Below are 72,089 nucleotides of genomic sequence, written 5' to 3'. Positions count from 1 at the left end.
TTGTCAGACTTGCTTTGGAAAACTAGCCTGGGAGGATTGATGTATTGATACACAGGGGCAGGTTCAGTAACATCACAGTAACTCCAGATTCTACTTTCTCAGTTTAATAACGGGTGGTCTTCAGTATGCCGAATGTCGGGATCCTGGCGCACAGTATACCGGCGCCGGGATCCCGACACCCGGCATACCGACAGCTATTCTCCCTCATGGGATAAAATGCTCTGTATCCAGAAGACGTTGCGACTTTGCATTCTGTAGGTTGGGTGTCCTTGCAGTGAATGGGTCGATGCGCTCCAATGCAGTCTTACTCCCATGTGATGTAATAGTTTATAAACCCATTCTTATCTCCCCATCTGTGCACATCTGTGTCACCGCTCACTGCCCTCATCGTCTCTTCACATCACATAATCAAGCCACACATCAAACCCTTTGATGGCAGCAGTGTTTGTATAAGGACTGATTTATTGAAAATGGGACGGACATGGAGAAAAATAGAAACACCAATAATGGTAGCCAGTGAATGAAGGGTCTGTAATACAAGCATTAATATAAACTGCTACCTTCATCAATTATCTCATAGCTATGAAATCCAACCAGGGCAGCCACCAGGGGGGGACTGTGGGGACTAGTGTCCCGGGCCCTTATAGAGAGGGGAGCCCACCCCTGACTCCTACCATCAATAACGGTAGGGCTGCAACAGCGGGCTGATGTGCAGGGAGAACTTCTTTAAACAAGCCTTCCCTGTGCATCAGCTGTATGTGACCCATTCCGGTAGGTCTGAAACACTCCACCTATATGTATCGTAGCAATTTATGACATCAGAGGCAGAACTCTGGGAGGCAACGGAGTCACCTGCCGCCGGGCTCCTGCTTTGAAGCGGGGCACCTCTTCTTCTGTTCCGTGTGTTCAGCGACATTAATAAATTAAGTTAATTGACAGCAGCCGGTATCTCTTCCGTAGATGACTTCCCCACTAGTCACTGCACCTTACAAATCACACCCTCTTTATTATAGATACACAGGAAGCAGACAGCTAACTGATGAAGCTATTTGTTCCTATAAAGGAAACATGAGAATTCTAACTATATGGAGAGAGAATTGACTACATAGGAGAGGAATGAGTTAAACATCCTGTGAGGGGTGGACCTGACTGTGAGGAAGTACAGCCCTTAGGAAAAGGGGAGGGTTAGGATATATATAGGCCAGGAGTGGCCATTTTGGGTCTCTTTGATAGTGATTTGCCTTGGGGTAAGTGCTGCTGTGCAGAGAATTTTTATTACCCCTTTTTCAAATTTGCTTCAAGTTAATTAAAAGCATACCAGCCATGTCCTCTGGCCGCCCTCGTAGGTCTGCTGCAGGATCAGGGACCCCGGCCCGTTACCGGCCGCCCGGCGGTGGGGCTGGTACAGGGAGCGTGGCAGTTTCCCCCGAGTGCAGCGTCCCGTCCACTGGGGCTTTTACGGGTTCCGGGGGTCCGGGGCACAGGGTGCAGGCCATCGGGTCCGACGAGGCCGGTCCGGCCTCAGCAAGCGGGCGCGGCCGGCGCTCAAGGGCGGCTAGGCAGTCAGGTCTCCCGGAGGTGGGCGGGCAGCAGCCCGCGCCTCCGGGCCTGGCCAGAGACATGGCTACATCGAGCGCTCGTGGGCGCGCGCAGGCGTGCCGCACCGGGCGCCCGTCCTCCCTGCATCGCTCGGTTCCCGACGTGAGCCCCTTGCCGGGCCCGGGTAGAGGCCCCAGGCGGGGGGGGGAGTCGCGGGCGGGCGTGCGGGGCGAGCCGAGCGGGGCCGGTTACCAGGCTTCTGGCGGCGTCGCCAGACGGGGGTGCGGAGACCTCAGCTGAGGGCGCCCAGGCGGGGAGCGGCGTGCCGCACGCACGGCGTGCACGTGTGCCCACACGCGGCTCCGGCAGCGTCGCTCGCGCACGTGTGCGCACAGCGACGCCGCGGTCCTCCTTGTCCCCCCAGTCCTCTCCCCTACAACCGGAATCCGGGGTAGAGCGGGAGGGGAGGGGGCCTGGCAGGGATCAACCAGGTATTGCGGGCGCAGGAAACGCTAGTGCCGGGGGCACGAGGAGACGTGCTGGGACTTCCCCCCGACGCGGGGCCGACTCCGTCGGCGGAGCGGGTTCCGTCCGGCGGGGGGCGGGGGGTGGGCTCCCGCGAGGGGGAGGGTATGTTTGCAGGCTCTATCACTGGGGACCGGGGGCGGCGCGGTACCGCGCGGGATCCCGGGTCGCGGGGTCCCGGGGGTCCGGGCGCCTCTCCCCCGGGCCGACATGGCAGCAGAACAACGGAGTCTGCGGGGGTCAAGCCTGCAGGCCGGACGGCTCGGCGCGGGCCGCCTCCGGCCGGGCATTCCTCAGGCGACGACGTGGTGGCTCGGAGCGGCACTGACCCGTCCGACGCACTAGCGTCGGCTCTAGCCACGGTAGTGGCGGCGCTGGGTCCGCTGGGCGCGTCCCCTGAACTAGATAGCGGGGAGGGGGCGGGCCGTTCCGGGACACGCGGCACGTCACCCGCCCAGCGTATTGCGCGCGCATGTCGGGAGCTTGGAACGGCAGCGGCGCAGCTACATAGGCAGCCCGAGCAGGGCGAGCAAGGTCGGTCACCTAGGACACCAGCCCCCAGAGGGGCTAGGCGCGGGACACTGCGGTTGGCCGGGTCCTCTCCCCCTCTTCTTCCCACAGAAGATCGAGTGGAGACGGAGCTTTCGGAATCGGAGGACGAGGATGTCGCATACGTCACGCCCGAGGAATCCGGGTCCGACCAGTCCACGGCTTCAGGTGAGGCGGGGCAGTCAGGATCGGGTTCGGGCATGCGCTCATGTTCGCGCAGCTCTTCCTCTTCTTCTTCCTCCTCTTCCCTTTCATCGCCGGCATCCGGCGCCAGTAGCACGACGAGGGCTAAGAAAAGGGCGACTAGATACGCAAAGAAGGCGGCGGGGCAGCAGGAGAGGCGTAAGAGGCGGAAGAGGCTTAGCAGGGACTCTCGCAGGGCCAAGAAGCGACGCGACCTGCCAGGCGTGGTCCGCTGCGAATATACCGCAGTCATGCGGGGGCTTAGGGATAGCTGCCGCAAGAAGATTCGTAAGGGGGACTACGTAGATGTGTTCGTATTAACCAAAGACGCTAAAAGAGATTTCAAGGCGGCAACTGCTAAGAAGGGAATCGGGGCCGAGGCGTTCCGTACTTTCGATAACTGGCTGGCGGGTTTTTGGGTTTTCGCGGTTTGTTACCTTGGAGACAGGCCAGAGGAACACATGAACGTGATTCGGTACCTGCATCTCGTGCATGATATGCAACGCACGTCGGCTGGTAACAAATGGCGGAGGTATGATGAGGATTTTCGGGAGAAGCAGGACGTTTGTACGTTATGGACTTCGGGTTCAAGGACGTGGAGGTCTGGCTCAAGGTCACCAGGACCTCGCAGCAGGTCAAGGAGCCCCGGAGCGCAGGGGCGGACGGACACCGCGCAGGGTCGTCCGCCCATGTGCACGGCGCGGACGGCGGGTCGGCCAAGCCAGGTAGATCGGCCGTCCGGGCAGGGAGGCAGCCCGCAACGAAAGGACTATGTTTCGCGTTTAACAACGCGGCATGTTCCTACGGCAAGCAGTGTCGATTCCGTCACGCTTGCCTCCATTGCGGGGGTTCCCACCCGGCCTCATCCTGCTTCAAGAGTAGTCGGCAGGGCCCCCGTGCTAAGCAATCTTACACAAGAGCGGCATCCGGCGGGAGCGCTCCACAGGGCGCCAACGCCAATTAGGTTAGATACTATGGGTAGATGGTTGGATTGGTATCCAAATAGGGCGGATGCCATGTTTTTATATTCAGGTTTTCGTTTTGGTTTCCGCTTGCCTGTTGCGAGCGATGTTACGGTTCGGGCCCAGAGAAACCTCCAGTCTGCTCGGGCATTGCCTTTAGTGCTGCGGGAAAAGGTCGATAAAGAGGTCAGGCTGGGCAGGATGGAGGGGCCGTTTGCAACACCCCCAGTGGAGGACCTAGTCATCTCCCCGGTGGGGGTGGTCCCCAAGAATACGCCCGGGTCTTTTCGCCTGATTCAACATATTTCCTACCCAGCGGGGTCGTCGGTCAACGATGCCATACCTCCGGCACAATGCTCGGTAGTGTATCAGTCGTTTGACGAGGCGCTTGATCTGGTCCGCAGCTATGGCACTGGGGCCCTCATGGCAAAGATTGATGTGGAATCCGCTTTTAGGTTGCTGCCCCTCCATCCGGACTCATTCCGCTTTATGGGCTTCCGGATTGGATCGGAATATTTCATCGACAAATGTTTGCCGATGGGATGTTCCGTTTCATGCTCGTATTTCGAACGTTTTAGCACCTTCCTGCATTGGTGCGTGGAATCTTCGTCGGGTGGTCACGGGATTGCCCACTACCTCGATGATTTCCTTTGTACGGGACCGGCGGATTCGCCGCGATGCGGCAACTTGCTTTTCAGTATACGAGCATTGTTTTGTCACTTCGGAGTGCCAGTGGCCGAGGACAAAACGGAGGGGCCGGTGTCTTGCCTGTCATTTCTGGGAATCGAGATCGACACGGTGGCAGGCGCGTGTCGCCTACCTTTGGACAAAGTGGCTAAGCTTCGCGACGCCATTGGCCGTTTCATGGGTTCGCGCAAGGTTAAGCTGCGGCAGGCGCAATCCTTGCTGGGTATGTTTAACTTTGCGTGTCGGGTCATCCCGATGGGCAGGGTATTCTGCCGGAAGCTTGAAAGAGCGACTGCGGGGTGTGCCAGACCGCACCACTTTGTACGCTTGTCCGGTGAGATAAAAAGGGATCTGGCCGTATGGGCCTCGTTCCTGGAGGATTTCAACGGTGTGCGCATATGGCGGGCCCCAAGTCGACAGCGCTAGATTGCAGCTGTTTACCGACGCTGCGGGAGCCTCCGGTTTTGGTTGCTATCTAGAGGGATCTTGGTGCGCGGCATCATGGCCGGCGGAATGGCATCAAGCGGGCTTGACTAAGGACCTTCTGCTCCTGGAACTTTTCCCCATCATGGTTGCGCTGGAAATCTGGGGTGAGCGGCTAGCACATCGCAGCATCTTGTTCAGATGTGACAATCTGGGCGTGGTGCACGCGATTAACAACCAGAGGGCAAAATCGCTGGTGGTGCTAAGGGTGCTAGGGCAGTTGCTGTTGACTTGCCTGCGCAGGAACATGTGGTTTCGCGCGCAACACGTGCCAGTTCTGGAGAATGGGGTCGCTGACGCACTTTCACGAGGGCAATGGGATAGGTTTTGCTTGTTGGCTCTCGAGGCCGACGAAAGGAGTTTTCATTGTCCCGGTTATGTCTGGCAGGTCATCGGGCCGGACTGGAAGGTCTAACACTGCGATCGGTCGCGCCATCCACGCTTAAAGCTTACGACCAAGCCTGGAGCGAATGGGAAGAATCTGCTAGAGGACGGAAGCAACGAGGTAAGAGCGGGCATCGGATGATGCTGTCTTTTATTTGGCAGCTTTATGTGTCGGGTAGGTCTAGAGCGGTGGTTTCCCGGTACTTGGCTGGCATTGCGTTCTTCTGCAGAATTAAGGGCGTTCCCGATGTGACGAAAAGTGGGATTCTGCTGAGGGCGATGAAAGGATGGGCGCGCGTTGCGCCTACGCCGCCTGACAGGAGGCGGCCCATTGATGCGGCCTTGCTGCCGGGCATTATCGGGTCGGTCGGAGCCATCGCATCATCTATGTTTGAATCGCTGCTTTTTAGATTGGCGTTCTCCATGGCTTACCACGGTGCCTTTAGGATATCGGAGTTGGTAGCGCCTTCTAAGCAAACGGATTCGCGCTTGCTAGTGGGGGACGTGGTGGCGAGTGGGAGGTCCTTGCTGTGCAGATTGCGACGCTCTAAGATGGACCAAGTGGGGAGAGGCCGATGGGTCACCTTGGTTTCGGCACTTGAGGAGAGCATATGCCCAGTGCGGTTGGCAGTGCAATATGAGGCAGTAAGGCCTGATTGTCGGGGGTCGTGGTTGCTGCACTATGACGGGCTGCCAGTAACGAAGTTTCAATTTCGGTGGATGATGGGTCGCTGTCTGACGAGCTTGGGCCTTTCCCCCTCCCACTTCGGTACACACTCCTTCCGCATAGGGGCTGCGACGGCGGCTGCGGCGGCGGGTCTTTCAGGGTCTCAAATCCAGGTGGTGGGACGATGGAAGTCGTCCTGTTATAAGCGATACATTCGCCCCGTCGCCTGAGATATTTTGTTCAGGCGTAGTTTGTCTTCTTAAGATTAGTGTAAGATCATGTTGGTCTTGTGTTTATGCATATGTTATGTTTGCTGTCCGTTCGTTTGTTTACCCGTGTGTGATCCTACTCAGGGATTAGCCACTCGCCGCTGCTGGCGTGAGCCGGCAGCGGGGGTCTGGAGTTATTTTGCGATTTTTGCCTGACTTGACGGACTGAATTCTAATCATTAATTCGGCTGATCTGTTCTAATATAAGTCCCTCAGCAGGTTTTATGCTTTCACCTCCGAGTTACTTCATGTGTTACCCCCTTTTTATACCCCCCCCCCTCTTTAATTTCATTTTGTTTTGTTTTGCCTTTCCCTTCGTGTGTTAATGTTTTGCTTCAAATCAGCTAGAAGCTCGTGAGATCGGCTAGGCCGTGACTGCTGCGACATTTGGAAGCAATAAATTTTTTTCTTTTTGGCAGATCCTTCAGGTTAACGCAATTACAAGTTATGGCGTAGAATTCTAGTAACAAATTTTACCCTTTTTTCCTCCTCTTCAGGTTGTGTTGCTGATGGCTTGCCCGTTTGGGTGGTCGGCCACTCGTATGTCTTTTGGGCAGCAAGGTTTTTGGCCTCTGATAGGGCTCAGAGGTTCCCTGGAGGTCAGGGAATCAGATGGCTTGGTTGGCGAGGAATGATGTGGAAAGATCTGATGAGTAGACTAGTCAGTCAGGCCAGCAAGCATGGGGTTCCCAAGGTTTTGGTTGTCCATTTAGGTGGCAACGACCTAGGGAAGAGGACTTCCTTGGAGTTACGGTGGGCCATGATACAAGATCTGGCAAGGGTGGCCGCAGCATGGACCAATTGTATATTGGTATTTTCCCTGATGGTGCCAAGGTTGAGTTGGCAAGGTGTGGAGGACGGACGCGTAATATAAATGAGGCCAGGATAAAGGTGAATGGGGCGGTGGCGAAGTGGGTCTTGGCCCACGGAGGTAAAGTGGTTCGCCACCCTAGGATTCGGTTCCGAGACAGACACCTTTTTCGGCCTGATGGTGTACATCTATCCAATGAGGGGATGATGTTTTTCCTGGAGGATCTGTTCCTAGTGTTGCAGGAGTTAGGGTAGGTTATGGTGGCGGTGCGAGGACTCTGGGATGGAGTCCGTCGCTTTTGGCGGAAAAGAACGGCAGTTTGTTAGTTGTATGGTTTTTATAGGTAGTAAGTTTCAGTGCTATATGGTTTAGATGCACTCACCTCCATCGACTTAATGGCCGCTCGACCACCCATCCGGGAGGCAGCGGCAGGGCACCCAGGAGCGGTGGGAAGTCACTGTGGGGGTTGTGTTGACACCTATTACCGATTTTGATAGGGTGCTGGACGGTTTCGGTCAGTTTACCATTTTAAGTTTACCAATAGTTTAATAGAGCCGTTCTTTTTTCTGCCACCATTATGCCGGCTGATTCGGCATCTTAACAAACTTTTTCCAATTACAGGTTTTGCTATGGTTAGGGTCAAATAAATAGCTAGCAATTTTTCTGCCAAAATCAAGTCTCTGTGTCTTTATTTACTGGTATAAGAGGTAACTAAGGTTTACTTGAATAAAGGGGGTCCACCAAATATCACTAGGATGTTTAGGAGAGAGAATTGACTACATAGGAGAGGAATGAGTTAAACATCCTGTGAGGGGTGGACCTGACTGTGAGGAAGTACAGCCGTTAGGAAAAGGGGAGGGTTAGGATATATATAGGCCAGGAGTGGCCATTTTGGGTCTCTTTGATAGTGATTTGCCTCCCCCCCCTTCCGCCCTATGGGTAGAGGTTGTGTTTTGACACGGAGTGCATTGGCGTCTAATTGTTTGGCTGGTTTTATTCGTTGGCTATTTATCGGCTGAAAAGAACGGCAGTTTGTTAGTTGTATGGTTTTTATAGGTAGTAAGTTTCAGTGCTATATGGTTTAGGTGCACTCACCTCCATCGACTTAATGGCCGCTCGACCACCCATCCGGGAGGCAGCGGCAGGGCACCCAGGAGCGGTGGGAAGTCACTGTGGGGGTTGTGTTGACACCTATTACCGATTTTGATAGGGTGCTGGACGGTTTCGGTCAGTTTACCATTTTAAGTTTACCGATAGTTTAATAGAGCCGTTCTTTTTTCTGCCACCATTATGCCGGCTGATTCGGCATCTTAACAAACTTTTTCCAATTACAGGTTTTGCTATGGTTAGGGTCAAATAAATAGCTAGCAATTTTTCTGCCAAAATCAAGTCTCTGTGTCTTTATTTACTGGTATAAGAGGTAACTAAGGTTTACTTGAATAAAGGGGGTCCACCAAATATCACTAGGATGTTTAGAAGTTATTTATCTGACAATTACACGTAACTTCATATAGTTAGAATTCTCATACTTCCTCTGCAAGAGCAGATATCTCCATCAGTAAGGTGCATGCTTCCAGTGTAATAGCAGGTTGTGGGTTCTAATCCTGGATATGACACTTGCAAATTAATTGTCAGAGAAATAATCAGCATTGTGAGTGACTGAGCAGATCAATGTACTGTGTGGCTGGACAACTACTGTACATAGATCTGCCTAGTTGCAACGGGTTTTGTAGTAGCTTCATATAGTTAGAATTAGAGATGAGTGGGTTCGGTTTTACTCAGATCTCAAAACGGCATCTTATTGGCTCATGGATGATATATGGGGGGGCACCAATACTTTTCTTGCCTCCGGACAACTGGGACAAACTTACGCCACTGTATGACATCACATAGAGTTGGAGCGGTGCGGCAGAATCTTTTTTTGGGGAGGGAGGGGCCCTGTCTATTTTGTCAGTCCCGGGACCCACATTTCTGATGGCAGCCTTGTGTAGCCAAGTCAGTCTTCATATTCATACCAGGGAGCAGTTCTCCCAGATGGCATTTGGCCCAGTTGATGCATTGTACAATCTGAGGGTATTTTTTGGAGGAGCATATGGATTGCTTTATAATTGATAGGCATGTCCTGGAGGCATGACCACCAATCCCATGACACGACCACACCTCACATGGACTTTGGGGGTCATTCCGACCCGTTCGCACGCATCGGTTTATCGCTGTGGTGCGAACGGGTACGGAATGCGCATGCACGGCGGCCACAGTGCGCAACGTTGCCAGGCGACGGGTCGCCGGGTTACGTCGCGGCTACCGAAGGAAGTGGTCGCTGAGCCGGCTGCAAAGAAGATTGACAGAAAGAAGGCGTTCCAGGGCGGATCCGGACCGTTTGGAGCCGTTTTCAGGGAGTGGTGAGTAAAACGCAGGCGTGTCCAGGAGAACGGAGGGTGGATGTCTGACGTCAAAGCCGGCCCCAGCATCGCAAGGATCGTCGCACAGGGTAAGTATGTCCAGGCCTAGTCTTCTTTTGCTGGAATTTTTTTTAGCTTAGCAGGGCTGCACAAGCGATCGCAGCCCTGCTAAGCTAAAATTCACTCCCCCATAGACGTATACTAGTTGATCTCAGCAGCAGCAAAAAGTTACTGGCTGCGATCAACTCGGAATGACCACCTTTGTCCCTACCTGCAGCAGGTCGGTGTTGTTAGGTGCAGCTTTCTCTAATAGGTTTATACTTTATACGTGCAGTATGATATAACAGTCATGTTACAGTTAACACTCTATAGGCACGTGTCCACATGTATTGTACTTTGCAGAGCATAGTGTGCATAAACCAGAGACAGCTTCTCAAGTATCACTTTATTTTTACAACCATTCCCCATATAATGAAAATCCCATACTGTATGTGTATTTGTTCTATTTTACAACACCCGGAACAGCAAATTTATGGCGTTCATCTAATCTGAGATACACTGTTTGATTTTGTAATTTTCCATTCAATTAATTACTTTGATTGAGAATAGATGTCGGAATACTGTAACTATTCTTAGTCTAGTCTAAGCCTTTGTTTTAAATACTTGAAGTCAAAATACAAAAGGGATTCTTTCTTCTATACACATGGGGGCTTATTTGGTGGGAGAATTATCAAACCTTTTACAGTATAAAGGACAAGTGGAGGTGTTGCAGATATCATCCAATCAGATCCTAGCTGTAAGGTCGTAGCATGTACTAGGTGAATGATAGCTAGAATATGATGGGTTGCTATGGGCAACACCTCCACTTGTACGCTAAAGGAGATTTGATGACTCTTCCCCATAGAGCTGGGTGCATTCTACATAGGAAAATCTACATCTGAATAAACGCCTCATTCTCCCAGGACGTGGTTTCTTGCCTATGTGGAGGACAGCACAAGGGGGTCATTCCGAGTTGATCGCTAGCTGCTTTCGTTTGCTGCGCAGCGATCAGGCAAAAAAACGGCACTTCTGCGCATGCGTATGCGGCGCAATGCGCACGCGCGTCGTACTATTACAACAAACGATCTAGTTTCACACAAGGTCTAGCAAAGCTTTTCAGTCGCACTGCTGGCCGCAGAATGATTGACAGGAAGTGGGCGTTTCTGGATGTCAACTGACCGTTTTCAGGGAGTGTTCGAAAAAACGCAGGCGTGCCAGGGAAAATGAAGGCGAGGATGGGCGAACGCAGTGCGTGTTCGTGACGTCAAATCAGCAACTTAATAGTCTGAGGTGATCGCAAGCGCTGAGTAGGTCTGAAGCTACTCTGAAACTGCACAAAATATTTTGTAGCCGCTCTGCGATCCTTTCATTCACACTTCTGCTAAGCTAAAATACACTCCCAGTGGGAGGCGGCATAGCGTTTGCACGGCTGCTAAAAACTGCTAGCGAGCGAACAACTCGAAATGACCACCAATGACTGCTTACGGATGATCTCAATGGGACTTGTGAGTCGGAAGCAAAGTGGCTGTATACTAGAGATGAGCGGGTTCGGTTTCTCTGAATCCGATCCCGCACGAACTTCATGTTTTTTTTCACGGGTCCGAGCGACTCGGATCTTCCCGCCTTGCTCGGTTAACCCGAGCGCGCCCGAACGTCATCATGACGCTGTCGGATTCTCGCGAGACTCGGATTCTATATAAGGAGCCGCGCGTCGCCGCCATTTTCACACGTGCATTGAGATTGATAGGGAGAGGACGTGGCTGGCGTCCTCTCCATTTAGATTAGGAGAGAGAGAGAGAGATTGACCTGAGGCTGATACTGTAGAAGAGAGTGCAGAGTTTAGTGACTGACCACAGTGACCACCAGCAGTGCAGTTGTTTTATTTAATATATCCGTTCTCTGCCTGAAAAAAACGGTACACACAGTGACTCAGTCACATACCATATCTGTGTGCACTGCTCAGCCCAGTGTGCTGCATGCCTGCATCATCTATGTATATATTATATATCTGACTGTGCTCAGCTCACACAGCTTATAATTGTGGGGGAGACTGGGGAGCACTGCAGTGCCAGTTATAGGTTATAGCAGGAGCCAGGAGTACAAGACAGTCACATACCATATCTGTGTGCACTGCTCAGCCCAGTGTGCTGCATCATCTATGTATATATTATATATCTGACTGTGCTCAGCTCACACAGCTTATAATTGTGGGGGAGACTGGGGAGCACTGCAGTGCCAGTTATAGGTTATAGCAGGAGCCAGGAGTACATATTATATTAAAATTAAACAGTGCACACTTTTGCTGCAGGAGTGCCACTGCCAGTGTGACTGACCAGTGACCTGACCACACTGACCACCAGTATAGTTAGTAGTATACTATATTGTGATTGCCTGAAAAAGTTAAACACTCGTCGTGTGACTTCACTTGTGTGGTGTTTTTTTTTTTATTCTATAAAAAACTCATTCTGCTGACAGACAGTGTCCAGCAGGTCCGTCATTATATAATATATATACCTGTCCGGCTGCAGTAGTGATATATATATATTTTTTATATCATTATTTATCATCCAGTCGCAGCAGACACAGTACGGTAGTTCACGGCTGTAGCTACCTCTGTGTCGGCACTCGGCAGTCCATCCATAATTGTATACCACCTACCCGTGGTTTTTTTTTCTTTCTTCTTTATACATACATACTACTACATCTCTTTATCAACCAGTCTATATTAGCAGCAGACACAGTACAGTACGGTAGTTCACGGCTGTGGCTACCTCTGTGTCGGCACTCGGCAGTCCGTCCATAATTGTAAACCACCTAACCGTGGTTTTTTTTTCTTTCTTCTTTATACATACATACTACGACATCTCTTTATCAACCAGTCTATATTAGCAGCAGACACAGTACAGTACGGTAGTTCACGGCTGTGGCTACCTCTGTGTCGGCACTCGGCAGTCCGTCCATAATTGTATACCACCTAACCGTGGTTTTTTTTTCTTTCTTCTTCATACATACATACTACGACATCTCTTTATCAACCAGTCTATATTAGCAGCAGACACAGTACAGTACGGTAGTTCACGGCTGTGGCTACCTCTGTGTCGGCACTCGGCAGTCCGTCCATAATTGTATACCACCTAACCGTGGTTTTTTTTTCTTTCTTCTTTATACATACATACTACGACATCTCTTTATCAACCAGTCTATAATAGCAGCAGACACAGTACAGTACGGTAGTTCACGGCTGTGGCTACCTCTGTGTCGGCACTCGGCAGTCCGTCCATAATTGTATACCACCTAACCGTGTTTTTTTTTTCTTTCTTCTTCATATATACATACTACGACATCTCTTTATCAACCAGTCTATATTAGCAGCAGACACAGTACAGTACGGTAGTTCACGGCTGTGGCTACCTCTGTGTCGGCACTCGGCAGTCCGTCCATAATTGTATACCACCTACCCGTGTTTTTTTTTTCTTTCTTCTTTATGCATACATACTACTACATCTCTTTATCAACCAGTCTATATTAGCAGCAGACACAGTACAGTACGGTAGTTCACGGCTGTGGCTACCTCTGTGTCGGCACTCGGCAGTCCGTCCATAATTGTATACCACCTACCCGTGGTTTTTTTTTCTTTCTTCTTCATACATACATACTACGACATCTCTTTATCAACCAGTCTATATTAGCAGCAGACACAGTACAGTACGGTAGTTCACGGCTGTGGCTACCTCTGTGTCGGCACTCGGCAGTCCGTCCATAATTGTATACCACCTAACCGTGGTTTTTTTTTCTTTCTTCTTCATACATACATACTACGACATCTCTTTATCAACCAGTCTATATTAGCAGCAGACACAGTACGGTAGTTCACGGCTGTAGCTACCTCTGTGTCGGCACTCGGCAGTCCGTCCATAATTGTATACTAGTATCCATCCATCTCCATTGTTTACCTGAGGTGCCTTTTAGTTGTGCCTATTAAAATATGGAGAACAAAAATGTTGAGGTTCCAAAATTAGGGAAAGATCAAGATCCACTTCCACCTCATGCTGAAGCTGCTGCCACTAGTCATGGCCGAGACGATGAAATGCCAGCAACGTCGTCTGCCAAGGCCGATGCCCAATGTCATAGTACAGAGCATGTCAAATCCAAAACACCAAATATCAGTAAAAAAAGGACTCCAAAACCTAAAATAAAATTGTCGGAGGAGAAGCGTAAACTTGCCAATATGCCATTTACCACACGGAGTGGCAAGGAACGGCTGAGGCCCTGGCCTATGTTCATGGCTAGTGGTTCAGCTTCACATGAGGATGGAGGCACTCAGCCTCTCGCTAGAAAAATGAAAAGACTCAAGCTGGCAAAAGCAGTAGCACCGCAAAGAACTGTGCGTTCTTCGAAATCCCAAATCCACAAGGAGAGTCCAATTGTGTCGGTTGCGATGCCTGACCTTCCCAACACTGGACGTGAAGAGCATGCGCCTTCCACCATTTGCACGCCCCCTGCAAGTGCTGGAAGGAGCACCCGCAGTCCAGTTCCTGATAGTCAGATTGAAGATGTCAGTGTTGAAGTACACCAGGATGAGGAGGATATGGGTGTTGCTGGCGCTGGGGAGGAAATTGACCAGGAGGATTCTGATTGTGAGGTGGTTTGGTTAAGTCAGGCACCCGGGGAGACACCTGTTGTCCGTGGGAGGAATATGGCCGTTGACATGCCTGGTGAAAATACCAAAAAAATCAGCTCTTCGGTGTGGAACTATTTCAACAGAAATGCGGACAACAGGTGTCAAGCCGTGTGTTCCCTTTGTCAAGCTGTAATAAGTAGGGGTAAGGACGTTAACCACCTCGGAACATCCTCCCTTATACGTCACCTGCAGCGCATTCATAATAAGTCAGTGACAAGTTCAAAAACTTTGGGTGACAGCGGAAGCAGTCCACTGACCAGTAAATCCCTTCCTCTTGTAACCAAGCTCACGCAAACCACCCCACCAACTCCCTCAGTGTCAATTTCCTCCTTCCCCAGGAATGCCAATAGTCCTGCAGGCAATGTCACTGGCAATTCTGACGAGTCCTCTCCTGCCTGGGATTCCTCCGATGCATCCTTGCGTGTAACGCCTACTGCTGCTGGCGCTGCTGTTGTTGCTGCTGGGAGTCGATGGTCATCCCAGAGGGGAAGTCGTAAGCCCACTTGTACTACTTCCAGTAAGCAATTGACTGTTCAACAGTCCTTTGCGAGGAAGATGAAATATCACAGCAGTCATCCTGCTGCAAAGCGGATAACTGAGGCCTTGACAACTATGTTGGTGTTAGACGTGCGTCCGGTATCCGCCGTTAGTTCACAGGGAACTAGACAATTTATTGAGGCAGTGTGCCCCCGTTACCAAATACCATCTAGGTTCCACTTCTCTAGGCAGGCGATACCGAGAATGTACACGGACGTCAGAAAAAGACTCACCAGTGTCCTAAAAAATGCAGTTGTACCCAATGTCCACTTAACCACGGACATGTGGACAAGTGGAGCAGGGCAGGGTCAGGACTATATGACTGTGACAGCCCACTGGGTAGATGTATGGACTCCCGCCGCAAGAACAGCAGCGGCGGCACCAGTAGCAGCATCTCGCAAACGCCAACTCTTTCCTAGGCAGGCTACGCTTTGTATCACCGGTTTCCAGAATACGCACACAGCTGAAAACCTCTTACGGCAACTGAGGAAGATCATCGCGGAATGGCTTACCCCAATTGGACTCTCCTGTGGATTTGTGGCATCGGACAACGCCAGCAATATTGTGTGTGCATTAAATATGGGCAAATTCCAGCACGTCCCATGTTTTGCACATACCTTGAATTTGGTGGTGCAGAATTATTTAAAAAACGACAGGGGCGTGCAAGAGATGCTGTCGGTGGCCAGAAAAATTGCGGGACACTTTCGGCGTACAGGCACCACGTACAGAAGACTGGAGCACCACCAAAAACTACTGAACCTGCCCTGCCATCATCTGAAGCAAGAAGTGGTAACGAGGTGGAATTCAACCCTCTATATGCTTCAGAGGTTGGAGGAGCAGCAAAAGGCCATTCAAGCCTATACAATTGAGCACGATATAGGAGGTGGAATGCACCTGTCTCAAGCGCAGTGGAGAATGATTTCAACGTTGTGCAAGGTTCTGATGCCCTTTGAACTTGCCACACGTGAAGTCAGTTCAGACACTGCCAGCCTGCTTTTGCAGAAGAAGCTGGAGACATTGAAGGAGGAGCTAACACGGAGCGATTCCGCTAGGCATGTGGGACTTGTGGATGGAGCCTTTAATTCGCTTAACAAGGATTCACGGGTGGTCAATCTGTTGAAATCAGAGCACTACATTTTGGCCACCGTGCTCGATCCTAGATTTAAAGCCTACCTTGGATCTCTCTTTCCGGCAGACACAAGTCTGCTGGGGTTGAAAGACCTGCTGGTGAGAAAATTGTCAAGTCAAGCGGAACGCGACCTGTCAACATCTCCTCCTTCACATTCTCCCGCAACTGGGGGTGCGAGGAAAAGGCTCAGAATTCCGAGCCCACCCGCTGGCGGTGATGCAGGGCAGTCTGGAGCGACTGCTGATGCTGACATCTGGTCCGGACTGAAGGACCTGACAACGATTACGGACATGTCGTCTACTGTCACTGCATATGATTCTCTCACCATTGAAAGAATGGTGGAGGATTATATGAGTGACCGCATCCAAGTAGGCACGTCACACAGTCCATACTTATACTGGCAGGAAAAAGAGGCAATTTGGAGGCCATTGCACAAACTGGCTTTATTCTACCTAAGTTGCCCTCCCACAAGTGTGTACTCCGAAAGAGTGTTTAGTGCCGCCGCTCACCTTGTCAGCAATCGGCGTACGAGGTTACATCCAGAAAATGTGGAGAAGATGATGTTCATTAAAATGAATTATAATCAATTCCTCCGCGGAGACATTGACCAGCAGCAATTGCCTCCACAAAGTACACAGGGAGCTGAGATGGTGGATTCCAGTGGGGACGAATTGATAATCTGTGAGGAGGGGGATGTACACGGTGATATATCGGAGGGTGATGATGAGGTGGACATCTTGCCTCTGTAGAGCCAGTTTGTGCAAGGAGAGATTAATTGCTTCTTTTTTGGGGGGGGTCCAAACCAACCCGTCATATCAGTCACAGTCGTGTGGCAGACCCTGTCACTGAAATGATGGGTTGGTTAAAGTGTGCATGTCCTGTTTTGTTTATACAACATAAGGGTGGGTGGGAGGGCCCAAGGACAATTCCATCTTGCACCTCTTTTTTCTTTTATTTTTCTTTGCGTCATGTGCTGTTTGGGGAGGGTTTTTTGGAAGGGACATCCTGCGTGACACTGCAGTGCCACTCCTAAATGGGCCCGGTGTTTGTGTCGGCCACTAGGGTCGCTAATCTTACTCACACAGTCAGCTACCTCATTGCGCCTCTTTTTTTCTTTGCGTCATGTGCTGATTGGGGAGGGTTTTTTGGAAGGGACATCCTGCGTGACACTGCAGTGCCACTCCTAAATGGGCCCGGTGTTTGTGTCGGCCACTAGGGTCGCTAATCTTACTCACACAGTCAGCTACCTCATTGCGCCTCTTTTTTTCTTTGCGTCATGTGCTGATTGGGGAGGGTTTTTTGGAAGGGACATCCTGCGTGACACTGCAGTGCCACTCCTAAATGGGCCCGGTGTTTGTGTCGGCCACTAGGGTCGCTAATCTTACTCACACAGTCAGCTACCTCATTGCGCCTCTTTTTTTCTTTGCGTCATGTGCTGATTGGGGAGGGTTTTTTGGAAGGGACATCCTGCGTGACACTGCAGTGCCACTCCTAAATGGGCCCGGTGTTTGTGTCGGCCACTAGGGTCGCTAATCTTACTCACACAGTCAGCTACCTCATTGCGCCTCTTTTTTTCTTTGCGTCATGTGCTGATTGGGGAGGGTTTTTTGGAAGGGACATCCTGCGTGACACTGCAGTGCCACTCCTAAATGGGCCCGGTGTTTGTGTCGGCCACTAGGGTCGCTAATCTTACTCACACAGTCAGCTACCTCATTGCGCCTCTTTTTTTCTTTGCGTCATGTGCTGATTGGGGAGGGTTTTTTGGAAGGGACATCCTGCGTGACACTGCAGTGCCACTCCTAAATGGGCCCGGTGTTTGTGTCGGCCACTAGGGTCGCTAATCTTACTCACACAGTCAGCTACCTCATTGCGCCTCTTTTTTTCTTTGCGTCATGTGCTGATTGGGGAGGGTTTTTTGGAAGGGACATCCTGCATGACACTGCAGTGCCACTCCTAAATGGGCCCGGTGTTTGTGTCGGCCACTAGGGTCGCTTATCTTACTCACACAGTCAGCTACCTCATTGCGCCTCTTTTTTTCTTTGCGTCATGTGCTGATTGGGGAGGGTTTTTTGGAAGGGACATCCTGCGTGACACTGCAGTGCCACTCTTAGATGGCCAGGTGTTTGTGTCGGCCACTAGTGTCGCTTAGCTTAGTCATCCAGCGACCTTGGTGCAAATTTTAGGACTAAAAATAATATTGTGAGGTGTGAGGTATTCAGAATAGACTGAAAATGAGTGGAAATTATGGTTTTTGAGGTTAATAATAATATGGGATCAAAATGACCCCCAAATTCTATGATTTAAGCTGTTTTTTAGTGTTTTTTTAAAAAAACACCCGAATCCAAAACACACCCGAATCCGACAAAAAAAATTCGGTGAGGTTTTGCCAAAACGCGGTCGAACCCAAAACACGGCCGCGGAACCGAACCCAAAACCAAAACACAAAACCCGAAAAATTTCAGGCGCTCATCTCTACTGTATACACGCCCATGACTCTCCCACAAATCAGGGTGGTTCCGTGCAATTGCATTGTCTCTGCCCAATTCCAGCACCAAACCCACCAATATCATGGGAAGACCTACCCGGCCAAGTTATGTATGACTCAGAATAGGACAGACATATGCAAAAATGTGTAATCTGCATCTGCGCATAAGTGCCGTATGAAAAAAATCATCCTTTGCGCCAGTGTACAGAGATCCGTCTGCCCCTGCCCCAATGCCCTAAGGGGGTCATTCCGAGTTGTTCGCTCGTTGACGATTTTTGTTATACTGCGATTAGTCGCTAACTGCGCATGCGCATGGTACGCAGAGCGCATGCGCTTAGTTACTTTACTATAAACTTAGCTGCGGCGCTTTTCAGTCGCACTGGTGTTCGGTAAATGATTGACAGGAAAGGGGTGTTTCTGGGCGGCAACTTAGCGTTTTCCTGGTGTTGGCTAAAAAATGCAGGCGTGTCAGGGAAAAACGCAGGAGTGTCTGGAGAAATGGGGGAGTGGCTGGCCGAACGCAGGGCGTGTTTGTGACGTCAAACCAGGAACAAAACGGACTGAGCTGATCGCAGTGTAGGAGTAAGTCTCGAGCTACTCAGAAACTGCTAAGAATTTTCTATTCGCAATTCTGCTAATCTTTCGTTCGCTATTCTGCTAAGCTAAAATACACTCCCAGAGGGCGGCAGCCTAGCGTGTGCAATGCTGCTAAAATCTGCTAGCGAGCGAACAACTCGGAATGACCCCCTAAATGCAGTCTTGCAATGCTGCATACATAACGCACACACAAAGAATAAATGAGGGAAATGAGTGCGCAGTCTAATGATCCGACCCTTCCCTGTATAATGTGCACACGATGGAAATTAGCTGCCTAAGGGTTCTCAGGCTTTTGTCTTTCCGTGGCTGCTCATTATTACAATTCGGGAAGCGTTCTGCACGTTTATAGAAATTAACTTGGTGAGAAATGGAAATACAGTTTACTTCAGATTATGATAAGTTTTATTAAGAAATTCAAAAGTATCGTCCCTACCAAACTGGTACACACAAACAATGGTAATAGAGCGAGTAGAGTAGCTGCTTATGTGTCGGATGCACAGAGAAATTATATCAGGTGAGGATTTACAAAGATAAAATGTTTAATAAGGTCTGTGAGGAAAACACATTAGTTTAGCAGCACTCAGAGACTTCTCACAGCCTGACATTTGAGGCTTTTGCATATCTGCGTCGGATCTTTATTGGTCAGATGGTAAAACTGTAAGCGGGTGGTGAGTCAACGCAAAAAGCAAATATAACTTTTGCAACTTAATAACAGGTCTATTCATGAAGCAGTGAAACGAGTGGAGAAGTTGCCCATGGCAACCAATCAGTGTTGAGGTAACATTTATAAAGTGCATTCTATAAAATACGTAGCAGCTGATTGGTTGCCATGGGCAACTTTTCCACTGGCTCACTTCTCCACACTTTTCACTGCTTCATGAATAGACCCCAAAATGATAATACGTAAGGAAAATCCCACCCATAAAAATGATACATTCCATGTAAGTCAAGGAGAAGAATAAGGTCAGTGAAGGAGGGAATATTAAAAAATCTGAATGACAATGCCCCACGTTCCGGTGGCTGATCCGGCGGCCGGCTGAATACTGCTATACTGTTTGAATAGTTTGATTTAATCTCTCACATTTTTAATCACAACGTATCGTTCTCCTGTATCAAGACGATACATCACGGCGGCAAATTATGTTGTCTGCTCACATATTGTGAGCGCAAAGGTAAAGAATGAGTCTAAACCAGTTTCTTAGTTGAGCAGCGTGAATCCCGAGATGCTGACAGTGCGGATATCATCTTTCATTTCCTCCGTGCCTCATCCCCAGATATTACAGAGAAAACTAAGCTTATTTTACAACCACTTTGACATCAGTATTGTATTTATCACAGGATGCTTTGTCAGATAAAGCCATGAAATACCTTATTGCCGCCCGGGCTCCATCTCTGCTAAACCCCTGCTTTACATACAGTATATAAATATATTTATTCTTCGCTTAGGGTTCACAGTATCCTAGAACTCAGTACGTCTTACACTCTGCATCACGCCTCTGATATATTATTTGTTTGTTCCTTTGTATACACAATGTGATCACATCCTAATAGCTCCCAACACAGCCGCGGAATTTTACAAAAGGATATTTTATTTTTAATAAAAAAACTAAACAGTTATATAATATTCCCTTTAAATAATGCATGGGCATTGTACTAAGTCAAATATGTCCGGGGGAAAATCGTAACTGACGACCAGAATATCATTTCATTGACAGAGTTCATCTTTTGGTCCTATTACAGTGGCAAATGCAGGATTTGCATGGGGGGTTTCCAGAACTGGGTGGAGCCAATCATGGGGGTGGGGACTGAGGTGACCCAGTATATGCTGGGTCCATAAAACTAGTGTGTCTGTGTGTGGGTGTGTGTATATATATATATATATATATATATATATACACACCGTATATACACCTATATATATATTTATATATATATATATATATACATACATATACACATATACATAGCATATTAAACATGCATACATATATATTATATACACATGTATATATATCGTGTGTGTGTGTGTGTTTATATGTATGTATATACATGTGTATATATGTGTGCACATGGATATATATGTACTATAATTAAAATAAAGTAAACTTTCATTAAGCACTTACAAGTGCCACCAGGAAGACAGCAGGCTGCAGAGAACACTAGACAGCCATTAATAATACTCATGCAGCAAAAAAAAAAAAAATATATATATATATATATATATATATATTTTTTTTGGTGGAGGGGGGTTTCTGGGTGCTCGGAAACCCCCCTGCATGCGCCACTGTATTAATAGATATATCATTTACCTACATGCAGGGACGGACTGGGGCCGAAAATCGTCCATGACAGGGTCACGCGCGCCATGAAAAGGGGGCGCACAGACACTACCCACAGGGGTGTGCCGTGAGTCAGGGGGTGTGGACTCGTGGGAACCACCCCTTTTTAATGGAGATGGGCGGGGGTGCACAATATGACACAAGGAGGTGTGCCGCGAGTCAGAGGGACATACCGGAACTCCATTTGCTTTGGCATGTCCAAGTTCAGCGGCCGTGTGGGATGTGGCAGAACTTAGACTTTTTTAAAGGGTCAGCCATGCCTTGTAGATCATTCCCCTTTAAAAATCCATGCCTTTTACATGATTGCCCCTTTAAAAAAATTCCGAGTTCAGTTGGTTGCACAGCTGCCGAACTAGGACTTCATTAAATACCGGCCTAGGTGGGAGTCCAAGAAGTGAAGTTGTAAAGACAAGTGGCATAGCTTTGTATGAAGTCACTAGATCTATGGGGGTCATTGCAACCCAATCGCTCGCTGCAGTTTATCGCAGTGCAGCGATCGGGATGGAATTGTGCATGCACCGGTGCCGCAGTGCGCCGGCACATGCCGGACAGCTGAAGGCCGTTGTTCAGTAGTGATCGCCTCTGCCTGATTGACAGGCAGAGGCGGTCGCAGGGCGGGAAGGGGCTGGACGGCGGCGTTAAGCCGCCATTTAGGGGCCGCGGTCCAGCCAACGCAAATGTGGCTGGACTGTTGGGGGGGGGGGGCGGCCCGCGGTGGCTGCATGACGTCTCACGCAGCCGCTGCAGGCAGTGGCAGCGACGATCAACTCCCGGCCAGCCGCAGGAGCTGCACGGGCCGGGAGTTACTCCACAAATGCTAAAGCGGCGATGCTTTTGTATTTGTGCGGGGGGGGGGGGGGGGCGGACTGACATGCGGAGTGGACTAGCCCTGTGCTGGGCGTTCCCCGCATGTCAGGGAAGATGATCGTAGCTGTGCTAAATTTAGCACAGCTACGATCAACTCGGAATGACCCCTTATGTCACCATAGATTTCTGCTTTATGATTTCTGAGGCAACAAGAACAGATATTTTTGGATGGCAACCAGGCTGTTTTTTTCCAGTGGATTTAACATTCCTGACAATGTTCGTCCGGAACAAAAAAAATAAAAGATTCACTGCGCTGGTTTTGTAAATAGTAATAAAATTTTGGTCTAATCAATATCTGCTTCTCATAAATGACAAAAAACATATATAAAAATAAATACATTTTAATGCATAAAATAAATAGCTGTATCATACAGGTATTAAAATGGAATAATGCTGATCATGTGTACATTAATTAATTTAGCCAAGCTGCAGCTGTAACCATGTCACATACACAAATGACAATGGGGGTAATTCAGACCTGACCGCTAGGCTGTGATTTCGCACAGTGGGCGATCTGGTCTAAACTGCGCCTGCGTATGCACCGTGATGCGCAGGCACGTCACACAGGTACAAAGCGGATCGCCGCTCAGCGATGGAGTTTGTGCGACGGATCCATTTGCACGGGCGATCGCAAGGAGATTGACAGGAAGAGGGCGTGTGTGGGTGGCAACTGACCGTTTTCTGGGAGTGGTTGGAAAAACGCAGGCGTGTCCAAGCGTTTGAAGGGAGGGTTCCTGACGTCAATTCCGGTCCCGAACAGGCTGATGTGATCGCAGCAGCTGAGTAAGTCCTGGGCTGCGCAGAGACTGCACAAGATCTGTTTGTACAGTTCTGCTACACATGCCATCGCACACTTACACAGCGAAAATACACTCCCCTATGGGCGGCGACTATCTGATCGCAGCAGTGCAAAAATCGCTGCCCAGCGATCAAGTCTGAATTAGCCCAATGTAACAACAATTAGAACTATTTAAAAGCAACAATTTAGATGGAAGTGTGCTGACTAAGTGTATTCTTGCTACAAATTCTAGCTGGAATCAATATGTTAATCACCTGTATGGTAAGGTAAGGGCTTTGTACTTGCGTCCCAGTAAAGCCAATGTTAATATTTATATCATTAACGGTGATAAAGGGTTACATTTGAGAGATGATATACTACAATTAGTAATTACCCTGTACTTCGATTGGTAATGGTGACTCCGGTATATAAAAGTAAAAGTCGCCTGTAATGTGGCTAACTGCGGTAGTCAGTAGCCCAATCTGTCGCTATTCAGCTTGAGGACATAAACAAAATCCCGTAAGATGACTGATGTCAGCAGCCACTACAGTAAGTACCAGACCAATAATTCACTCCAACGGAGATGCTGTAACTCAGATGGCGCTCAGTATGCATCGGTGAGCCGGCCGCTTGCAATCCGAGTGCGATGCTGGTACTAGGGGCTCAACCGATTCCGCGGGACCCTTGTATCTGAAGACCGGACTGGCGGTTCACTCCGCTCTGGATACTGCACTCGGATGGCGCTCAGTGAGTAATCAGGAGCCGGCCATTTGTGTACCGAGTGTACTGCTGATATTCAGGTTTTAGCAATTTCATAAGTCCCCTAAGAGCGGTTACCAAAAGGTTCCAGGTCAGATGTCCGCATTTCATTCCACGTGCACTGGGAACTTTTTCAAGATTGTAATGTTCATCATCCATTGCTGATCTTATTTGTGGCCCTATAAATCATTCCTTCTTTCAGTTTTGCATCACTTACTTTTGGAAATGTAGATTTGAAATCTATAAATTCAGCAAAGTTTTTATCAATGGCTTTTTACAAATTGTTTCATCAGTCTTAGTATAATATGCAGTGGAGGTAAATACTCTTTTTCAGGAATCACTAAAGGGGTATTTAACACATTTTTCTGCCCAGGAATAAGAGATTCACATTTAAGACCATTGTAGTGAGACTTCCAATCCCTGCTTCTCATTCACACAAGAGACAGCAGGATTTAGTGTACCCAAGGTGATAACCCAGCAATAAAGCAATGACCTTCAAATCACCACAGATACTCCAGTTATATTTTTATTACTGTCTTTTTTCTAACAGCAAAGTTATATTTTCATGCGTCTCTTTCATATCAGCGGCATGCACTACAGGTATTGACAGGCTATAAAGAACACTAAAATATAAAAAAAGAAAAGTAACTGTCACAATCACACTATGCCTGATGCATACCTCACAACTGTCCCGTTTCCAGCGGGATAGCCCCACACCCCTAAGTATGGGCCCCTATCACTGCACCCCCTGGTGGGCCCTTCATGCCCCAGTACAACACTGTGTGCGCATGCATCTAAACAGTGCTGGGAGGTGAGCAAGGAGCTGCCCGGCTGCTCGGGGAGCACTGGACATGCCCACAATGTGATGAAACGGGGATCGTGTGACAAGGCCCCACCCCTTCTGCCGAGGTCCCACCCCTTTTATTTTGTTCTTCACATCATAATCCACTATCCAGTCCATAAGTGAAAAACAGTATAGTAACTAAAGAACATGCTATTCATATTAAGCTTATTCTATATACTGTAGTAAACTCCATTTAAAATGTTATTTTAACATGTTGCCCTGGAAACATTGAGCCACAAAGTGCCTGATACACAGTTTAGCCAAAGTCTTTTTTTTACGCATCTTCCATGTTTTGACACTGCACATGCACCTGAACCAAGCAACTGAGGACACTGCTGAGTTATGCGCAGATCAGTCAGATCTCCCCGCGGCGTAACCGGGAGGTAACAGACATTCAAAGTCCCTAGAGAGCCTGGTGACAGAATTACAGACTTATCTCTTGCACCTGGGATAGGGTTGGTGCAAGTGCGTGCTAATAATGATGACAGGGATGAATCCAAGCATATGGATAGGGGCCCTCAAGCCTCAGAAATATGTACAACTCATCCTATGGGCCAATATACACAGTTAGTTGCATTTGCACAAAGCAGGAGCAATTACAGCTGACTTGTCTTCAACTCTGCAGCTGACCGAATCAGAACAATTTTAATAAACTCTGCAATTTAAAATGGAGTAAAATTGAGGCTCTTAGCATAATTTTTGGCCAAAAAATATGGCCCACCTACCATGACCAGGTGACCTCATCAGGTAGGTCCCTAACATTCCTAAGGTTCAAATCCTGTGCTTAAGTTTGGTTATCCTTAAAACCTGGACTGTTAGTGACGTGTGTCTTGAGGACCGTGGGGGAACCCCTGATTTATAGAATAAAGATGTTGATGTTACTGAGGCTCCTAGTACCTATGTGTACAGGTGTACAGACCCTTTTTTCTTCAGCCCAGCAGCGGTTGTTGTTTTTTATTGTATAGTCTTCTGTTTATTTCTGTTCTTTATTATTTACATTTTTTTGTATATATTATTACATCTTATTCCCTTTCTATCCTTCATTGTAAGGCATTGTGAATTAAGTAAGCCATCATTTTAAAGAAAACGACCGAAACGCAATCCAAAAGGAAAGAGACATCAGCGATTTCCATGCAAGCCTTGCTTTGTGAATGCTGCAATTTGGAGTTCTACTGTTGGAGAGACTTTGATGAAGTCCCACTCGACAGGCTTCCCTTTATCCTATTTTTTGCATTGGAGAATTTTGCAGCAAAGAAAAAAATATATGTAAGAAATGCATAATAGGTTATAATTCAAAGCAAAGCAAAGTGATGGATGAATCTTTTCAAAACTCTGGAAAGGTGCCTTTGAATGGAGGTAGCAGGCTAGGGGTGTATTTGCATTAATGATGCAGGTTTTGAAAAAGCAATCAATGTAAGCACAAAAGAAATACGTGAAATAAATCATACAAAAGTATCAGGACTTCAGCACTTATAAATAATTAATTCGGGATCTGAGATGGTTAGAAAATAGAAATGAGTGTGTAATCATATTTCCCTGTTCTACACGGCTTAAATTAGCTCCATTCTGAACTGTTTGGGGCGGCATTGAAGCAAAGAAACATTTTCAGCTTTTTCTTGAAATCAAGGATTTCCTTTTACATACATTATAGTTAGTGTATTATTTATGTCTTCTTTGTAGCTTTTGTGTGATGTGCTATAAGAAACTCTTCAAATGTGTACAGAAATCATCATTACATTAATTGATAATTGTGGAGGATAGTAGTTAGTGCATACCTCCCAATATTTCTGATGTGAAAATTGGGATCCCGCATACACCCGAAAAAAATGGGTGGGGCCTCACAGAAAATGGGCAGGGCCTCGTGACATGCTCCTGTTTTCATCACTGTAGGGGAGTGTCCAGTACTCTTGGAGATTCTGGCATATTGAATTGATCTATTCAACCGCTGCAGCGGTGAGAAAAGTGGGACTGCCCCACCAAAATTAGGACAGTTGTGAGGTACAGTATGGTTAATGGGACCCAGTAAAAAAATAAATATATTTTCTAAAACAGAAATGAGCAAAACGTGTTGTTGTTTTTTTTTGTTGCCACATATGGGGGCAGATGTATTAACCTGGAGAAAGGCATAAGGAAGTGATAAATCAGTGATATGTACAAGGTGATAAAGGCAGCAGCCAATCAGATCCTAACTGTTAATTTACATATTGGAGCTGATTGGCTGGTGTCTTTCTTTATCACCTTGCACATATCACTGGTTTATCACTTCCTTATGCCTTCTCCAGGTTAATACATCTGCCCCAATGTTTCCAATGGATATGACAGTTAAAAGATAGACATTAGGTTGACACTATATGGTTGACAGTCAAAATGCACAGGGTCAAATTATCGACAGGGTTAAAAAATCGACAGGTTAAAAAGGTCGACAGTCAAAAGGTCGACACCTCTTTTAGGTTTTTTTTAGGGCAACGTTTGCCTCATTTACTATCCATGTCACAAACTACCTTGTGGCGAGCGGAGCAGAGCGAGCCCCTGAGTCCGAAGCGTGGCCAGCGAAGCGAACCCGCATCAGGACGCATTTCAACAAATTTGGGTAAAAAATGTTTAAAAACACAAAATAACACAAAAATTGTGTCGACCTTTTGACACTGTAAAGCATATGGGGTCGACCTAATGACTGTCTATCTTGTAAATGTCTAGCTGCTATACCTCACCCGCCATACATATATAGATGTGCTTTGTTAAATCAATGACTTCTGTTTATGGCACTGTCCCAATTTCTAACTATGGGAGAAATGTATTAATCAGAGTTTTTTCCACTGGGTTTGTAAATGGCACTTATCGACGTACGTCATCGACAATTTTAGTGTCATAGAACTAACATTAATAAGTGGTGAAATGCACTGGTCATGAAGTGTTAAAATAGGCAGCAATTTAAGTGGGGAAAGTAGCTGCAAATGATTCTGCCCTGCGAGACTGCTGAAACTCATGCATATGGAGGCAAAAATAATTTATTTATAGTGCCAGGAAAATAATTAGTTTTTTCCAATATCAAAAAATTAATGATTATTGCACCTGTAGTATAATTAATAAATACAATTGTCACCTTAAAATAATGTTAAAATAATACTTCCCTCTTCTTAATATATTCATTCATCTGTCTACGGGGTCTGGATGGATGCTTTCATAGGGATGAATGGGACTACTCTGAGGGTGCATGCAGCAGAGGGGACTGATGATAACGGGCCTGTTTCATGTTTGTAAGTAAAGCAAAAAAGCAAGTAACTTTGTATCTGGAACAAACCATGTTGCAATGCAAGGGGAGCAAATATATCCATGGGAAAATGCAGGGGTGGGGTTCAGAGGCGTCACTAGGGTTGGTGTCACCCGGTGTGGTAACTCATGGTGTCACCCCCCCCCATGGACCTTCTCCCATATCACACCACACGCAATCCTTAGAAATGTTTTTGTACTAGTTTTACTTGTAAATCATAATTCCTGTATATCACTGAATGCGATGGCAATAGTAGTGACATAGGACCCTATTTAGGTTGGTTTGCATATTCTGCTTAAAAGCAGAATCTGCAATCGTTTCTGTAGCATGCTGGGGTCCGTCCAGGATGCTAATTGGCATCCAGCGATGCGATTTCAATTATTTTGCGATCACATCGCTGAAGCAGATACGAAGGATGACCCCCTGCAGATGTAGCTAGGCTGCGTATGCAGGCAATGCACCGCCATTTTTCGGGTTGCAGTGGGTGCGTGTGATGTCACATAGCCGCCCCAAAAAAGCTCTGATCCCCTTTCCCAACCACACCCTGCTACGCCGGCCCCCAATGAAAGTGCAGTCCTTCAGGGATGCGATCGCACTTTGATTGCATGCTCACTGTCAGCGTGGCGCATTTTAGCAATTTTATTGCTAAAATTAAATGCGACCAGAATTATGTCCATAATTGAGTATGAGCCGAAATTCACATTATAGAACACAGAATGAGCCGAAATTCACATCATAGAACACAGAATTATCCGAAATTCACATCATAGAACACAGAATGATCCGAAATTCACATTATAGCACACTGAATGAGCCGAAATTCACATTATAGAACACAGAATTATCCGAAATTCACATCATAGAACACAGATTGATCCGAAATTCACATTATAGCACACTGAATGATCCGAAATTCATATTGTAGCACACTGAATGAGCCGAAATTCACATGATAGCACACTGAATGATCCGAAATTCATATTGTAGCACACTGAATGAGCCGAAATTCACATTATAGAACACAGAATTATCCGAAATTCACATCATAGAACACAGAATGATCCGAAATTAACATTATAGCACACAGATTGATCCGAAATTCACATTGTAGCACACTGAATGAGCCAAAATTCACATTGTAGCACACTGAATGAACCGAAACTCACATTGTAGCACATGGTATTATCCAAAATTCAGGGACAGGGAGAGTGACAGCAGGGACCGTGACAGCAGGGACAGTGACAGAGGTATAGTGACAGCAGGGACAGTGACAGAGGTATAGTGAGTGACAGCAGGGACAGTGAGAGGTATAGTGACAGCAGGGACCGTGACAGCAGGGACAGTGACAGAGGTATAGTGACAGCAGGGACAGTGACAGAGGTATAGTGACAGCAGGGACAGTGACAGAGGGACAGTGACAGCAGGGACAGTGACAGAGGGACAGTGACAGCAGGGACAGTGACAGAGGTATAGTGACAGCAGGGACAGTGACAGCAGGGACAGTGACAGAGGGACAGTGACAGCAGGGACAGTGACAGAGGTATAGTGACAGCAGGGACAGTGACAGAGGTATAGTGACAGCAGGGACAGTGACAGCAGGGACAGTGACAGAGGTATAGTGACAGCAGGGACCGTGACAGCAGGGACAGTGACAGAGGTATAGTGACAGCAGGGACAGTGACAGAGGTATAGTGACAGCAGGGACCGTGACAGCAGGGACAGTGACAGAGGTATAGTGACAGCAGGGACAGTGACAGAGGTATAGTGACAGCAGGGACAGTGACAGAGGGACAGTGACAGCAGGGACAGTGACAGAGGTATAGTGACAGCAGGGACAGTGACAGAGGTATAGTGACAGCAGGGACAGTGACAGCAGGGACAGTGACAGAGGTATAGTGACAGCAGGGACAGTGACAGAGGTATAGTGACAGCAGGGACAGTGACAGCAGGGACAGTGACAGAGGTATAGTGACAGCAGGGACAGTGACAGCAGGGACAGTGACAGAGGTATAGTGACAGCAGGGACAGTGACAGCAGGGACAGTGACAGAGGTATAGTGACAGCAGGGACAGTGACAGCAGGGACAGTGACAGAGGTATAGTGACAGCAGGGACAGTGACAGAGGTATAGTGACAGCAGGGACAGTGACAGAGGTATAGTGACAGCAGGGACAGTGACAGAGGGACAGTGACAGAGGTATAGTGACAGCAGGGACAGTGACAGCAGGGACAGTGGCAGAGTTATAGTGGGAAAGGGAAAGTGAGTGACAGCAGGGACATAGGGAAGCAGGGTAGGTACCTGAGCAGCGGAGGGGGGTGTAGTAGGCGGCCGCCCTAGGCAGCGGAGGAAGTGGGCTGCGGTGTGCAGAACGTGGCCGGCGGCGGTGAGGAGAATGGCAAGCTGCAAGCGGTGCCGGCGCGCAAGATGACGTTATGAGGAGTGACGTACAGCGACCGGCATCCTGGCTGAGGAGACAGTCAGGAACCGCCAGTACGGACCCGGCGGCGGCGGTATTCAGGCAGCGATTTGAGTCAGCAGGGGGATGCGATCATAACAAGAGGACGCCGCAGCACAGTTATGATCGTGCAAACCCCCCCCCCCCCCCCCCCGAGCACCCGGCGGCGGCGGTATTCAGGCAGCGGTTTGAGTCAGCAGGGGGATGCAATCATAACAAGAGGACGCCGCTGCACAGTTATGATCGTGCAAACCCCCCCGAACCCCCCCCCCCGAGCAGGTGCGTGTGCGCCGCGGGCTGGGTCCGTGCTTTCTGACACATTGTCAGTGTCATGGTAGGAATGCAACAGGTGTGAGGTGTGCGGCTCTTGTTTACTGTCACCCCACTGAAGGGTGACACCCGGGTGCGGGCCGCACCCCCCGAACCCGCCTCATGACGCCACTGGTGGGGTTACAGTTGCCTAGAAACCCCCCTCCACTTGGATGAAATTATTACAATAGCAATAGTATATAGTACAATTACTAGAGCTGCCGCCACAACATGCAATGTAAGGAACAGAGCAGAGCTGCTGCACATGCCCAGTGGTAGCAGCTTCTTCTACCACGTTTGCTGTGTGTGTGGATCTGGGCGCTCAATTAGTGCACTGGACCAGACAGTAGATGCCAGGAAGAAGAGACAGGAACCTTACTATGAGGTGGGAGAATGTGTTCTTAGAGAGTGCAGTTCTGGTTCTATTATGTTTTAGAATTTATTTATTATGGCATGTTTAACCTTTTTCCTGACCACCTATGTTATTTATATTAGTTAAATATGTTTGATACAGCCTACACCAGTGGTCGCCAACCCGTCGAGGTATTTTGTTACCGCTTTCTAAGTGTCTCGTGCAGCGGTGGGTGCATTTTAATAAGATGCCGGCCGTCAGCCAATCAGAGCTTGCACGCCGGCTCCTGATTGGCTGCCGTTCCGCACCATACTTCAAATTGCTGCGCGGCCGGAAACCTCAGCGCCGGGGCCCGGGACTTCAGCTGCAGCAGTGAGGATGTAGCAGGAGACGGAGGCACTCGCTATGCAAGTGCCGGGCTCTCCTCCCCTCAGACACACACAAGAGAGCGGTGGCTGCAGGGGCACAGTTCAGAAATTGTGAGCACTATTTGTATCTGGCACTAATGGGAGAATTACTGTACATGTATCTGTCCCTGCTGGGGGGCATCACATGTACCTGGCACTTCTGGGGGTCATCACATGTACCTGGCACTGCTGGGGGCATTACTTGTGTATCTGGCACTGCTGGGGGGCATTATTTGTGTATCTGGCACTGCCGGAGGGGCATTATTTGTGTATCTGGCACTGCTGGGTTTATGTATCTGGCACTGCTGGTAGAGGGCATTTATTTGTGTATCTGGCACTGCTGGGGGGGGCATTATTTGTGTATCTGGCACTGCTGGGGGGGCATTAATTGTGTATCTGACACTGCCGGGGGGCATTATTTGTGTATCTGGCACTGCTGATGGGCATTATTTGTGTATCTGGCACTACTGGGGGGTATTATTTGTGTATCTGGCACTTCTGAGGGGCATTATTTATGTATCTGGCACTGCTGAGGGGCATTATTTGTGTATCTGGCACTACTGGGGGGTATTATTTGTGTATCTGGCACTGCTGAGGGGCATTATTTGTGTATCTGGCACTACTGGGGGGTATTACTTGTGTATCTGGCACTGCTGAGGGGCATTATTTGTGTATCTGGCACTGCTGGGGGGCATTACTTGTAGTTGTGAGGCCACACTCACTTTCGCAGGAACGCGTGCACATTGGGGGGAGGGGGCAGCTCTTTCAGAGGTTTTATTTTCTGAAAGTAGCTCACACTCCAATTAAGGTTGGAGACCACCTATAGTGTAAAATATTAATACTGTATTCCATACAGTATCCAGTGTATAAAAAGACAAAAGTGTACACTAACGTTCAAAGGTCAGTATTAGGTTTTTCTAACGTTCCCCCAGACTCCCGCCCTTGCTCCAATGTTATGCAGGGTGGGAGATTGTGGATTGCATTTGGAAACCCCCCTCTAGAAATCCTGCGTTTGCCCCTGACATTTATATTATTTCTGTGCAGCGTAAATACTGGCTGCTTTTGCATGTAGTCTACAAATGATATGTTAGATAGCTTTATTGTTACTCTGCAATTTAGATTTCAGTTTGAAGTTGAACACACCCCACCCAAATCTAACTCTATCTGCACATGTTACATCTGTGTGTCCCCCCCCTCCCCCGCAGTGCAGCATGGTTTTGCCCAGTTGCTTGCAGTTTTGCCTTACTTACAAACCTGAATCAGGCCCAATGTCTGTGTGAATGAGCTAACCACTATTGTATAACGTTTGAGAGAATGAGCTGAGCACATCAATACAGGCTGAGTCTCTCATATCCGAAATTCTTGGGACCATTAGTGTTTTGATTTGGGATTTTCCATATTTTGGAATAATTGCATACCTAGATACATTATCTTAGGGATGGAACCCAAGTCTAAACAGGAAATTAATTTATGTAACATATACACCTTATACACATAGGGGAGTATTAATTTAGTGCCTTTTTTGGGGGGCTAGACGAAAAAACTGCACTAATTCGGCGCAAGTGTATTCAATTGCGAGCATTTTCGCCCATTTTTTAGTCACTTTTCGCACATACCTTTTAATTTACTTTTTTGTGGAAAAATCGGCATGGGCAAAAATTGACTCAAAAACGGTCTAAAAGGTCCACAACTTTGCCAAAACAAGTGGATTAGCTGCGTATTCGCCAATCCTCGTGGTTTTCGCCGCTGCCGGTTCTTTCCCCCAGTTGAAAAAAACGGCAGCAGTGTTGAATAGGTTGAATGTAAATTCGACCTAAAAACAGCTGAAGAGTGCAGTTTTTTTCACCTGGACGAAAAAAATGACACTAAATGAATACCCCCCCCCCATAGCCTGAAGGTAATTTTACACCGTATTTTTAATAGTTTTGTGCATGAAACAAGGTTTGTGTACATTGGACCATCAGAAAGTGAAGGTGTCACGCACAAATAATTTAGAATTTCTGTTTTCGGATATGGGAGTGTTGACCTGTACAATGTTTGTGTGAATGAGTTGTGCATAGAGAGGTGCATTTACTAAAGCGTCTAAAACAAAGAATTGGTGATGTTGCCCACAGCAACCAATCAGATGCTGTCTTTTATTTTCTAAAAGGCAATAAAGAAATGAAAGACAGCATCTGATTGGTTGCTATGGGCAACATGATCAATTCTCTGTTTTAGAAGCTTCAGTAAATTGACCCCTATGTTCGGGGAAATAATAAGATTTTAAACCTACCGGTAAATCTTTTTCTCCTAGTCCGTAGAGGATGCTGGGGACTCCGTAAGGACCATGGGGAATAGACGGGCTCCGCAGGAGACATGGGCACTAAAAAGAACTTTAGATATGGGTGTGCACTGGCTCCTCCCTCTATGCCCCTCCTCCAGACCTCAGTTAGAGAAACTGTGCCCAGAGGAGACGGACAGTACGAGGAAAGGATTTTTGGTAATCTAAGGGCAAGATTCATACCAGCCCACACCATCCACACCGTATAACATGGAATATAGGACCAGTTAACAGTATGAAACAAAACAACATCAGCCCGAGACTGATCAAAACTGTAACATAACCCTTATGTAAGCCAAAACTATATACAAGTCTTGCAGAATTTAGTCCGCATTGGGACGGGCGGCCAGCATCCTCTACGGACTAGGAGAAAAAGAGGTTTAAAATCTTATTTTCTCTAACGTCCTAGAGGATGCTGGGGACTCCGTAAGGACCATGGGGATTATACCAAAGCTCCAAAACGGGCGGGAGAGTGCGGATGACTCTGCAGCACCGATTGAGCAAACATGAGGTCCTCATCAGCCAGGGTATAAAACTTGTAGAACTTTGCAAAGGTGTTTGAACCCGACCAAGTCACCGCTCGGCAAAGCTGTAATGCCGAGACACTTCGGGCAGCCGCCCAAGAAGAGCCCACCTTCCTAGTGGAATGGGCCTTTACCGAATTTGGTAACGGCAATCCAGCCGTAGAATGAGCCTGCTGAATCGTGTTACAGATCCAGCGAAGCAGGAGCGCCAACCTTGTTGGCTGCATACAGGACAAACAGTGCCTCTGTTTTCCTAACCCGAGCCGTTCTGGCCACATAAATTTTCAATGCCCTGACCACATCAAGGGACTCGGAATCTTCCAAGTCCCGCGTAGCCACAGGCACCACAATAGATTGGTTCATATGAAAAGAGGAAACCACCTTAGGCAAAAATTGAGGACGAGTCCGCAACTCCGCTCTATCCACATGGAAAATCAGATAGGGGCTTTTGTGAGATAAAGCCGCCAACTCAGACACTCGCCTTGCTGATGCCAAGGCCAACAACATGACCACTTTCCAAATGAGATACTTTAATTCCACCGTTTGAAGAGGCTCAAACCAGTGAGACTTAAGGAACCGTAACACCACGTTAAGGTCCCATGGTGCACCAGGAGGCATAAAAGGAGGCTGGGTATGTATCACTCCCTTCACAAAAGTCTGGACTTCTGGAAGAGAAGCCAATTCCTTCTGAAAGAAAATGGATAGGGCCGAAATCTGAACCTTAATGGATCCTAATTTTAGGCCCAAATTCACTCCAGTCTGTAGGAAGTGATGGAAACGGCCCAGATGGAATTCTTCCAGAGGAGCATTCCTGGACACACACCAAGACACATACATCCTCCATATACGGTGATAATGTTTTGCTGTCACGTCCTTCCTAGCCTTTATCAGCGTAGGAATGACCTCATCCGGAATGCCCTTTTCCGCTAAGATCCGGCGTTCAACCGCCATGCCGTCAAACGCAGCCGCGGTAAGTCCTGGAACAGACAGGGCCCCTGTTGCAACAGGTCCTCTCTGAGAGGAAGAGGCCACGGATCTTCTGTGAGCATTTCCTGCAGATCCGGATACCAAGCCCTTCGAGGCCAATCTGGAACAATGAGAATTGTCTGTACTCCTCTTCGTCTTATGATTCTCAATATCTTGGAGATGAGAGGAAGAGGAGGGAACACATAGACCGACTGGAACACCCACGGTGTCACCAGGGCGTCCACTGATACCGCCTGAGGATCCCTTGACCTGGCGCAATACCTTGGAAGTTTCTTGTTGAGGCGTGACGCCATCATGTCTATTTGAGGCAGTCCCCACTGACTTGCAATCTCTGCGAAGACTTCCTGATGAAGTCCCCACTCTCCTGGATGTAGATCGTGTCTGCTGAGGAAGTCTGCTTCCCAGTTGTCCACTCCCGGAATGAAGACTGCTGTCAGAGCGCTTACATGATTTTCCGCCCAGCGAAGAATCCTGGTGGCTTCTGCCATTGCCACTCTGCTCTTTGTTCCGCCTTGGCGGTTTACATGAGCCACTGCGGTGATGTTGTCTGACTGAATCAGAACCGGTAGGCCGTGAAGCAAATTCTCCGCTTGACGAAGGCCGTTGTATATGGCCCTCAACTCCAGTACGTTGATGCGAAGACAAGCCTCCTGGCTTGACCAGAGACCTTGGAAGTTTCTTCCCTGTGTGACTGCTCCCCAACCTCGGAGTCTCGCGTCCGTGGTTACTAGAACCCAGTCCTGAATGCCGAACCTGCGACCCTCAAGAAGGTGAGCACTCTGCAACCACCACAGGAGAGATACCCTGGCCCTGGGGGACAGGGTGATCATCTGATGAATCTGTAGATGGGACCTGGACCACTTGTCCAGAAGGTCCCATTGAAAAGTCCTCACATGGAACCTGCCGAATGGAATGGCCTCGTAAGACGCCACCATCTTTCCCAGAACTCGAGTGCAGTGATGCACCGACACCCTTTTTGGCTTCAAGAGGTCCCTGACCAAATTCATGAGTTCTTGGGCCTTTTCCATCGGAAGGTAAACCCTCTTCTGGTCTGTATCCAGAATCATTCCTAAGAAAGGCAAACGGGTCATTGGAACCAACTGTGACTTTTGGATATTGAGAATCCAGCCGTGCTGTTGCAACACCCTCAGGGAAAGTGATACTCTGTTTAGCAACTGCTCTCTCGATCTCGCTTTTATTAGGAGATCGTCCAAGTACGGGATAATTGTGACACCCTGCTTGCGCAGGAGCACCAAAATTTCCGGCATTACCTTGGTGAAAATCATCGGGGCCGTGGAAAGCCCAAACGGCAACGTCTGAAATTGGTAATGACAATCCTGTACCGCAAATCTCAGGAACGCCTGATGAGGCGGATATATGGGGACATGAAGGTATGCATCCTTTATGTCCAGGGACACCATATAATCCCCCCCTTCCAGGCTGGCGATGACTGCTCTGAGCGATTCCATCTTGAACTTGAACCTTTTTAAGTATAGGTTTAAGGATTTTAAATTTAAAATGGGTCTGACCGAACCGTCCGGTTTCGGGACTACAAACAGGGTTGAGTAATACCCCATCCCCTGCTGAAGCAGGGGGACTTTGACCACCACCTGTTCAAGACACAATTTTTGAATTGCATTTAAAACTAACTCCCTCTCTGGGGGAGAAGACGGTAGGGCCGATTTGAAAAACCGGCGAGGAGGCACCTCTTCGAATTCCAGCTTGTAACCCTGGGAAACAATTTCTATTGCCCAGGGATCCACCTGTCAGTGAACCCAGACGTGGCTGAAAAGTTGAAGACGTGCCCCCACTGGGGCGGACTCCCTCAGCGGAGCCCCAGCGTCATGCGGTGGATTTTGTAGAAGCCGGGGAGGACTTCTGCTCCTGGGAACTAGCTGTAGTTGGCAGCTTTTTCCCCCTGCCCTTACCTCTGGCAAGAAAGGAAGATCCCCGTACTCTCTTGGGTTTATGTGACCGAAAGGACTGCATCTGATAATGTGGCGTTTTCTTAGGCTGTGAGGAAACATAAGGCAAAAAAGATGATTTACCTGCCGTAGCTGTGTAAACTAGGTCCGTGAGACCTTCCCCAAACAATTCCTCACCCTTGTAAGGTAAAACCTACATATGCCTCTTCGAGTCGGCATCACCCGTCCATTGTCAGGTCCATAGGGCTCATCTAGCAGAAATCGCCACAGCGTTGGCTTTGGAACCCAGTAGGCCAATGTCTCTCTGAGCATCTCTCATATATAGGACAGCATCTTTAATATGACCCAGGGTCAATAAAATGGTTTCCTTATCCAGCATCTCTATATCAGCAGACAAGCTATCTGTCCACGCTGCTACAGCGCTATAAACCCAAGCCGACGCTATCGCCGGTCTGAGTAAGGTACCAGTATGTGTGTAAATTTACTTCAAGGTAGTCTCCTGCCTGCGATCAGCAGGATCCTTGAGGGTTGCCGTATCTTGAGATGGCAGCGCTACCTTTTTGGATAAGCGAGTCAACGCTTTGTCCACCCTTGGGGAGGATTCCCACCGTATCCTGTCCTTAGCCGGGAAAGGATACGCCATAAGAATCCTTTTGGGAATCTGCAGTTTTCTGTCTGGAGATTCCCAAGCCTTTTCAAACAACTCGTTTAGCTCATGAGATGGGGGAAAGGTTACCTCAGGTTTCTTTTCCTTATACATGCGCACCCTCGTGTCAGGGACAGAGGGGTCATCTGTGATATGCAACACCTCTTTTATTGCAATAATCATATAATGAATACTTTTAGCCAATTTTGGCTGCAACTTCGCATCATCATAGTCGACACTGGAGTCAGAATCCGTGTCGGTATCCGTGTCTACAACTTGGGATAGTGGGCGCTTTTGAGACCCATAAGGGCCATGCAACATAGTACATTCCCTGGACTCTGCTTTGTCCAACCTCTTGTGTAATAAATTCACATTTGCATTTAAAACATTCCACATATACAGCCAGTCAGGTGTCGGCGTTGCCGACGGAGACACCACACTCATTTGCTCCACCTCCTCCCTAGAAGAGCCTTCCGCTTCAGACATGCCGACACATGCGTACCGACACCCCACACACTCAGGGAAATCTCTAATCTGGAGACAGTTCCCCCACAAGGCCCTTAGGAGAGACAGAGAGAGAGTATGCCAGCACACACCCAGAGCCAATAACTTTGGAAAACAAATTCCCAGATAGCGCCTTTTATATATATATATATATATATATATATGTCTTAAATTGCGCCAAATTATGTGCCCCCCCCCCCTTCTTTAAACCCCTCTGTCACCGTGTTCAGCAGGGGAGAGTCCGGGGAGCCAGCTTCTCAGCGTGTGCTGTGGAGAAAAATGGAGCTGGTGAGTGCTGAGGATCAAGCTCGCCCCCTCAGCGGCGGGCTTCGGTCCCGCTCGAAACGTTTCAAAACTGGCGGGGGATACTCATATACAGCCCACAGAGCCACTATATTTAGTTTTACCAGTCCCAGAGGTGTAAATTGCTGCCCTGGGCACCCCCCGTGCGCCCTGCACCCTTACAGTGCCTGCCGTGTGTGTTTTGTGTGGGAGCAATGGCGCGCAGCGGTTACCTCAGTGAAGATCTGAAGTCTTCTGCCGCCTCTGAAGTCTTCTTATCTTCTTATACTCACCCGGCTTCTATCTTCCGGCTCTGTGAGGAGGACGGCAGCGCGGCTCCGGGATGAACAGCTAGGAGAGACCTGCGTTTCAACTCCCTCTGGAGCTAATGGTGTCCAGTAGCCTAAGATGCAGAGCCTAGCAGTTAAGTAGGTCTGCTTCTCTCTCCTCAGTCCCTCGATGCAGGGAGCCTGTTGCCAGCAGGGCTCCCTGAAAATAAAAAACCTAACAAAAATTCTTTCTTTCAGGAAACTCAGGAGAGCTCCCTGTAATGCACCCAGTTTCCTCTGGGCACAGTATCAAACTGAGGTCTGGAGGAGGGGCATAGAGGGAGGAGCCAGTGCACACCCATATCTAAAGTTCTTTTTAGTGCCCATGTCTCCTGCGGAGCCCGTCTATTCCCCATGGTCCTTACGGAGTCCCCAGCATCCTCTAGGACGTAAGAGAAAATGTAGGTACTGTAATGAATAAGTTAATGGGGCAGATGTATTAAGTCAGGAGAAGTGATAAAGTGGAAGGTGATAATACACCAGCTAACCAGCTCCTACCTGTCATTTTTCAAACCCAGCCTGTAACTCGACAGGAGCTGATTGGCTGTTGCGTTATCACCTTCCACTTTATCACTTCTCCAGGCTCAATACATCTGCCCCAATGTTACAATTTTCTTTATTCTGGTCTCTAAAATTCTTTCTGGTTTCGTTGTTCAGATGCTTGTCCACTACTCTTAATAATAGGAATAAAACTTGTCTTAATAAATGTATTTTCTCAGAGGAAAAGTAAACTAAAAGGAAATACCGAACACAACCAATTTCAATTAGTGCCAACTCTATGGGACTGAACCAAGGTTAAGTGAAAAATATGATTACATTTTCATATGCTCTAGAACGCTGGTATATTGACGTTGGTGCTTAAAGTAGATTATGTTGTGGATTTTGCAGCAAAACAGTAAACAGACAACTAAGCCTATTACCAGCAAAAAGAAAACTGAAGTTATTATGGGGATTTGATTATAGTCAGAATTGCTGAAATCTACTAAACAAAAAACTAGTTTTATTCATGCAAGTGACAATCTGCAAAATCGCAAAAAAAACAAGAAAGATACTAATATAGAGTGTAATAAAAATGCAAAAGAAAAAATAAATATTAATGATATTGAGCGAAAACCAATCAATAACAAGTATTACAAATATTACAAACATACAATATGATAAATAGTAGCTAATAAGATATTAGGTGTGGCACCTGCATGTTGCACTAATGAAAGCTAGAATTGGAATGCTTACTACGGGTTAAAAACATATAGTATAAGTCACTTTCTTGCTTTATAATGACATTTTCCATAATACTGTGCTGAAGAGAAAGTTCTTTTTTTTTCTCTGTCTTTTACACACAGCAACAGTTTTTAGGGAAGCGTAATGGGATGTAGTTGGGATCCCGGCTTTCCGAATCCCAACAGTCAGAATCCTGCCAAGAATGCCAACACCTGTCAGATTACACCGATGCCGGCATCCCAACAGGCGGGTTCCCGAATGTAAGTATCCCGGGGAGGTTAGTGTTAGGCTGCTGGGGGAGGGCTAGGTTTAGGCTGTGGGGGGAGCATTAGGGTTAGGCTGCAGTGGGGTGGGTTAGGTTTAGGCTGCGGGGTGGGTTAGGTTTAGGCTGCGGGGGGAGGGTAACGTTTAGGCTATGCGGCGGGGAGGTTAGGGTGGAAGGGCGGATAGGATTAGGTTTACTCCTTTCCTGCACCCCATGTCGGCATTACAACCAGTCGATATGCCAGGGTCGGTATTATGACCAATGGCATCCCGACTGCCGAGAACCCGTACCCAACTCTACATAACAATGGGCCTAATTCAGATCTGATCATAGATGTGCTAAATTTAGCACATCTACGATCACTTTCTCAAACATGCGGGGGGGAATGCCCAGCACAGGGCTAGTCCGCTCCGCATGTCTGGCCCTCCCCCGCCTTCTACCCCCTCCCCGCACTGGTGAAAAATCATTGCTAGTTGGCAATGCTTTTGCATCCGGCGAGTAGCTTCCTGTCTGCACAGCTCCTGCGCTCTGGCAGGGAGCTTCCCATCGCATCCCGGGTCGCAGCGGTTGCGCGTGACGGACCAAGCTACCGGACAGCACCCCGCCAACGGCGTTCTAATGCCGTTGGCATGCCCCCTCCCGCTCCGCGACCGTCTCTACCTGTCAATCAGGCAGAGGTGATCGCAGCCCAGAGATGCTTTTAGCATCTCACTGGGCTCCCGGGGTGAGTGAGCGCACTCCACAAAATTCAGACTGCGATTGCTGCCCCTGCAATCTTAATTACCCCCAATGTGTGATGTTAAAAAGGATGAAACTGTGGGCATGGCTAAATGGGAAAACGGCTGGGTGTATCAGGGCATGACTTGTATGGACTAGCAGCATGCTATTTGTCTTTTTTTTTTTTCATTACTTTGGACTAAGAATTATCCTCTGAAACTAAAAGTTCAATAGAAAAACAAGGCGTAGGAAACTCCCTCCCTGTTACAGTATATAAATCACAGTTTACAACAAAGTAGGAAAAAGACAATCATGTAATAGAATGCACGCATGGTATCGTGCACTGACCCCAATCTGCACCAATCAGCACTGGCCTATTCAGTGGATGATGCTCTTGAGTGTTTGCTAAATTCTTGCAGCCATATGCTTCATAAGCCATTAACATATTTTGCATTCCCATCATATGATTGTAAAGGGACTTTCAATAGATGTCTGCATTCTGCAACACCACTTGTCAAATGGAACCCAGCGTTGGAGTATTTCGGTGGCCCACTGTTTAGGAGTGCTTTATGTGACCCAATGTCTTGGAGTACTTTACACTATTCCCCGATAAGCATTTCTGTGCTGAACCTAGTTCCTTCCGGATTTGTCTGTGGCCCAGGTGTATTTTCTTCAGAGGGGACCGGTGGCCTCTTTGTCACTCTACACTTCTTTCTTTGCCAGGGGGATCTCTCTGTAAGTTCTATTGGCTTAAAGTTTAGGTCTACTATGGTTGAGAGTCAGGAAATGGTGCTATTAGGTAGATGGTCCTTCAGTTCTATGATAGGCTTCTCCTGCTACACATTTTGTAATTAGCTAAGTGAAAGTAAGTGCTCTCATCCCAGGACTTTAACCTCAAAACTTTTGAATCATGGATCTCTTTTAGCAGCTGTTCTATCTGACTCTGGTTGACTTGATTATATTCTTCCCTTAGTAAGTACATTTGTATACACTTTATAAAAGCACCATCAGTATTTAGATATTTTCTGCCCGAGCTCTTGGTATGCCACCCACTTCTGCAGCAACAGGTCATCTACGTCTTCAGGAGACTTCTTTCTACAACATCAGTAGTATGATCTTTCTACAGCATCAGTATAGTCTTGGGTGGTGACCACATCGCTACTCATTCTAGTTGGTTGAATAAATTCACCACATGAGCCCATAAAACTCTGAAATATATCCACTTTTCATGTATCAGAACTCTACAACTCCTCCATGCATTGAATAGTGAGTGATTTCCCACCATAGTTCATACTAGTAAAGTTTATGTGAATATTTTTCTTCTACTCCTATTGTATGCATACCCCAGAAATAGTGTAATTCTGACATCAAAATTGACTTTTGTGGATTTTTAACCCCAGTATCAAGTGGCTGTCTACCACTGAGTCTGACCCCAACGATGCAGTGGTAGTTGTTCCTTGTGTTAATCTCTCTCAACTAATAATGTTGCTTTGGAAAGTAACTGTACGTTGCATTTAGCATAGAGCTCCTGTTCATTAGCTGCAGAAGCAATTAGTGTCTGCTCTAGAACACTCCTGTGTGCACACCTCCATACTAGATTCTGAGTCTCAATGGCAAAAGTATAAAGCATTGGAGAGAGATAAAGTGGAATTGTTGCTCAAAACAACCAATCAGCAAGACTGTGCTAGATGAATATCAGAAACTGATGTGCAACTTATCTGCCTCCAAGGCTTGATACATCTCTCCCTCAGTGTCTATAGCAACTGTCATGCAGTAGTAGTGTACTTGAGTGCTGTTATCACTCTCAGTAGTAGCCCCAATGGACTAGCCTGATCCAGGGGTGTAATGATTCACAGTGTCACTTCCCAAAGGCAATGAGATGCCTCCATCTGTGCTTTGTAATATATTTGCAGTGGGTCGTAGGTACTTTCTGTGTTCCACCATAGGTCAACCAAAGTAATATGTGGAGGAGGGGCCCATACAACCTGTTTATTACTGGAGAACAAAGTAGTAAGGATTGATGAGTGGTTTGGTCTTGATAGACTGATAAAGACGAAAAGACAGCGTAGTTTTCATTCCTTCCTAAACTTATCATCGGACTCTTGCTTTATAGATCAACTCATGAAATATGAATATATAGTAGACAGCGTCTCCAGTCCTATTAAATAGAACAAGACTGGTGGGTGCCCAGGGCAATGGAGGTTGTGAGGGCACCCACTACTAATGTCACTGGCAAAGCTCCCCCCTACAATACAGACACACACACAGATACATATACACACACACATGGATGGAGCAGATCACTGATGGCAGTGCAGCACACGCCAGCAATTTTCAAGTCACTGTCTCGCAGGATTGACTAACCCTATCCAGTCAGCTTCTGGAGATTAAAAACGCATTGTGCAGGGCCCCTTAATATGTGGGGGGCCCCGTCCGGCCGCCCCTGTTGCCCCTCCCTTAATCCAGCTCTGCTCACTTTTACTAATTAATCCTATATAATAAAAGGCTAACACTGCTTCCTACCTCTGTGGGGGGAATTTACATGTGTTGAGCGCCTCCAGCCACTAGATGTTGCCTGATGGAACAATTCAAGTGTTGCTCCGTTCGGGCGCACACAGCCGCCAGTGCTGACATGACTGTTACAGGATGTTGCTCGATCATTTTGACAGGCTGGTAACTACTAGTAATGCATATACTTGATAACGGTGTAGCCAGTCTATAGATGCTCGTGGTTGGATTCAAATCTTTCACGTAAAGGTTGACTGTAAGAACTCATGGCTTCACTCACAGTTTGGCATATGCCATTTGTGTGCAAGATACACATCTCCATACTGTCCAAGCACATCATAGGCATACGTCCATATCTTTAACCACTTAACTGAGGATTTATTTAGCCAAAAACCGCTCTGACATTGTTGTCTTTTTTATGAGTGAATTAGGTGAAGAACATGAATTTAACCCTATCCAAAATGATTTTAGTAAAAAAAAAATTTCAAACATCAAAACATCGATCGGGAACATCGCGACCATCAGGAACATCGCGACCATCGGGAACATCGCAACCATCGGGAACATCACGACTATCACTGCTTTCATTTTGAAAGCCAGGACAGCCTTTGTCTGCAGCCGCTGGAGGGGGTGGGGGGGGATCCAACTGTGCTGACCGATCAGCAGTGATCAGCAGCATGGCAATCAGTAGGGGAGCGTGCAGGGAGGCAGAGGGACCTTCCAGTCCCTCTGACAGCAGCAGCAGAGGGAAGTTTCCCTTCCCTGCGGCTGCTAACACTTTTTATCTGACTGGTCGCATCCTGTGCGACCAGGTCAGACAGAGCACTTGCAGGCAAGGTCGCATCTGATGCCACCATGCCAGGCAAGAGGTTAAGCATAGTAGACTTGTATCCCTTCATGTCTAGAGAGGTGAAACGCTTGCAGCAGGTACAGATGGAGCCTCGCACATCTAGCCTTCTCTGGTGCGGCATGGTGCGCCAAGGCTTATTAGCATTTAATCTATTGTTCTCAGCTGCAATACAGTACAGAGAGAACAATACAGCAGGGGATTAAGTCATTACAGCAGGGGATTAAGTCTGACAGCACTGGCTCACTGAATCCTATTAAAGGGATAGATGAGCAGGGCTCCATCTGTATGAACTGATTAAAGTGAGATCATTTTCACATAGTTTCAACACAATTAAATATGGACCTAGAACCAGATATGTCTTTTTAGTATAATTTATTGCCAGTGCTGAAGACTTGTTGCAAATATACGTAATGATGCTGCTGCTAATTGACTGGTGACCCCTCAAGATGATCGTACTACTAAATCATAATCAACTTCACTACATTATATGAAGCCATGGCCACACTATCTAACCACGTCATCAGTATTTCCATTGGGATCCGGTCTGAAGATCGACAGTGTCTAGGTCGACAATGTTTAGGTCGACAGTGTCTAGGTCGACAGTCACTAGGTCGACATGGATGGAAGGTCGACAGGGTTTCTAGGTCGACATGTGCTAGGTCGACAGGTCTATAGGTCGACATGAGTTTTAAAAAAAAATATCTTTTTTTGAATTTTTTCATACTTAACGATCCACGTGGACTACGATTGGAACGGTAAAGTGTGCCGAGCGAAGCGGTAGCGGAGCGAAGGCACCATGCCCGAAGCATGGCGAGCGAAGCGAGCCATGCGAGGGGACGGGGTGCACTAATTTGGGATCCCGGTCACTCTACGAAGAAAACGACACAAAAAAATATATCCTCATGTCGACCTTTAGACCTGTCGACCTAGCACATGTCGACCTAGAAACCATGTCGACCTTCCATCCATGTCGACCTAGTGACTGTTGACCTATAGTGGTCGACCTAGACATTGTCGACCTAGACACTGTCAATAAAACTAACCACACCCATTTCCATTAGGAATACTGCAGTAATACAGATTTTGAATGAGCTCAACCCTTGCACTAAAATCTCTTGCTAATGTGAGAGGGGCGGTGCGATGCCTGCTGTCGTGCAGGTGTAGACTAGCTGCTTACCGGATGTCACATACGCATGCGCAGAAATGCTGATTTTTAGCCTGATCGCTGCGCTGCAAACAACGGCAGCTAGCAATCAACTCGGAATGACCCCCATTAAACTGTGAAATGTGCTTTTCGGTGCTTTCAGGTGGCACATCTAGATTCTGTTATTAGTGATAAATAAATAGATTTCAGCCGCCATATTGTTCCATTTCTGCAGATACGTTGAATATAAAAAAGGTAGCACAGAGCTTACTTATTGGAATTAATGATGCATTCTCTAAAGGAATAAAAGAATACATGTTTGATCTCAGTGTTGTAATAAAGACAGATTGTGGAACAAATTACATTTGTAGCCATGTCTTGCATTTGTTTTACATATCTTAAATGGAAACTTCAGCTATCAAATACTTAGCATGATAAATGACTACACACTATCATAAATCAGTAAACAAACACTGAGCTAGATGGATGATCGCATGGTTCTGGCATACATCACTAAACCGGCATTGCACTGGGAAAATCATTTATGAGCGTTCACAAGTTCTTGCTATGGGGGGGAGGTATAAAGGTTAGGAAACAAGCCATTGCGCCATTGCAAGCTTAGCGGATCCCTTGACTTAAATTTCTCAAAATTGGCATCAGTTGAAGTCACACTGAAACTCTTGGGCTAGTTAATGATCCAGAAAGCCAACCTTCAGCACTACAGATTCTTAAATATCGTTGTAGATCAGCTGAGGAACACTGCTTTGAATTACTCATCATGAAAAAATTGTGAACTGGGAATTTTTAGTTTTCAATTCTCGGCCTTCTCAGTCACAATTTTTTCAGAATTCATCATTCCTGCCTAACAAATTTATCACTTCCAAAAAACTGCTCCTTTTGCAGTGATAAATTTCTCCTTATTGGCCCTCATTCCGAGTTGTTCGCTCGCAAGCTGCTTTTAGCAGCTTTGCACACGCTAAGCCGCCGCCTACTGGGAGTGAATCTTAGCATAGTAGATTTGCGAACGAAAGATTAGCAAAATTGCGAATAGACACTTCTTAGCAGTTTCTGAGTAGCTCCACTTACTCGGCAACTGCGATCAGTTCAGTCAGTTTCGTTCCTGGTTTGACGTCACAAACACACCCAGCGTTCGCCCAGACACTCCCCCGTTTCTTCAGACACTCCCGCGTTTTTCCCAGAAACGGCAGCGTTTTTTCACACACTCCCATAAAACGGCCAGTTTCCGCGCAGAAACACCCACTTCCTGTCAATCACATTACGATCACCAGAACGAAGAAAAAACCTCGTAATGCCGTGAGTAAAATACCTAACTGCATAGCAAATTTACTTGGCGCAGTCGCAGTGCGAACATTGCGCATGCGCAATTAGCGGAAATTCGCTGCGATGCGAAGAAAATTACCGAGCGAACAACTCGGAATGACCACCATTGACGGGTCTCCTATGGTCTGTCCTCTACCTCCTCCCAACCTGCACCTTATTGGGTCTGGCAACAAAGGTCCCCCCACCGCAACCTGTTACTTTACTACCGTATAATACTTATAATACTTGCACCTCACAGACGCCCCCCCCCCCCCTCCCCCTCCCGTCATGTTATTGCAGAAACCCCGTGCCAGGTCACTGCTTTTTCAGAGATTGATGAATGTCACAATTTCTATATTCCCTGGGGGGTGTAGAAATTGTGACATTTAAGGGATGATGAATATGCCCCATAGTGATGCTGCCTTCAAATATAGTCAATCATTATTATCGTTGTTTATTATTTACATTTGACCTTGATCCATTCGCACTTAAATTGATTTTTCTTTGATCTGAGATTTTCTATCTTTAGTATTCCACCCTTTCCCTAATTGTACTAAGAAAACACTGTTTGATAAATATATCCCCAGAATTCTTCAGAACCTACGCCCAGAAATAAAACCCCAATTTAAAACAACTGCTGACAATTTGATGACCAGATCTTTCTGCAAAACTCTGCTAATCAGACAAAGGCTACAACCTGTGCTCCTAAAATAACTACTGAATGCTCCTATTAATCTCTGAGAAGCAGCAATGACCGAGGTCCACAGTTCAGAACTTGCAGGGTATACAGATATCTTATTGCAATGATTAGCAGCATTGCACACGCTAGGCTGCCGCCCTCTGGGAGTGTATCTTAGCTTAGCAGAATAGCGAACGAAAGATTAGCAGAACTGCTAATAAATAATTCCCTGCAGTTTCTGAGTAGCTCCAGACCGACTCCTACACTGCGATCAGCTCAGCCTGTTTCGTTCCTGGTTTGACGTCACAAACACGCCCTGCGTTCGGGCAGCCACTCCCCCGTTTCTCCAGATACTCCCGCGTTTTATCCTGGCACGCCTACGTTTTTCCGCACACTCCCAGAAAACGGTCAGTTTCCGCCCAAAAACACCCACTTCCTGTCAATCACACTCCGATCACTTCAACGATGAAAATTCTTCATTCGGACGTGAGTAAATCTACTAAGTTTTGTGCTAAAATACTTAGCGCATGCGTGCTGCGTACTATGCGCATGCGCATTTTTGTCTTAATCGCTCCGTTGCGAAAATCGGCAACGAGCGAACATCTCGGAATGACCCCTTTTGTTAATTCTTGTTCATATGTGTTAGGCACAGGCCTTTAAGAAAGGCCCCTTCATATCTACTGATTCCTTTGTCCATTCCAAACTAGTCTTTGAGAGATCTTAGGATGTCACATAGTAATTGGGTGAGTGGGTAACAATTGGTTGATTCTATGAAAGGGCTCATTTTGTTTCTCTTCAACTGATTCCTTCATAAAATGCCATCTTTAAAAAAATTAAAACTACATGGGTTTTGTCTTCATAAATTAAGCGACTCCCCCTCCCATTTTGTAGAATGGTCACCATCGCCACCCACTCCCTGTCTCCAAACGGTCAAGGGGGCACTATATGTGACGAAGCAGGACTGTTCCTGAACACGTGCAGTTCCCCCACTTCACGTTAATACGTATACCAGTGGGAGCCCCTGAAGAGTGGGTGGATTGCCCTTATCCCATCCACTTCCTAGTGAAGTGGACAGGATGAGGAGATAATACTAGTAATCTAATCACAAAAACGTATGGATGGTGGCATGGATAAAATGACACAAATTTTGTCATTTTGACTCAACCTCTTCCCCACGGGGACACGATTTGATGTGACAGTGGAATTACGAGACCAGCCCACCCCCTAAGTGGTCAGCTGCATCTCTTCTGCAGGCTTCTCACAGAAAGGTGAAACCACAATCTGAGTTGTGTTTGAGCATTGTGTACTCATAGTGAAGCCACACCCCCTGTCGTATTCTATTGGGAGGGAGAGGGAGTTGCATATGCTGCTTATGCCATGTAGATCACATCCAGTGTTGAACTGGCCCACGAGAAGGGGGGGGGGGGGGGTGTCCAAGGGGAACCGTCCTGGTGGGCCTCACTGACTGAGCAGCCAACCCCCTCTTCAAGTTCCAGACTTTGGAATTATATATTATACATACAGTATGTTACCTCATACTGCATAGGACTGTGGTGTATTCTCTACAGAGCATTGCTGTTAATCTGGAACAGTATCATGCATGTACTAGCAGTATTTACTAAATATATTTATCAAGGGGCCCAGACCATGCACTCGCTAATGGCTAGCCAAGCCTCTAAGCATGAGCCCCTACCACTGCATTCCCCTGGTGGGACCTGTATTGCGCTTTATTGCTCATTATTGTCACATATCGACTCTGCAGCCAACTCAGAATAGGCAACAAAATGTGATTTTATTTCTCTGGAAACATTTTACATTTGCGTCCTAGTCTAAATAAGCTCATTTGTGAGGCCACAGATTTTATTCCAACTATGGTCATATATGTGTGGAGTTTGTACGTACTCCAGGTTTTTGAAAGCGCTTCCTCCCACAATCCAAAAATTGGCATTTTGATGTTACTTAATTTGATGACCACAGGCAAATGATGATGATGGTGATGATAATAATAATTTCTCTTACGTCCTAGAGGGTGCTGGGGACTCCGTAAGGACCATGGGGAATAGACGGGCTCCGCAGGAGACATGGGCACTAAAAAGAACTTTAGATATGGGTGTGCACTGGCTCCTCCCTCTATGCCCCTCCTCCAGACCTCAGTTTGATACTGTGCCCAGAGGAGACTGGGTGCACTACAGGGAGCTCTCCTGAGTTCCCTTAAATAAAGTATTTTGTTAGGTTTTTTATTTTCAGGGAGCACTGCTGGCAACAGACTCCCTGCATCGTGGGTCTGAGGAGAGAGAAGCAGACCTACTTAAATGCTAGGCTCTGCTTCTTAGTCTACTGGACACCATTAGCTCCAGAGGGAGTCAGAACGCAGGTCTCCCCTTGCAGTTCGTCCCGGAGCCACGCCGCCGTCCTCCTCACAGAGCCGGAAGATAGAAGCCGGGTGAGTATAAGAAGATAGAAGACTTCAGAGGCGGCAGAAGACTTCAGATCTTCACTGAGGTAATGCACAGCGGTAACGCTGCGCACCATTGCTCCCACACACAACACACACGGCAGGCACTGATGGGTGCAGGGCGCAGAGGGGGCGCCCTGGGCAGCAATTTTAAACCTCTAGGACTGGCCAAAATATATATATAGGCTCTGAGGGCAGTATATAGGAAATCCCCCGCCAGTTTTTAAAGAAATCGAGCGGGACCGAAGCCCGCCGCTGAGGGGGCGGAGCTTGATCCCTCAGCACTAACTAGCGCCATTTTCTCCACAGCACACCGCTGAGAAGCTGGCTCCACGGACTCTCCCCTGCTGAACACGGTGACAGAGGGTTTTAAAGAAGGGGGGGCACATAATTTGGCACAGTAAATATATATAATATAAGCGCTCTATATATCTGGGAATTTTTTCCACGGTCATTGGCGCTGGGTGTGTGCTGGCATACTCTCTCTCTGGGGTATATTTACCAAGGTCCCGATTTTGACCGAGATGCCATTTTTTCTTCAAAGTGTCATCTCGGGAATTTACTAAGCAAAAATCACGGCAGTGATGAGGGCATTCGTAATATTTTGGAAGTCCTAGGAAAAAATCACGAATCAATACACCATCGGTCAAATACGCCTGCAATTTGGTAGAAATCGGTAATTTACTAAAAAGTGCAAAACACAAACACTGCCGACAATAGCCAAACACTGCCGTGATAAAATACAAATCGTGAAAAAGTGCTAAAAAAAAAACAGACCTGCTTTTTTATCCCGTGTTTGTATAGGCATGCACGGATCCATGAGATCCATGCATGTTTTTCAGTGGGAAGGGGGGGGGGGGAATGTTCTACATTTAAAAAAAAAAAATTGCGTGGGGTCCCCCCTCCTAAGGCAAACCAGCCTCGGGCTCTTTGAGCCGATCCTGGTTGCAGATATATGGGTAAAAAATGGACAGGGGATCCCCCATATTTAAGCAACCAGCATCGGGCTCTGCGCCTGGTCCTGGTTCCAAAAATACGGGGGACAAAAAGAGTAGGGGTCCCCCGTATTTTTGAAACCAGCACCGGGCTCCACTAACTGGACAGATAATGCCACAGCCGGGGGTCACTTTTATACAGTGCCTTGCGACCGTGGCATCAAATATCCAACTAGTCACCCCTGGCCGGGGTACCCTGGGGGAGTGGGGACCCCTTCAATCAAGGGGTCCCCCCCCCAGCCACCCAAGGGCCAGGGGTGAAGCCCGAGGCTGTCCTCCCCATCCAATGGGCTGCGGATGGGGGGCTGATAGCCTTTGTTCAAAGTGAATGATATTGTTTTAGTAGCAGTACTACAAGGCCCAGCAAGCCTCCCCTGCAAGCTGGTACTTGGAGAACCACAAGTACCAGCATGCGGCGGAAAAATGGGCCCGCTGGTACCTGTAGTACTACTACTAAAAAAATACCCCAATAAAGACAACACACACACACCTTGAAAGTATAACTTTAATACATCCATCCACACCTCCATATACACATACTTACCTTATGTTCCCACGCAGGTCGGTCCTCTTCTCCAGTAGAATCCATGGTGTACCTGTAGAAAAAATTATACTCACATAATCCATGGTTGAAGGCTCCTTGGTGGGATGGTGGGAACTTTCAGGTCAGCGGGGAGGTCACTTTCGGTCAACCGCTGACCTGAAAGTTCCCACCATTGGTTACAATGGAGCGCATAGGCGCTACATTGTAACACTGCCGTGTGCCGCCTGTCAGACAGTACAGGAGCACACAGCCGATCAGGAGGGTGCCACAACGTGGCGCTCCCTGATTGGCTGAAGAAACCCACTTAGACATCAGTCAGAGTGGGTTTCTGGCATTCGGGGAAAGGGGACCCATGTGAAAACATGGGTCCCCTTTCAGTGCGAGGTCGGGTATCCGTTTTTTTATTTTTTCAAGTACGTGGATTACAAAAGGATTACAAGCAGAGGAGCCTTCAACCATGGATTATGTGAGTATAATTTTTTCTACAGGTACACCATGGATTCTACTGGAGAAGAGGACCGACCTGCGTGGGAACATAAGGTAAGTATGTGTATATGGAGGTGTGGATGGATGTATTAAAGTTATACTTTCAAGGTGTGTGTGTGTGTTGTCTTTATTGGGGTATTTTTTTAGTAGTAGTACTACAGGTACCAGCGGGCCCATTTTTCCGCCGCATGCTGGTACTTGTGGTTCTCCAAGTACCAGCTTGCAGGGGAGGCTTGCTGGGCCTTGTAGTACTGCTACTAAAAACAATATCATTCACTTTGAACAAAGGTTATCAGCCCCCCATCCGCAGCCCATTGGATGGGGGGGACAGCCTCGGGCTTCACCCCTGGCCCTTGGGTGGCTGGGGGGGGACCCCTTGATTGAAGGGGTCCCCACTCCCCCAGGGTACCCCGGCCAGGGGTGACTAGTTGGATATTTGATGCCACGGCCGCAAGGCACTGTATAAAAGTGACCCCCGGCTGTGGCATTATCTGTCCAGCTAGTGGAGCCCGGTGCTGGTTTCAAAAATATGGGGGACCCCTACTCTTTTTGTCCCCCGTATTTTTGGAACCAGGACCAGGCGCAGAGCCCGATGCTGGTTGCTTAAATATGGGGGAACCCCTGTCCATTTTTTCCCCATATTTCTGCAACCAGGATCGGCTCAAAGAGCCCGAGGCTGGTTTGCCTTAGGAGGGGGGACCCCACGCAATTTTTTTTTTACATTTAAACTTTTTTTTTTTACAAGGTGCACAATGAAGCCCAGCACGGATCTCTCAGATCCGGCCGAGATTCATTGTATTAAAGTCGGCAGTGTTTTACAAGTCACTCACGTAAAACACTGCCAAAAAAAACGAATGACATCGACATCGGAAAACCCGAAAATGCAGAATACGGCAGCTTAGTAAATTAGTCGTAATCAATTCAAAAAGTTGCATATTTACACTTTCTATGTCATTCGTGATTGAACTTTGACCTCAAACGGGAAAATACGATTCTTAGTAAATTTACCCCTCTGTCTCTTCAAAGGGCCTTGTGGGGGAACTGTTTCCGGATTAGAGATTTCCCTGAGTGTGTGGGGTGTCGGTAGGTGTGTGTCGGCATGTCTGAAGCGGAAGGCTCTTCTAGGGAGGAGGTGGAGCAAATGAGTGTGGTGTCTCCGTCGGCAACGCCGACACCTGACTGGCTGGATATGTGGAATATTTTAAATGCAAATGTAAATTTATTACACAAAAGGTTGGACAAAGCAGAGTCCAGGGAATGTACAGGGAGTCAAGCCCTGCCTTTCACTATGTCGCAGGGACCTTCTGGGTCTCAAAAGCGCCCACTATCCCAAGTAGTAGACACGGATACCGACACGGATTCTGACTCCAGTGTCGACTACGATGATGCAAAGTTGCAGCCAAAATTGGCTAAAAGTATTCATTATATGATTACTGCAATAAAAGAGGTGTTGCATATAACAGATGACCCCTCTGTACCTGACACGAGGGTCCACATGTTTAAAGAAAAGAAGCCTGAGGTTACTTTTCCCCCTTCACATGAAATAAATGAGTTGTTTGAAAGGGCTTGGGAAACTCCAGACAAGAAACTGCAGATTCCCAAAAGGATTCTTATGGCGTATCCTTTCCCGGCTAAGGACAGGATACGGTGGGAATCCTCCCCCAGGGTGGACAAGGCGTTGACGCGCTTATTCAAAAAAGTGGCGCTGCCGTCTCAAGATACCACAGCCCTCAAGGATCCTGCTGATCGCAGGCAGGAGACTACCTTGAAGTCAATTTACACACATACTGGTACATTACTCAGACCGGCGATAGCGTTGGCTTGGGTTTGTAGCGCTGTAGCAGCGTGGACAGATACCTTATCGGCTGATATTGATACGCTGGATAAGGAAACCATTTTATTGACCCTGGGTCATATTAAGGATGCTGTCCTATATATGAGAGATGCTCAGAGAGACGTTGGCCTACTGGGTTCCAGAGCCAATGCTATGGCGATTTCTGCTAGGCGAGCCCTATGGACCCGCCAATGGACGGGTGATGCCGACTTGAAGAGGCATATGGAGGTTTTGCCTTACAAGGGTGAGGACTTATTTGGGGAAGGTCTCACGGACCTGGTTTCCACAGCTACTGCAGGTAAATCAACTTTTTTGCCTTATGTTTCCTCACAGCCTAAGAAAAGGCACATTATCAGATGCAGTCCTTTCGGTCACATAAATCCAAGAGAATACGGGGATCTTCCTTTCTTGCCTGAGGTAAGGGCAGAGGGAAAAAGCTGCCAACTACAGCTAGTTCCCAGGAGCAGAAGTCCTCCCCGGCTTCTACAAAATCCACCGCATGACGCTGGGGTTCCGCTGAGGGAGTCCGCCCCAGTGGGGGCACGTCTTCAACTTTTCAGCCACGTCTGGGTTCAATCACAGGTGGATCCCTGGGCAATAGACATTGTTTCCCAGGGTTACAAGCTGGAATTCGAAGAGGTGTCTCCTCGCCGGTTTTTCAAATCGGCCCTACCGGCTTCTTCCCCACAGAGGGAGGTGGTTTTAAATAAGATTCAAAAATTGTGTCTTCAACAAGTGGTGGTCAATGTTCCCCTGCTTCAGCAGGGGATGGGGTATTACTCAACCCTGTTTGTGGTCCCGAAACCGGTCGGTTCGGTCAGACCCATTCTGAATTTAAAATCCTTAAACCTATACTTAAAAAGGTTCAAGTTCAAGAGGGAATCGCTCAGAGCGGTCATCGCAAGCCTAGAAGGGGGGGATTATATGGTGTCCCTGGACATAAAGGATGCATACCTTCATGTCCCCATATATCCTCCTCATCAGGCGTTCCTGAGATTTGCTGTACAGGATTGTCATTACCAATTTCAGACGTTGCCGTTTGGGCTTTCCATGGCCCCGAGGGTTTTCACCAAGGTAATGGCGGAAATGATGGTGCTCTTGCACAAGCAGGGAGTCACAATTATCCCGTACTTGGACGATCTCCTAATAAAAGCGAGATCAAGAGAGCTGTTGCTGAACAGCGTATTGCTCTCCCTGAGGGTGTTGCAGCAGCACGGCTGGATTCTCAATCTCTCAAAGTCACAGTTGGTTCCAACGACCCGTTTGCCTTTCTTAGGCATGATTCTGGATACAGAACAGAAAAGGGTTTTTCTCCCGAGGGAAAAGGCCCAGGAACTCCAGAACTTGGTCAGGGACCTGTTGAAGCCGAAAAGGGTGTCGGTGCATCAATGCACTCGAGTTCTGGGAAAGATGGTGGTGTCTTACGAGGCCATTCCATTCGGCAGGTTCCATGTGAGGACTTTTCAGTGGGACCTTCTGGACAAGTGGTCCGGGGCACATCTACATATTCATCAGATGATCAGCCTGTCCCCCAGGAATAGGGTATCTCTCCTGTGGTGGCTGCAGAGTGCTCACCTTCTTGAGGGTCGCAGGTTCGGCATTCAGGAATGGGTTCTGGTAACCACGGACGCAAGCCTCCGAGGATGGGGAGCAGTCACGCAGGGAAGAAACTTCCAAGGTCTGTGGTCAAGCCAGGAGGCTTGTCTACACATCAACGTACTGGAATTTAGGGCCATATACAACGGCCTTCGTCAAGCGGACAATTTGCTTCGCGACCTACCGGTTCTGATTCAGTCAGACAACATCACCGCAGTGGCTCATGTAAACCGCCAAGGCGGAACAAAGAGCAGAGTGGCAATGGCAGAAGCCACCAGGATTCTTCGCTGGGCGGAAAATCATGTAAGCGCTCTGACAGCAGTCTTCATTCCGGGAGTGGACAACTGGGAAGCAGACATCCTCAGCAGACACGATCTACATCCCGGAGAGTGGGGACTTCATCAGGAAGTCTTTGCAGAGATTACAAGTCAGTGGGGACTGCCTCAAATAGACATGATGGCGTCACGCCTCAACAAGAAGCTTCCGAGATATTGCGCCAGGTCAAGGGACCCTCAGGCAGTAGCAGTGGACGCCCTGGTGACACCGTGGTTGTTCCAGTCGGTCTATGTGTTCCCTCCTCTTCCTCTCATCTCAAAGATATTGAGAATCATAAGACGAAGAGGAGTACGGACAATTCTCATTGTTCCAGATTGGCCTCGAAGGGCCTGGTATCCGGATCTGCAGGAAATGCTCACAGAAGATCCGTGGCCTCTTCCTCTCAGAGAGGACCTGTTGCAACAGGGGCCCTGTCTATTCCAAGACTTACCGCGGCTGCGTTTGACGGCTTGGCGGTTGAACGCCGGATCCTAGCTGAAAAGGGCATTACGGATGAGGTCATTCCTACTCTGATAAAGACTAGGAAGGAGGTGACGGCGAAACATTATCACCGTATATGGAGGAAGTATGTGTCTTGGTGTGAGTCCAAGAATGCTCCTCCAGAAGAATTCCATCTGGGCCGTTTTCTTCACTTCCTCCAGACTGGAGTGAATTTAGGCCTAAAATTAGGCTCCATTAAAGTTCAGATTTCGGCCCTGTCCATTTTCTTTCAAAGGGAATTGGCTTCTCTCCCAGAAGCCCAGACTTTTGTGAAGGGAGTGCTGCATATCCAGCCTCCTTTTGTGCCTCCAGTGGCACCATGGGACCTTAACGTGGTGTTACGGTTCCTTAAGTCTCGCTGGTTTGAGCCGCTTCAAACGGTGGACTTAAAGTATCTCACTTGGAAGGTGGTCATGTTGTTGGCCTTGGCATCTGCTAGGAGAGTATCTGAGATAGCGGCTTTGTCTCACAAAGCCCATATCTGATTTTCCATGTGGATAGAGCTGAGTTGCGGACTCGTCCTCAATTTTCCTCTAAGGTGGTTTCCTCTTTTCATATGAACCAACCTACTGTGGTGCCTGTGCCTACACGGGACTTGGAGGATTCCGAGTCCCTTGATGTGGTCAGGGCATGGAAAATTTATGTAGCCAGAACAGCTCGGGTTAGGAAAACAGAGGCTCTGTTTGTCCTGTATGCAGCCAACAGGGTTGGCGCTCCTGCTTCTAAGCAGACTATTGCTCGCTGGATCTGTAACACGATTCAGCAGGCTCATTCTATGGCTGTATTGCCGTTACCAAATTCGGTAAAGGCCCATTCCACTAGGAAGGTGGGCTCTTCTTGGGCAGCTGCCCGAAGCGTCTCGGCATTACAGCTTTGCCGAGCGGCGACTTGGTCGGGTTCAAATACCTTTGCAAAATTCTACAAGTTTGATACCCTGGCTGATGAGGACCTCATGTTTGCTCAATCGTTGCTGCAGAGTCATCCGCACTCTCCCGCCCGTTTTGGAGCTTTGGTATATTCCCCATGGTCCTTACGGAGTCCCCAGCATCCTCTAGGACGTAAGAGAAAATAAGATTTTAAACCTACCGGTAAATCTTTTTCTCCTAGTCCGTAGAGGATGCTGGCGCCCGTCCCAGTGCGGACTAAATTCTGCAAGACTTGTATATAGTTTTTGCTTACATAAGGGTTATGTTACAGTTTTGATCAGTCTAGAGCTGATGCTGTTTTGTTTTCATGCTGTTAACTGGTTCGTATATCCCAAGTTATACGGTGTGGATGGTGTGGGCTGGTATGAATCTTGCCCTTAGATTAACTAAAATCCTTTCCTCGTACTGTCCGTCTCCTCTGGGCACAGATTCTCTAACTGAGGTCTGGAGGAGGGGCATAGAGGGAGGAGCCAGTGCACACCCATATCTAAAGTTCTTTTTAGTGCCCATGTCTCCTGCGGAGTCCGTCTATTCCCCATGGTCCTTACGGAGTCCCCAGCATCCTCTACGGACTAGGAGAAAAAGATTTACCGGTAGGTTTAAAATCTTATTATTTCTGCAGCGGGGTACACTGTGTTCCACAGGGAATACATTGGGGTGTAGAGATGGATCTTGATCCAGAGGCACCAACAGGCTAAAGCTTTAGACTGTCCCAGAATGTATTGCCCCGCCTCCAGTCACTGTGAGCTCAGTTTAAGAGTTGGTACCTGCATGAAGCAGGTCACTTAACAGGGGGGCTGCGCTAGGCAGCCCTTAAAAAGCTTTTTAGAAGATCTTCAAGGGCTGCAGCACTTCATATGTCAGTGTAACATACTGTGCTGCGGCTCCATCACCTCAGCGGAGTTGCATACTCCCGCTGGCTCTGTTCCTGGGTACTTGCGGCGGAGACGCTCTGGCTCTAGGCACACGGTCACAGACGCTCTCCTGGTTCGCATGGCTGCTACAGAAGGGAGGAGGTAAGAGGGTCCCCCAGGTGGAACCTGCCATTAAATTGCGTTCCGATCACAGTCTAGGGAGATGGACTGTGACGCTGGAGTGGACACTGTCACCGAGCAGGGACCCCACTACTGTATATTCACCAGGGCATAGGAGTACAGGTCGGATATACTTATATCCATTTAAATAAGACTCCATAGTACCAGGTGGTGAAGTCCAGCATAGGGGAGCCGGCTCTTGACCTGTAACCTCTCCCCGGTCCCAGGGCACCATCTACTGCTGGTGTTCCCACCCTGGAGCTGCATCATACTCTCCCTCACTCCCTGACTGAGACGCTGGGCGCCATTTTCTAAAATAGATGTGACTGGTCTCCGGGACTGCAGGGCAAGGTCTCCTTTGTAAACCCGCCTGTACATCAGTATTCTACATGTCGATATTAAGACAGCGTTAGATAAGAACAAGTGTACCTGTGACAGAATATATTGTACGAGTATTCTGATATATACATCCAGTCTCAGACCGTGCATTGGGGGTCATTCCGGGTTGTTCGCTCGTTGCCGATTTTTGCTATGCTGCGATTTGTTGCTAAATGCGCATGGTACGCAGAGCGCATGCGCTAAGTTATTTTGCACAAAACTTAGTAGATTTGCTGTGGATCCTGCGGCGCTTTTCAGTCGCACTGCTGATCGGTGAGTGATTGACAGGAAAGGGGCGTTTCTGGGTGGTAACTGAGCGTTTTCCGGGAGTGTGCTAAAAAACGCAGGCGTGTCAGGCAAAAACGCGGGAGTGTCTGGAGAAACGGGGGAGTGGCTGGCCGAACGCAGGGCATGTTTGTGATGTCAAACCAGGAACTAAACGGACTGAGCTGATCGCAATCTGTGAGTAGGTCTGGAGCTACTCAGAAACTGCAAAGAATTATTCAGTAGCAATTCTGCTAATCTTTCGTTCGCTATTCTGCTAAGCTAAGATACACTCCCAGAGGGCGGCGGCCTAGCGTGTGCAATGCTGCTAAAAGCAGCTAGCGAGCGAACAACTCAGAATGAGGGCCATTGTTATATACACTGCTCAAAAAAATAAAGGGAACACTTAAACAACACAATGTAACTCCAAGTCAGTCACACTTCTGTGAAATCAAACTGTCCACTTAGGAAGCAACACTGATTGACAATCAATTTCACATGCTGTTGTGCAAATGGAATAGACAACAGGTGGAAATTATAGGCAATTAGCAAGACACCCCCAATAAAGGAGTTGTTCTGCAGGTGGTGACCACAGACCACTTCTCAGCTCCTATGCTTTCTGGCTGACGTTTTGGTCACTTTTGAAAGCTGGCGGTTCTTTCACTCTAGTTGTAGCATGAGACGGAGTCTACAACCCACACAAGTGGCTCAGGTAGTGCAGCTCATCCAAGATGGCACATTAATGCGAGCTGTGGCAAGAAGGTTTGCTGTGTCTGTCTGCGTAGTGTCCAGAGCATGAAGGCGCTACCTGGAGACAGGCCAGTACATCAGGAGATGTGGAGGAGGCCGTAGGTGGGCAACAACCCAGCAGCAGGACCGCTACCTCTGCCTTTGTGCAAGGAGGAACAGGAGGAGAACTGCCAGAGCCCTGCAAAATGACCTCCAGCAAGCCACAAATGTGCATGTGTCTACTCAAACGATCAGAAACAGACTCCATGATGGTGGTATGAGGGTCCGACGTCCACAGGTGGGGGTTGTGCTTACAGCCCAACACTGTGCAGGACGTTTGGCATTTGCCAGCGAACACCAAGACTGGCAAATTCGCCACTGGCACCCTGTGCTCTTCACAGATAAAAGCAGGTTCTCACTGAGCACATGTGACAGAGTCTGGAGACGCCAAGGGGAACGTTCTGCTGCCTGCAACATCCTCCAGCATGACCGGTTTGGCAGTGGGTCAGTAATGGTGTGGGGTGGCATTTCTTTGGGGGGCTGCACAGCCCTCCATGTGCTCGCCAGAGGTAGCCTGATTGCCATTAGGTACCGAGATGAGATCCTCAGACCCCTTGTGAGACCATATGCTAGTGCGGTTGGCCCTGGGTTCCTCCTAATGCAAGACAATGCTAGACCTCATGCGGCTGGAGTGTGTCAGCAGTTCCTGCAAGACGAAGGCATTGATGCTATGGACTGGCCCGCCCGTTCCCCAGACCTGAATCCAATTGAGCACATCTGGGACATCATGTCTCGCTCCATCCACCAACGCCACTTTGCACCACAGACTGTCCAGAAGTTGGCGGATGCTTTAGTCCAGTTCTGGGAGGAGATCCCTCAGGAGACCATCTGCCACCTCATCAGGAGCATGCCCAGGCATTGTAGGGAGGTCATACAGGCACGTGGAGGCCACACACACTACTGAGCCTCATTTTGACTTGTTATAAGGACATTACATCAAAGTTGGATCAGCCTGTAGTGTGTTTTTCCACTTTAATTTTGAGTGTGACTCCAAATCCAGACCTCCATGGGTTAATAAATTTGATTTCCATTGATAATTTTTGTGTGATTTTGTTGTCAGCACATTCAACTATGTAAAGAACAAAGTATTTAATAAGAATATTTCATTCATTCAGATCTAGGATGTGTTATTTTAGTGTTCCCTTTATTTTTTTGAGCAGTGTATATATATTTATATGTGTTCATATAATAATCCAATGCAATTTTATTGTCATGAAAATAATTATCTGCATTGCAAACATAACTATGTGTGCCTGTATCTGCTATGTGATTTCACTGCGGGGTATTCCAGATATATCTATCACTGTATACTGTACCAAAGGGGACTAGGTGCATCTGGGTCAATATATAGTGCATCACAGTATTTACCTATTACGTGTATTCTACTGTGTACTCAGTCACATAATACCGGATTTATTCGCAGGTGTTGTGTACTGGGTACTCAGTCACATGCTATCGGATTTATTCGCAGGTATTGTACTGTGTCTGGCTTCATCGTACTAAACCGCTCTCTGTTGCATTTGTGTATAATGTTTAACATGTAGGGCAGTAAATCTGGGGATGCTCCTGCAACCTGCAGAGCATGCGCAATGAATTTATCTGAGAGGGAAGTTTGTGTGATGGTCTGTGTACTGTGTCTCACACATCTCCCAGTCAGTCCGCAGCTCCTGTAATCAATCAGGAGCCAACCTGGGCTGCGTTCTCAAAGCTAGTGGGTACTCTAGTTGAACGCTTTATGCCCCCTATGGGACCAACTGTAACATTACAGTCACTTTTGCCTTACGGGTTGTAGTATATGACTCATTTCTTGGTCAGGCAAAACCCTATTCCAGATCACTCTCGTGTCTCTGGGTCATCTAAGTGGGCTGCTATCTCCTCCCTATCCAATAATCTCTCTGATATTTTATCTGAAGAGAGGGGGCTCATGGTGTCCTGTCAGTCCCTATAGTAGGTGTTTCTGACAAAGATTTTCCATTGCTTAATGACACTACTGCCCTTGTGGTTACTGGTAAGCAAATCCTACAAATCACTGATGATAAGAGGATTCCCCTACTGTGGTTAAGCAAACTGATACTGTATGTTCACACTTCAGAGGGTAAATAAAACTGTTACTACAAGCTGACCATTAAATGTACATCAGACAAGACCCCTGGTCTAATCCAGAGAAGACATTCCCCATGTCTACAACGGGCATTAGCTCGATATCCTCCCCCTGCAGAGTTATATAACAAGTAGGTAATTCACTGCTAGTGAACACATATGTCACCCATCAGGTGTTGTCCACTCTGCCTCTCACCACTGTAGGAAGTGGAACTGACAGATAAGCATGTGGAGGAATGCCTGAAGTCTATTACTGCCTTACGGTTGTTGTACATAGACCACGACTACGTCCTCTTGGGGCTGCAAAATAGATTGATGACTGGATCAGTCTTTAGAGGAAGAGCTGCCCGAGAATATATCTGACAATGCCAGACATTCCCTGTCTCACAATACCACCGCCAGGGCCAGTGCTAGGGTGTTCGGCGCCCTCCTGCAAACTATCAATTTTGCGCCTTTCTACAAATATAAATGTGACCGATCTCATCCTCAGAGCTGTAACTAGACATTTTGGTTCCCCCCCCCCCCCCTCAAGATCCATAAATATAGGGTCATAAAAAAATGACATAAAATATAGGGGCGTAAAATAATTATGACACATAGTAGTCAACATCATTCAAAATTACGCCACACAGTATTACCACTTATATACATTACGCCAGGTAGTGCCCCTTATATACATTACGCCAGATACAGCCCCCTTTTACATATTGCACCAGGTAGAGCCAGTCACACATTATTCCAGGTAGAGCACCCTTCTACACTTTGCGCCAGGTAGAGCACCCTTTTACACATGCAGCTTCCCCCAGCAGGGGGAAGCGCCAAAAATATAGGGGCCACAGAATAGTACCAATTCACATTACACTGCACAATAGTGTTCGCTAGTCACATTACACCTCATAATAGTGTCCATTAGTCACATTACACTGCACAGTAGTGTCCGTTAGTCACATTACACCCCATAGTAGTGTTCGCTAGTCACATTACACTGCTCAGTGCTGTTCACTCGTCACATTACACCGCATAGTATGCCCTTTAGTCACATTACACTGCACAGTAGTGTTCGCTAGTCACATTACACAGCATAGTAGTGTCGGTTAGTCACATTACACTGCACAGTAGTGTCCGTTAGTCACACTACACTGCACAGTAGTGTCCGTTAGTCACATTACACTGCACAGTACTGTCCGTTTGTCACATTACACTGCACAGTAGTGTCCGTCAGTCACATTACACTGCACAGTAGTGTCCGTCAGTCACATTACACTGCACAGTAGTGTCCGTTATTCACATTACACCGCACAGTAGCTTCCGTTATTCACATAATACCGCACAGTAGCGTCCGTTATTCACATTACACCGCACAGTAGTGTCCGTTATTCACATTACACCGCACAGTAGCGTCCGTTATTCACATAATACCACACAGTAGCGTCCGTTATTCACATTACACCGCACAGTAGTGTCCGTTATTCACATTACACCGCAGAGTACTGTCCGTTATTCACACTACACCGCACAGTAGTGTCCGTTATTCACATTACACCGCACAGTACCATCCGTTATTCACATTACACCACACAGTAGCGTCCGTTAGTCACATTACACCGCACAGTAGTGTCCGTCAGTCACATTACACCACACAGTAGTGTCCGTTAGTCACATTACACCGCACAGTAGTGTCGTCAGTCACATTACACCGCACAGTAGTGTCCGTCAATCACATTACACCGCACAGTAGTGTCCGTCAGTCACATTACACCGCACAGTAGAGTCCGTTATTCACATTAAACCGCACAGTACCGTCAGTTATTCACATTACACCGCACAGTAGTGTCCGTCAGTCACATTACACCGCACAGTAGAGTTCGTTAGTCACATAATACCGCACAGTAGTGCTGTCAGTCACATTACACCGCACAGTAGTGTCCGTTAGTCACATTACACCGCACAGTAATGTCCGTTAGTCACATTACACCGCACAGTAATGTCTGTTAGTCACATTACACCGCACAGTAATGTCCGTTAGTCACATTACACCGCACAGTAATGTCCGTTAGTCACATTACACTGCACCGTAGTACCCACACAGGAGAGCACCTTATACACATGCGGCCAGGTAGAGCCTATTATACATATTATGCCAGGTACATCCTTCATTCCCTCCACAGCACTGCCCCAGTACCTGCAGGAGGTCCCCGACTCCGGTGCTGCTCCTCCTCTGCCTTCTCCTCATGTCTCTCGGAGGCGCCGTTACCCCTGCAGCAGTGGCTCTAGGATGTCGGCAGTTATGCCGAGAGGGAGGGAACGGATACTAATTTCTCGGACCAGGGCCCGGTGGGGCCCTGGTCCACCGCACTCCCTACCCCCTCCCTTCTTACTGGACAGCAGCATAAGCACGCATCTTGGCAGCACAGCACATGCTGCAGTGTGCTGTGCTGCTGTGAGGCTGCTGCTACTGCTGAGCCAATGCCTATTTGGGTAGTGGGGGGAAGTGATCACCCTCCCCCCTCAAATTGGCTCAGGGCTCAGGACTCCTCCCCCCCGAACCCCTACACCCTGCTCCACACGCCACAGTTATTTAAAAAAAAAACTTTTTTCACAAGGGGGCGTGGCCACGCCTCCCGCAATTAGGCCACGCCCCCAAAACGATACCCTTCGGCCTGATGCCGCTCTCTGGGGAAGGATGCAGGGAGAGAGCCACGCTACACGCTGCCAGCATCAGCGGGGTTGCAGAGCAGGACGGCGCCTCCCTTCAGCACGGCGCCTCCCTGCACTGCATCCCCTTGCTGAGCTGGTAGCGCCGGCTCTGACCACCGCCACCTTTTTCTATACCAGGAGGCGTCCCCTGAGGCGGGTGTGTTGGCTGCAAAGGCGTCGAATACGTCTGTCCTGGCTCACTGTATTCTGTGGTTGAGGTCATGGAAGGTGGACTTGGACTCCAAAAGTCCTTGGAGGTATTCCCTTTTACTGGGGACATCTTATTTGGGGAAGACCTTATTAAAAATTGGATCTGAATCAGCCGCTACTATGACTGCCTTTCTCCCAAATGCTACTCCTTCTGCACAGAAGGCAAAAGGTACCACGTTTCCCTGCTTTCGGCCTTAAGGGAAAGCGAACTACAGACATACCCGAGATTGTCTCGTGCTCCCAACAACCACTAAGCCCAAGGCCTAACAATCCTGGGCTGCTCGTCGGCCTGCTTCCCATGACAAGCCTGCTGCATAACGGGACAGGCCTTCCCCTGGAGGATCCCAGGGTGGGGGGCCGACTTCTACGATTCATCCAGGTCTGGTTAATGACCACTTCAGATGCATGGATGCGAGAAGTTGTCTCTCATGGGTATGCAGTCTCTTTCAAGAGACGTCCCCCTCGCCAGTTCTGCACAATGGTTATCCCTTTTGATCCGTTAAAGGCGCAAGCTCAACAGATGGTTGTGCGTTCCCTCCTGGATACAGGAGTGGTAGTGCCGGTACCTCTGCCCAGAGAAGCAGAGGATACTACTCGACCCTGTTTCTAGTCCCAAAACCTGATGGGTCTTTCCGGCCTATTCTCAACCTCAAATCACTGAACAAGTTTGTGAGAGTGTCCAAGTTCCGTATGGAAACACTACGCTCAATTGTACTGGCCATGGAACTCAGAGACTATATGGTATCCCTGGATATACAAGATGCTTATCTGCATATACCTATTGCCATATCGCATCCGCAATATCTGTGGTTTGCTATTGGCAACCATCTTTATCAGTTCCAGGCTCTGTCGTTTGGACTGGCCACGGCCTCTTGGATCTTCACCAAGATTATGACGGCTCATCTGCATTGTCAGGGAATCAGGATCCTGCTGTATCTGGATGACTTGCTGATCCTGGTGAACTCCCAAGATGTCCTCCTCAGTCATCTGCAACTGACGGTATGCTTCATACAAGCCCACGGGTGGCTCATCAACTAGAGCATGGTGCACTGCTTGACACACACAGCCAAATAATGGCCCTCATTCCGAGTTGTTCGCTCGCTAGCTGCTTTTAGCAGCATTGCATACGCTAAGCCGCCGCCTACTGGGAGTGAATCTTAGCATAGCAGAATTGCGAACGCAAGATTAGCAGAATTGCGAATAGAAATTTCTTTGCAGTTTCTGAGTAGCTCGAGACTTACTCTGCCACTGCGATCAGTTCAGTCAGTTTCGTTCCTGGTTTGACGTCACAAACACACCCAGCGTTCACCCAGACACTCCCCCGTTTCTTCAGACACTCCCGCGTTTTTCCCAGAAACGCAAGCGTTTTTTCGCACACACCCATAAAACGGCCAGTTTCCGCCCAGAAACACCCACTTCCTGTCAATCACACTCCGATCACCAGAACAAAGAAATTTCTTCATAAAGCCGTGAGTAAAATACCAAACTTCTTAGCAAATTTACTTGGCGCAGGCGCGGTGCGAACATTGCGCATGCGCATTAGCGACTAATCGCTCCGTTGCGGAAAAAAAATAACGAGCGAACAACTTGGAATGAGGGCCAATGTTTGTCTCCAGAGAAAGTCCTGAAACGTCAGGAAAGGATCAGATACTTCCTCTCTCGCCCAAGAGTGTCAATACACTCGGCGATGCAAGTACTAGGCCTCATGGTGTCAACTTTCGACATGGTAGAGTACACTCAATTTCATTCCCACCCTCTGCAGAGGTTAATCCTTGCCAAGTGGGACAGCCTGCCTCATCGGATCAGGTCTCAAATTATCTCCTTGACTCCGAAAGTTCGCCTGTCACTGCACTGGTGGCTACAGGACCAGCAGTTGTGCAGGGGCCGTCCTTTCTGGATCCTCAACTGGGTCCTACTGACTATGGACGCCAGTCTGAGGGGTTGGGGTGTGGTGCTGGAACAACACTCTCTCCATGGTCGGTGGACCAAGGAGGAATCTCTCCTGATAAACATTCTGGAATTGCGGTTAGTGTTCAATGCTTTTACTCTTTCCCTGCCTCTGATACAGAACAGGCCTGTTCAAGTACAATCAGACAACGCCACCTCGGTGGCATACATAATCCATCAAGGCGGCACTCGAAGCCGCATGGCAATGATGGAAGTGTCAAAAATCCTTTGTTTGGGCAGAATGCCATCTGCCTGCAATATTGGCAGTGTTCATTCCGGGAGTCCTCAACTGGGAAGCGGATTTCCTCAGTCATCAGGACATACACGCCGGAGAGTGGAGTCTTCATCTGGAAGTCTTTCAACTCCTAGTGGACAAGTGGGGTCTACCAGATGTAGACCTGATGGCGTCACGAGACAATCACAAATTTCTTGTCTTCGGATCAAGAACAAGGGATCCTCAAGCAGCATTCGTGGACGCACTGGAAATTCCATGGAACATTCAGCTGCCATACGTGTTCCCTCCAGTGTCACTTCTGCCCAGGGTACTACAGAAGTTCAAGCAGCAAGGAGGAATACTACTTCTAGTCGCTCCAGCGTGGTCCAAACGGCATTGGTTCTCAGACCTGCAGTGTCTATCGATAGAGCGTCCTCTTCTACTTCCTCAATGCCCAGACCTTCTCGTTCAGGGCCCTTGTGTCTACCTGGATCTGGCCAGACTGGCTTTGAAGGCGTGGCTCTTGAAGCTTCACTCCTAAGGGCCAAAGGATTCTCCGAGGCGGTTATCTAAACTATGCTAAAGTCCCGCAAACCGGCTTCTGCACGGATTTATTATAGGGTCTGGAATTCTTACTTCACCTGGTGTGCTGCTAAGAATAATGATGCTTCCAAGTTTAGTACTTCCAGACGTCTGGCTTTTTCGCAACAAGGCCTGGATTTAGGACTTCGTCTGGCCTCCCTCAAGGTTCACATATCTGCCTTGTCGGTGTGGTTTCAGAGAAAAATTGCATCTATACCTGACGTTCATACATTCACTCAGGGCGTACTGCGGATTCAGCCTCCCTATGTCCCTCCTGTGGCTCTATGGGATTTGTCTGTTGTCCTGAATGCCCTGCAAGAGTCTCCATTTGAACCTCTTGAGTCAGTGGACCTTAAATGACTCACAGCCAAGGACCTGTTTCTGCTGGCTATTGCATCTGCTAGAAGGGTGTCAGACTTAGGCGCTTTGTCCTGTCGTCCACCCTTTTTGATATTTCATTGTGACCGAGCAATACTTAGAACTCGCCCTGGTTATTTACCTAAGGTGGTGTCATCTTTTCACCTTACTGAAGAGATTGTAGTTCCAGCCTTCATCTCTTCCGAATTGTCCTCCAAAGAACGGTCTTTGGATGTGGTACGAGTTTTCCGTATATATGTGAAGTCCTCTACACATATATACGAAGAGCCCGTACCACATCCAAAGACCGTTCTTTGGTAGACAATTTGGAAGAGATGAAGGCTGGAACCACAATCTCTTGATTAAGGTGAAAAGGAGGTCAGATACCCTCAGGAGGTCAGATACCCTCTTCGTACTGTTTGGTTTCCACAAACGTGGCTGGTCTGCGAATAAGCAAACCTTGGCCAGAGGGATTAGAATGGTGATTGCACAAGCTTATGTGCAGGCTGGACTCCCAGCTCCTACTGCTATTAAAGCCCATTCTACTCGGTCTGTTGGACCCTCTTGGGCGGCCCGTCATGGCGCATCCACAGAACAATTGTTGAAGGCGGTTACATGGTCCTCAGTGTACACGTTTATTAGGTTCTATGCCTTTGATACTTCCATTTCCCAGGATGCTTCCTTTAGACGCCGGGTTCTCATACCCGCTAAGGTGCGTCCCCTCCCACGAGGAACTGCTTTTGGACATCCCCAATGTATTCCCTGTGGAACACAGTGTACCCCGCTGCAGAAAAGGAGATTTATGGTAGACTTACCATGGTTAAATCCAGCGGTGTAACTAGGGCCCCGCAGCCACTGGGATCGCTTGGAGGCGCAGGGCTACGGGGGCGCCACCGCCACTGATTGTTTTGGGAAGGACACAGAGGGGCACAGTCCTCTCCTGTGTATCTCACCTAGGTCTCTGGCAACAGCGGCGTGTCTGTTAAGTGAAGTGCTGGTTCGTGAGCTCTGATTGGCTCATGAACCGGCACTTCATTTGACAGACACGGCGCTAGAGACACAGGAGAGACACGCACTGTCCCCTCCGGCTCCTAGCAAAAAAGCACAGCAGCAGGGGAGCCCGGGGGGGGGGGGGGGTACCTGGCACTGGGGGGGGGGGGCATATTTGGCACTGGGGGTATATCTGTACCTGGCACTCGGGGGGGGGCATGTTTGGCACTGGGGGGTATATGTGTACCTGGCACTGGGGGGACATATTTGGCACTGAGGGTATATGTATAGCTGGCACTGGGGGGGCATATTTGGCACTGGGGGTATATGTATACCTGGCACTGTGGGGGAATATCTGGCACTAGGGGCATATGTGGCACTGGGAGCAAAGCCCTAGCAACAAGCATTACCCCCTGGTTACAAGCGCAGCACCCAGCTCATAAAATTTCTGGCAACAAGCATTACCCCCTAGCAACGAGCATTACACTCAGTGCATGAAATCCCTGGCAACGAATATTACCCCCTGGCAACAATCTTGAAACCCAGCACATGATACCTCTGGCAACAAGCATAACACCTACCGCATGAAACCCCTGGCAACGAGCATGACACCCTGAGCATGAAAACCCCTGGCTCCGTGCATGGAACCAAGAGCATGAAACCCTTGGCAACGAGCAGGTAATTTAAAAGTAATTAGAAGCCTTACTGTAGGACTTAATGTGTAATGAGCATTGCAGTGTGTGGCATAATATATCACGGACATTGCGTGTGTGTCATAATGTGTCACAGACATTACGGTGTGTGGTATACTATATCACGGACATTGTGGTATGTGGTATAATGTCTCAGGGGCATTGCAGTGTGTGGCATAATGTACAACGGGCATTGCAGTGTGTGGCATAGGGTATAACGGGCATTGCGGTATGTGTCACAGGCATTACGGTGTGTGGTATACTATATGACGGGCATTATGGTATGTGGTATAATGTCTCAGGGTCATTGCAGTGTGTGGCATAATGTATCACGTACATTGCGGTGTGTGTCATAATGTGTCACAGGCATTGTATGTGCTATAATGTATCAGGGGCATTGCAGTGTGTAACAATGTATAATGGGCATTGCGTGTCATAATCTGTCACAGGCATTACGGTGTGTGGCATAATGTGTTGGGGGCATTATGGTGTATGGCATATTGTGTCATGTGCATTATTGTGTGTGGCATAATGTCTAAGGGCCATTGCATTATGTGGCATAATGTATACTGGCATAACTATAAGGAGGAAAATTGACAAATAATGTAAGGGGCATGAATCAGGATTATTTTTTTTTCCTGTGGTGGCCAACGTCTGGGCATGCAGGTTGCCAAACTGGGTTATAAGGTAGTCTTTTCCTGCAACGCCACGCCCTTTTATGCAAAGCCATGCCCATTTCAGCAAAGCCACGCCCCCTTTTCTGTGACGCACTTTACTAGTGCCAGTTATGGGGGGAGGGGGTTGCGCCAGAGAATGTTTTGACTTGGGGAAGAAAAATGTCTAGTTACGCCACTGGTTAAATCTCTTTCTGCGAGGTACACTGGGTTCCACAGGGCGCCCACCCTGATGTACCTAGCTTCTTTGGGTTTGTATGGCATTAGCCGCTGGTCCCTTCTCCTGTCGTGAGAACGTGGTTCTATGTGTTTAACATCTGCCTTCTCTTTTACCTGCTCCTGCATTGGACTGGTTAACAAAACTGAGATCACCGTGCCTGGAGGCGGGGTTATGGAGGAGGCCCCGCAATGCATTCTGGTTCAGTCTAAAGCTTTAGCCTGTTGGTGCCTCTGGATCAAGATCCATCTCTACACCCCGATGTATTCCCTGTGGAACCCAGTGTACCTCGCAGAAAGAGATTTAACCATGGCAAGTATATCATTAATCTCCTTTTACATTATATCCTGGTTTGGCATGGGATACAGTTACATTGCCGGCAGTTGGTATCCTGGCGGTCAGGATACTGACGCCGGAATCCTGACCACTTACGATGCCGCAAGCCATAATCCCGGATAACGGAGTTTTGAACCTGTGGCGAGCGCAGGGAGCTACTAAGCCTGCAAGCGGCTTTGTTGTGCTTGCCCCCTGCCTGCATTCTAGCGGCCTGAATCCCGGCATCGGTATGCTGACTGCCAGGGTCCCAGACGCCGGCAACCCATACCCAACGCATTGGCATGTATTATGGTATAGAACCTGCATATGCTAAGCTGAAGGCAGGCACTAAAGGACTGTACTTGCTTTCACGTGTGGTAGAGTAGTGAACCACAAGCTGATGGTGAGTCTACTTTACTAAATGGACCCCTAAAGCCAAGACGGTATATTCAGTATGTTCAAAGAAGCAGGCAAGCAGCGTAAAAAATAAATACAAATAATTTCCTTAAACAAGAAGAAAAAGTACCTACAACAGGAAAAAAAAAAAACATTGGGGTAAATTTACTAAAATGGGAGTTCTATTTAAGATTGGATGTTGCCTATAGCAACCAATCAGATTCTACTTCTCATTTATCTAGCACCTTCTAGAAGATAATACCTGGAATCTGATTGGTTCCTTTGGGCAACAGCCCATCTTAAATAGAACTCCCATCTTAGTAAATTTACCCCATTGGCTCTAAGCAGAGCCGGCCTTAGGCATAGGCAAACTAGGCAAATGCCTAGGGCATTTGGTATGCTTAGGGGCACCAGCAGCTTCTGCTGATTAAAATGATATGCGGCATGCCTATATTCTGTGTGTGACTCCAGCTGTATCTGCATACGAAATGCTATGTTGCAGTGTATTCCTGGAAATCACTGTAATGTAGCATTTCATATGCAGATACAGCCGCAGTCGAACACAGAATATAGGCATGCTGAATATCATTTTAATCAGCAGAAGCTGCTTGTGCATCCTAGCCACATAGTAATGCAAATAAGTAGCATTTTCATAAACAAAGGCGCCCAACGTTAGCAGAGCTGCCAGCTGACTCATGCCAGGCATCTCCTGCAGAACTAGTGGCGGTGCAAGGGGGCACCAGCCAAAATTTTGCCTAGGGCATCATATTGGTTAGGGCCGGCTCTGGCTCTAAGTGACATTTCCTGCAGATGCTTTCGGGGTGTAGGGGACAAATCTAACAGCTAAGTGCCTGCAAATTTAGTACATGGTTCATGTTGTATTTTTACTGGAGGTTTCGAGCAGAATGGCTGTTCCGCAGGAAGCTGAGCAAATGCAGAGAATCTGGAGCCGCTTATATAAATCAGGCTATTTGCAGCCACGGACATCTTTCCATCCCTAGTCCTGCCATGTACAGAACATTAATCTTCAGTCTGATGACAGTAGCAAAA

This window comes from Pseudophryne corroboree, chromosome 2 (assembly GCF_028390025.1).
Source record: "Pseudophryne corroboree isolate aPseCor3 chromosome 2, aPseCor3.hap2, whole genome shotgun sequence".
NCBI lineage: Eukaryota > Metazoa > Chordata > Amphibia > Anura > Myobatrachidae > Pseudophryne > Pseudophryne corroboree.
The sequence above is the reverse complement of the archived record's forward strand: the minus strand, read 5'-3'. Positions refer to the sequence as shown.